General features: G+C 41.4%; 4 protein-coding genes across 6 annotated transcripts; 3 read left to right on the top strand and 1 right to left on the bottom strand.

Moving 5' to 3' along the window:
- The first annotated feature begins 1,145 nt into the window (after window positions 1-1,145).
- Window positions 1,146-4,433, top strand: LOC124117724. Its single transcript, XM_048394489.1, has 2 exons — window positions 1,146-1,333; window positions 1,914-4,433. The coding sequence occupies exon 2, from the start codon at window positions 2,255-2,257 to the stop codon at window positions 3,701-3,703; it is 1,449 nt and encodes a 482-aa protein (XP_048250446.1). The 5' UTR covers window positions 1,146-1,333; window positions 1,914-2,254; the 3' UTR covers window positions 3,704-4,433.
- Window positions 4,434-13,721: 9,288 nt separating this feature from the next.
- LOC124117732 (caspase-2-like) lies at window positions 13,722-30,896 on the top strand. The gene is made up of 9 exons (XM_046479721.2): window positions 13,722-13,935; window positions 17,027-17,170; window positions 17,398-17,662; window positions 19,969-20,075; window positions 22,660-22,848; window positions 24,504-24,723; window positions 26,231-26,449; window positions 28,840-28,949; window positions 29,513-30,896. The coding sequence occupies exons 2-9, from the start codon at window positions 17,036-17,038 to the stop codon at window positions 29,648-29,650; spliced, it is 1,383 nt and encodes a 460-aa protein (XP_046335677.2). The 5' UTR covers window positions 13,722-13,935; window positions 17,027-17,035; the 3' UTR covers window positions 29,651-30,896.
- A 2,184-nt stretch (window positions 30,897-33,080) lies between these two features.
- Window positions 33,081-52,712, bottom strand: LOC124117742. 3 transcript variants are annotated; one of them, XM_046479731.2, is made up of 10 exons: window positions 52,613-52,692; window positions 50,312-50,861; window positions 45,048-45,482; window positions 41,333-41,541; window positions 38,912-38,976; window positions 37,487-37,634; window positions 36,595-36,691; window positions 35,170-35,274; window positions 33,975-34,323; window positions 33,081-33,632 (listed from the first exon to the last, which is right to left on the bottom strand). In XM_046479731.2, the coding sequence occupies exons 2-9, from the start codon at window positions 50,798-50,800 to the stop codon at window positions 33,997-33,999; spliced, it is 1,875 nt and encodes a 624-aa protein (XP_046335687.2). In that variant the 5' UTR covers window positions 50,801-50,861; window positions 52,613-52,692; the 3' UTR covers window positions 33,081-33,632; window positions 33,975-33,996. The 3 variants fall into 3 exon arrangements, with proteins under 3 accessions (XP_046335687.2, XP_046335688.2, XP_046335693.2); XM_046479732.2 differs by lacking the exon at window positions 33,081-33,632 and having other exon boundaries at window positions 33,854-34,323; window positions 52,617-52,712; XM_046479737.2 differs by lacking the exon at window positions 33,081-33,632 and having other exon boundaries at window positions 33,854-34,323; window positions 52,638-52,711.
- A 247-nt stretch (window positions 52,713-52,959) lies between these two features.
- LOC124117744 (xyloside xylosyltransferase 1-like) lies at window positions 52,960-56,619 on the top strand. Its single transcript, XM_046479734.2, has 2 exons — window positions 52,960-53,528; window positions 55,782-56,619. Exons 1-2 carry the CDS (start codon window positions 53,046-53,048, stop codon window positions 56,451-56,453), a joined length of 1,155 nt encoding a protein of 384 aa, XP_046335690.2. The 5' UTR covers window positions 52,960-53,045; the 3' UTR covers window positions 56,454-56,619.
- The last annotated feature ends 15,470 nt before the right edge of the window (window positions 56,620-72,089 follow it).

The raw sequence follows: 72,089 nt of genomic DNA, 5'->3' as shown, positions 1-72,089 counted from the left end.
GATAAATACCGTTGTCTTTGTGCGTAATTTTGCGTCAGTCATGGCGTCACACTGGACAAGTTCTGTTGAAAATATCAAAGCATTGCAATGTATATATTCCCTAATTCTCTAGCTCCCTACGATTCTCTTCCCGTGTTTATTCTGTAAATGCTGAGCCAATGTACTCAACGAATAGACGAATGGCTTTGTTTACATTTCCAACAAGTGCACTTTTTTCAGCGTTCGTTTTCACGACTCATTTATTTTGCTTCATTACATCTAGACAATTTGTATTGGTGACAAAGACCATTTGGCATTTGATTCTAAAATGTATGAGGAATTCAAGGATGTAGGTATCACAGCTGATTTTGAAATATACGTGATGGTATTTGCGTCTCATTACCGGTGTACATATAACGTGATTTTGTAAACACTATCCAATATAGCTGACACAAAGCGACTGAGCAACTGAAGGTGAAAAGCCCAAATAGCAAAAAACTGAAGGAATATCAAAACTTGAATAATAGGTGGGAGACTGTGGGAACGCTGAGTGGGGTAGAATCTATGCCAGTTCATCACCGGTTAGACCAAGGATGAAAAAAATGGTAGGACGACGAAATCTATACATGTATCTCTCAAAGAGCTCTTCGTCGTTGTACAGATCAAGAGGGTTGAATCGGTCTCGAAATGTCCGATGATTTGCTATTTTGTCCTTTTTAGCCCCTAGGCAACGCATGAGGCGAACAACCTCCGCCATCTTTCTTGCTACAAATTTTGTCTTAAGTCTACTCAGGGGCAGTCTTAGGATTTAAGATCAAATTTTGTCTTAGACTTAAGATATTCTCAGTGATTGAGCTTCGTGATCCCCGATTTAAGACCAAATTTGGTCTTAAGTCTAATCTTAAGAGTTAAGACAAAATATGATCTTAAGTTAGTTTCATGATCCCGGGCCCTGGTCGTGCAGTCGTGTACGTTCGTTCATGAACAACACCGCCCGAAACAGCGCAACAAAATACGCTTCGAAGGGGACACTGATGGCACGACCGGATCATATCCCAAGTAAGTCTAGATATCTGTCCAGATAGTTTAAACAGACTTCATTTCACCACGCTTATCCTTTTACGTTAATTCAGATTGAAAGTTGCGAAAGTGATCGGTTGCGTCACGCTCATGGGGACCCTCGCTCTATTAATCGGTAGTCGTATACTCGGACCCCGTGGTATCGCGGCATTTGTGATTTCCGGTAGTTCACGCGGGACACGCCTCCTAGCGGCTGTTTACATATGCAAATCATCAACCAGGAAGTCTTCGCCTCGTAAACAATTGCAATTTCTGCAGAATGTTCCGTCTACTGGTAAGTAAGCATTTATAGACAGATTGATACTTAGTTCTGGCATGTTTTGAAATAGTGCCTTACCCCTATCTTTCAAATGACTTCGATATAACGCGCTTTTTCTCAAGTAAACTTTCTCGGTCGACCTGAACAATGTCGTCTGCATATTCCTGTTGACAAATAAGGTAGCGGAAGTGACGTAGTCCACACATTTGTTTCCGATAAGTGGTCAGAAATGTATGGTACATAATAAGGGCCATAATGCCATATTTACCAATACGTTCCTGACTTGGAGCCAAATATGATGAATACATAATGTTGTCATAAAAGGAGTGGTAAAATTCGAAAAATGTGTATTTATAGTTTTCTGTATTGCGTTTTATGTATATATTTATAGGCTTTTTAAAACATTTTTTTCACATTTTTTCAACTTTTTGGACGAATAATGTTGATCCTTTTTTAATAAAAATCTTACAATATTTAACTCATATTTGTTGTTCGTTGTTTTTTTATTACTTTTTTTTGGTAAAATGGTAAGAATGCATGTAATACCTATTAATTATTGCACAGACTAAATTCTACTTACCTTTTCTCTTTTCAGGATAGCAAGACTGTTAAAGTAAGGAGGCAACTAACTTTTCAGCAGCCTAAGACAGTTAAAGTTAGATGCCAGTATGATGCTGCCAATTTGCAGCGTGCATTTGATGCCACTCGCGATGGAATTTCAGTATATAGTGCATCTCGTTTCTATACAGTTCCGGAGTCAACTCTTCGAGACAGAACAAGGGGTAATGTTCCTGTCCATGCTAAGACCGGTGGAGAGACGCTTTTGTCTGACAAAGAGGAGCAACAGTTAGTCACTCACATAAAGTTCATGTCCAGCATAGGATATGGCTATACAAAGCTCAATGTCCAATACCAGGCAGCCGATTTTGCAGTGACATGTGGCAGAAGAGTGATAGACCTCTTAGTGACAACTGGTTTTATGGGTTTCTAAGGCGATGGCCCGACGTTAAACTTGCCAAACCCCAGAAGCTATCCATGCTGAGAGCACAATATGCCTCCCGCGAAGAACTGCGTTCCTACTTTAAGGAGCTGGCCACTATTTTGACATTTAATGAACTGAGAGAGAATCCAGAAAGGATCTACGACATGGATGAGACTGGGATCAGTACTGAGCATGCCCCTCCTAAGATCGTCTGTGACTCCACTTCCCAACCACAAGCAGTAACATCGCCAAGATCTTCCACAGTTACCATTATCGGTGGTGGTAATGCCATTGGTAACCACATTCCTCCTTACTTTTTTTTCCCTGGCAAGAGGTGGAATGATCAGTTCCTGGATGGAGCGCCACCTGGATCTTCTGGAGAAATGTCAGACAGTGGATGGTCTAATGCAAAGATATTTCAGAATTATCTCACAAAGCACTTTGTGAAGCATGCAGGGATAAGCACAGATCCGATGCCACCGAAAACACTAGTTCTCTTTGATGGCCATAGATCACATGTGTCTTTAACTCTAGTTGAATGGGCCAAGAAGCACAACGTCATTTTGTTTGTCCTGCCACCACATACCAGTCATATCACCCAGCCTCTGGATGTTGCAGTGTTTGGGCCCTTTAAATCTATGTACAGCAGGGAATGTCAGTTGTATCTTCAACGGAATCCAGGTGTGAAAATCACCAAATACGAGGTTGCCAAGCTCACAGCCAAACCATATTTGAGGGCAATGTCTCCAGATAATTTGGCGTCAGCTTTCCGGAAATCTGGGATTTATCTTTTTTCCAACAAGACTATTGAGGATCTGTCCGTAGCACCTGCAACTATATATCCTCACTCAGACACAGGAAATCAGGAAAATGAAGCACCTCCGGATGCTCCACCTTTGGAATCCACACATGAAACCCCAGGTAGCCGTTCAGATGTTATACCACCAGTTCAGGTTCCTTCAGCTTCCAGTACAAGCCAGTTTCTTCAAGAGAGGAGGATCACAAAAGTCTTCTGTAAACCTAAGAAAAAATTTGTGCCACCGTTTCTGACTGGAAATCTTCTGAAGCAAAAAAATGTTGAAATTATGCAGTCCTCAAGAAGCACAAAAAAGCTACAGAATCAAACAATCATTCCAGCAAAAAGTACACATTTGAAGAGATCTGCTACTACTTCGACTAAACGCGCTGCCTGTGTCAAGCACTCCAAACCTACAAGTCCTCAGCCAGGTCTATCTTCATTTTGGGTAAACAGTTCTGACTCAGAACAAGATTCATCTCCTGATGTGTCTGATGATGATTCAGAGAACTGCTGTGTTTGTGGCAAGCACACCCCACCAGGACTAAGGTCGTGCCCTTATCTGGTGATTGTCAAGTGGGCTTACATTTGTAAGGCGTCATGGTGAATTCCAGTGCCCCCACTGTGTTTAAACTGTTTCCTTGGTGACTATTTAACTGTTAACCTATTTACTCCATTGTTCTAGATTTTGAGAAATTTCGGGACTACTGAACTTTTTATGCATTTTCTTCCTTTATGCTGTCTTTGCATTTGTCTGGATGAATCACGAAGTCTGGCATCATCATACTTTGTGGCAGGTAAAAATTTGTCATATTTTTGTCTGATTTGGGCCTCCATACACAACTTTTCCCTTTACCACGATACGATGGAGTTCTCTCCCTTGTCAAACCGAGCGCGAGGCCCGGCTTTTACTCGGCGCTACGAATGGAAATAATGAACTTTTATCAGTAAAATGTGCATTGTTTGATAAAATGAATGACGTATGATACAGAGAACACAAATAATCAAAAAGGTTGGTGAGGGCATTTTGTTCCGTTCAGCGTACATGACAAGTACCGCGATACCCCGAGGTTGCAGGCTACATTGTAAATGGATACAGCTCGATTATATCATGTCTGTAGAAGCTCTATGCATAACTTAAACCGAATTTGATGCGGGTAACTATTTTGTTTGGTTAGTGTTTGTAAATATCTCTCGTTCTCATTAATGTCTTCAGTTCTGCGTTGTAGTTTCAAAATGAATGACGTCTCGCGATTTTTTATGAATGAAGAAAGTAGTCCCGGTGTGACAGAAGTCCAATTAAAACGCACACTCCGGCGCAGTGGTGACTCAGCATAACACCATAACAGCACGTGGAGCCGTACAACCAATGTAAACAAAGGATAACTACGCAAAAACAAATAGATTTTCACGTATTAGGATACTTTCTTAATGAACCGTAAACATTATTTGACGTTTGTTTATGAAAATGTGTAGACTTGTCAAACATGAAACGGATAAAAAGCATATTCAATGTCTTGAATGGACTGTGAAAGATGTGACCAATCGTCACATGGCGCTGACACACGTGTGACGTACAGATTTATTATTACCCACGTGGTGAAGATACAGGTGGTAAGATACTAAATCCGTACGTCACACGTGTGTCGTACAAGGTTAACCTCGTTTTTTTTCGTTTTGATTGGACAATCGTGACCTCGGTCACACCGGAACTACTTTTTCATTCATAAACAACCACGAGACGTCATTCGCTTTCACAACTCTTTACTACTACGAAGCAGAACTGTAGGAATCTCGTGATAACGAGACACATTTACAAACAATCACAAGCAATTTCAATACAAACATAACAATAAATGGCGTTTTGTTTGGCTAACTTGAACATTTTGCATTTGGTAACAAATATACTACAGTCCGTTTGATTCCATTTGAGACCGATGAATTGATCACTAACTCAAAATCTAATAATTGCAACAAAACCAAAATGTGCACAGCGACATCAATTGGACAGACCAACTCTGATGGTTTGTCTCATAATTTTGGACACCCGAATAAAAAAATGTTTAACAAACGATCATCATATTGTTGACATACCAGTGGCTCATGGAACAGCCAGGTAATGAACAAGCATGTGCACCGTATATGGTGGAATCGGTGTCGCTGTTGTCCGAATCGCTATCGCCGCTGTCCAAGTCTACCCTGATGATCACTGGCTTGATTGTGGCATGGTCCAATCCACTTTCATCCCAATAATGTATCTCTATTTCATTCTCAACTTTCTCAACACACTTTTGCCACGTTTCCTGCGTGATGGTGTCTATTAATTGTTGAACCAGTTTCTGTACATCCCGCAGTTTGAATGTTGTATTTTGCCTGCCAACATCCGATATAATGATACCCCAAATTAGTTCTATTGGGTTTAAATCGCAATGATAGGGCGGCAATCGCAAAACTGAATGGCCATGTTCTTTAAGATACTCGTCAACTTTTGACAGGTGTGGTTTTATTAGACTTTATAATATCATACAGAACAGGTTTCGTTGCTTTTTGTGGATACGGTATTGCTTTGTGTGTCCACCATTCTATTATATCGCCCTTCCTACTGTTAGACGTTGGGGCTTTTGTGTTAGGTACCTGAACGCCATGATATGGAGCATTGTCCATGATAATCAGACTCCTGGGAGGGGGGGGGGGATGGGCGGGGGGGCAATACCGGTACCAGTTGAGTTTTAACCCATTCTAGGAATACCGCTCCGTTCATTTCGGTATGATAGTCTCGGTTGTCCTTGGATTTTGCCTTGAAGACTAGCGAACAGCCTGGAAGGATTCCCCTACTCTTGCAGCCAGCATGGAGCACAATAAGCCACTCACCCTTGCCAAGTGCCAATTTCCTGGCACAGATAATCAGAAGAGGAGCTAGGGAACCATTGTGTTCCTGTGGTATGGGAAGCGTTTACCTACGTTTCGTCCAAGTATACGGGCTCATAACCCTCGTAACGTTTTTCTCGTATTGTGCGTAAGAAATGGTTCCTTAGTCGAACAGTATCAGACCTCTCGCATAATGCATGTCTATTATCGGAGCCTACTTTTTTGTAACGGAAACCAAATTGGTGAAGCAATTTCCATAACTGATATTTTAAAATGGTCAAAGAATGATTTGTCTCCATATATTTTTTTAGAGTACGGAGAGAGACATAGATATTTTGTTTATTTTGAGTCTTAATGGCGTTTCTAATTATATAACCATCTCTTGTTGAAATGAATCGACTTTAAAACATCGCAGTGTGTCACTGCAGGTTGAATCAGTACACTTTTTTAACATAGTTTTTAACTTCCCTTCTGTTATCCCAACTGCACGTGCAGTTCGTAAACACATTCTTTTTAAAAAAAATTGAAGACGTTGCAAATACTTGACTTCGCGTCGAGTGATGTTCTCATTGTCTCAGGTATAGCAATCACGCATATATGGTTTGCTCGGCAAGCCTTACGTCACTTTCGCACATGAAACTCGCCCACCTGGCTGTTCTATGAGCGACTGGTCCTCCCCTTGTATGGGATGGCGAAATATGTCAACAATATGATGATCGTTTGTTAAACAATTGTTTTATTCGGGGCGTCCAAAATTATGAGACAAACCATCAGAGCTGGTCTGTCCAATTCATGTCGCTGTGCACATTTTGGTTTTGTTGCAATTATTAGATTTTGAATTGGTGAGCAATTCATCGGTCTCAAATGGAATCAAACGGACTGTACACAAAACCAGCATCTCCCGCGCGATCGTCTGCTAAAATATTAGCGCAGATCGAAAGATGGCTACCACTATTCGTGTTAAAGATTGTGTCAAAATTGACGGGGAAGTTAGAGGACGGGTGCTTTCTATTGTTCAGCCACTTGGAACATTCAACGCCTACAATATCAAAACTCTAAATGGTGAAATGAGGCAAGTAGGATGGCATAGACTTACTGTTGTTCCTGAGACTGTATCGTCGGCCCCTAAAATCCGTTTTGAACCCATTTGACACTGTTCCAGAATGTGTCTATGAGGAACTATTTAAGGATGACTTTTTTGATGATATACCAGGTGACAATGTATATCAGTATGACTGTTCAAACATTGACAATTTCATACATCAAAATCGAAATCAAAACACCTGGAGAAAAACCCAATATGACATAAGTATTTTGGAGCCGATTCTAGGCCGGTTGAAACCATACCCCCAAAAGAACTTTGGGGCGTATTGTGTAGCTTTTTCATCTTGACAAAGAAATCTAACGGCCAGGACTATGAACCAAGCTATTTGACATCAAAGCTATCAAGTATTGACAGATTTCTAAAATCAAGGGGATATGAAAAGTCCTTGTTGCAGGATCGTGAGTTTTCAAAACTTCGTGAACTTCTGTCAACCAAACAAAAAATTCTAAAAAGAGAAGGGCGACTTACCTATTAGGGCCGAAAGTCTGTCCCATGATGAAATCAACATGATGTTTGATGCAAACGAATTGGGTCCTAATAACACTATGGTGGAATAACACAAGACACTTTGGTCTCCGAAGTGTAAAACCTCTTCACTTGATGAGGTGGGGAGATGTAATTCTTAAACTCGACTCTGATGGTAGAGAGTTCATTGAGTACAATGAACGTCAAACAAAGACACGCACAGGCAATGACACACGTAATGTCCGTGACGTGCCTCCCCGTGCATGGTCTACCAACGACCCACGATGTCCAGCTGCACTGTACAAACTGTATGCCAGATTGCGCCCGGTAGAATTTTGTTCACCAGATACTCCGTTCTATTTGGCCATGAATTCGAAATTAGCACCTGCCCCTAACCATGTTTGGTTTAAACGTGGACCAGTTGGAAAAAATAAACTTGGCTCAATTAAGAAAAGAATATCCACTTCAGCGGGAATCACTGGAAAACGTGTCACAAATTACTCGGCCACGAAAGCCATGATTCAATCACTCCGTGAGATTGGTGTACCCAACACAGAAATCATGCAAATTTCCGGTCACAAAAACATCCAAAGTTTGAACAACTACAGCAGTATCTCCAGCGATTAACATCGTGACATTAGTAACATGATCTCTTCCAACACTCGCGGTGACCTTGCCCTTCCCGAAAGGACATCTCTTTCCGTCAATGTTTTGACCTCCGCACAATCCAAGCAAACTCGGTGCGGCTTTGTCAATTCCATTTTCCCTCCTCCTATAGATCTATAGGGAGGAACGATAAACATTAACTTCCTTGGTGACCACAGTGATTTCTATGCTCCGAAACGTCAAAAGCTGGAAACGAGGTCCACTGACAACAGTAATGTTGAGAAGGCTAACTGTTGAATGTGCTAGCGGCGTGAGTGAACGTCTCCGCTGCATGGCCGAGATTCAAACGGGAGGCGACGTTTGACTTTTTACATGTTCTTGTTCAGTGTGTACACATCATACACATTCCAGTTAGTTCACTCTCTCCAAATTAAAACTGTGATTTCCTGGCATGAGCAGTATTGTCAATTATTCATACACAAACAACAGGAACTATTTACCAATGCGTAAATAAGTTAGCATGTCTATATTTGGGCATTTTACTATTCATGCGCAACCAGAGTTCGAGCCGGTTTGCGTTTGGCGTATAAAGTAACGAAAACGCTTTTTTCGTGCATAAAAATGTCGGTAATAAATAAAATACTACACTCGTTCTCGTAAGATATATTTTTACGAAACTCGTGAACTTTCTATGGTATCTGACCGAGCGAAGGTCCACTCGTTTCGTAAAAATAGTATCTTACGAGAACGAGTATCTTACCACCAGCATCTTCACCACGTGGGCAATAAAACCTCGTATCGCCCTTTTTAATGAATTCCAGAAACGTTTACAGTCTCCATGTTTAGCTGCCAACTTCATATCATCGCAGTTTAGCATCGTATTTGTTTTTCGTCTTTCTACAGAATTTCTTGTCCTCAGATTTCGCATTGTGATAAAGGTGATTGACATCACATTTATATGATCTAAACTTGTTCAGCAACCTATATTTTCTAGATTTTAGATTAGTACACTCTACATGAGTGGGTGAGTGAGTTGGGTTTAACGCCGCTTTTAACAGTATTCCAGTTATATCGCGGCGTGTCAGCTTAATGTGGGATGAAAGCCCGAAGTGATGCAGGTCTCAGACATTTACCACTTCGGTGAAACCCACGAACACGGGTATGGTGCTGACAAACCTAGAAACATAATTGGGGCGAACCGGAATTCGAACCCACAATCATAGGTCTCTGGCGTGCCCAAGGGACGCAACTCTGCACAGCGAATCGCGGCGCCTTAGACGACTGGGCCACCCGTGCCCCCACACTCTACATGAAAACAGGGCGATTGTTGCCTGTCGTGCTTTGTAGCTTCTTGGACACATGCTCCTGCATTTTTACCACAATGAATTAAAATATAACTAAACTTTCCTACAGCAGTATCAACATTATGTTCTAATAATATAGAAAAATCATTAAACATTTCTTTACTCGCAGTGCTGCATAAATATTTATGATGCGAAGTGATCTTATCTTCAGGGAGTCTGTATCTAACTACAGTAAAGTACGGTTATAACGAACTCAAAGGGACTACTAATTTTAGTTCGTTATAACCGTAGTTCGTTATAAGCATATATACAGCATAACTACAGCAAACAGTCGGGACCAAAAAGTAAGTTCGTTATATCCGTCAGTTCGTTATAAGCGTGTTCGTTATAACCGTAGTTTACTGTATATGATTTATTAACAAATAGGTAGTTTCAGGCCTCTTATTGGGTTGACAGGTTGAAGGCAGGATGTTCTTCAGAGTACATAGGATTGGCAAATGGTCTGACTCAGTTTGCTGAAGAACCGACATATCTATTATATTTGTGAAAATATCAGTAGAAATAATAAAATAGTCAACAGCGCCGCATCTAGAATGTGATACATAAGTCAAATTGCCTATCTGATTTAAATATTCCATTAACTATATGGAAACCAAGTATCTTACACATATCTAATAAATTTAAGCCATAGTTAAACGTTGTTTATGCCTTTATATAGGGATCGTCGAGGACGACAGAAGTTATCGGTATTGTAGTCCTTATCAATAGGTAAGTAATCAACATCATCATTTATTATATGATCTACCTGATTTCCGACCCGTGAAGCTTCCGGGGTAGAATAGGTCTTCAGCAACCCATGCTTGCCGTAAAAGGCGACTATGCTTGTCGTAAAAGGCGACTAACGGGATCGGGTGGTCAGGCTCGCTGACTTGGTTGATGCATGTCATCGATCCCAATGGCGTGGATCGATGCTCATGATGTCAATCACTGGATTGTCCTGTCCAGACTTGATTATTTACAGACCGCCGTCATATAGCTGGTATATTGCTGAGTGCGGCGTTAAACAACAAACAAACCAACCAACAACCTGATTTCTATGGTGGCCGAGAAGGGACATCGCTTTCTAGCTTTCTCGCTCTATCGCTTTCTCGCTTTATCGCTCTATCGCTTTCTCGCGGTTAAGCAATATCCCCTCTTGACCACTATAGGGGCCGCATGTGGTATCTGCTGCAATTGGGAGGTAATGTTGAACTTTTCTCACTATTTACTTAAAACATAATTTAACTGTTGAGACGTAGGTGATTTTAAAACAATCCACCGATTTTTTCGTAAAATGTAATTGAATTATTTATGGCCCTATTCAGTTGTATGTGACCATCACGCCGAAAGCGCGTGGCAGATCATGGCAATACGCTCTAAATAAATCAGGTTAAAATGTAAATATATACAATATATATAAGTTAAGAAGACTATGGTTAATTAGTCATGGCTGATTGTTTTGCAAAAATACAATCTTATAATTGTGGGTGTTCTATAACTTGTTTTCGGTAGTATATGATGTTACAGTGTGTCATAAGGTTGTCCGTAAATGTTCTTTTTGACATTTGATGTATGTTTAACTTGAATTGTGTTTCTTGTCTTGTGCAAATCTACAAATATATGTACTTGCATATAGTAATTTGATAAACACCGCTGTGAATGAGTGAGTGAGAATGGTTTCACGTCGCTTTTAACAATAATCCAGTAATATCACGGGGAACACCAGAAATGGGCTTCACACATTGTACCCATGTGGGGAATCGAACTGGGTCTTCGGCTTGACGATCGAACGCTTTAACCACTAGGCTTCCCGACTACCCCCATCGCTGTGGCGTTACCACAGTTGATATGTGTACTTGTGTTAACTGCACATATGGAGAGACATAATTAGTGTGGCCACATAGTTAAGGTTGATAACAATATGAAATGCATTACTATGATTATCTATAACATATATTAAATCAGCTTTCATTGTGATATGTTATGTATATCTTAAGTATAGTTTTGTCAAAATTTTGTGTGTGTGTGTGTGTGTGTGTGTGTGTGTGTGTGTGTGTGTGTGTGTGTGTGTCCGACTCATTGTCTGTGTAAAAATGTAGTAGATAACTACATAACTCACATCAGAACGCACAATTGTTAACATACAGTTTAAATGGATAGAGAATTGTTACATAAATATGTATATTCCTGCCTGAGCCTATACTATAATTGGATATCTAGTCTCTCCTGGCGGGAAAGTTAAACTATATTTTACAAGCACTTTAGCATTAAATTTAATTCCCGAAGACAGTTTGATCGAAAGTCATTATAAGAAACGAGTTGTTTAAAAAACATATTTACGACGCAATTCATTTCTGTTGTCCAAGGAATAGGGTTACGGGTTAATGATGCTCTCGAAAGTCGTATATATGTGACTTAAGGTAGAGACATATATCAAATTCATCTGTATTGTGTAAGGGAAACATAACTGTGCACATGTACAACTTTTGTTTGCATAATGTGCATGCAACTAAATGAACATAATTGTGATCCCGAAATCGGACGAGCACATATTTGGCTTCAATTCCAAATCTAATGACCGAAAAAAATCATTCTGTACAAACAGAATACAAACTGGCAAATAAAACTGACAATTATTTGTCAATATATGATCTCCTTTTTATCAGTTTTAAGATTGATGGAGGAATGAGGGGAGGATACTATGAACAAAATGAAAATATGAACAGTGACTATCTGTATTTTGTGAATCTTGCTTATTTATTACACTACAAGAAAATATACAAGCTAAATGAGAAAAAATTACGTGTGTATTTTGTAAATTATTTATCTACAACAAGATGTTTAAAAAATCAAATCTAATCATAAGAGGCAAAATAGCGGTGAGAATTACAGGAATGGATCACTAAATGTCAGCAAAAACCGTTTTAATGTACGGCATTATGGGAAATATCGCTTTCTCGCTCTGTCGCTTCCACTAACGACTAACCATAGTCATATGAAGGAATCGGGTGTTCTTTAACTTCTTTTGAATAGTATGTACTGTAAACCTTGAAATTAACGTTAGAGTTAATTATAAATGCGAACAAATTAGCGTAGACTTAATTACCGTATTCGACGTAATAAGCGCCAAGGGCGCTCTCAAAATTAGAATATTATTTTGGTGAAAAGAAAGTTGAGTTGAAAGATGAAATGTTTATGTACGACAGATATATTTTTCACGAATTTAATTGCCCATAATTAAGTGTGCATATAACGAGTGCTTATTATACGCGAATAAATAAGTCTTGTGTACATTAATAAATCGGAAGGGGTGCTAATTGGGATTGTTCACTAGCCAATATATTAGCAAACATTGCCGTGGGCGTTTATTAGAGCGGGGCGCTTATTACGTCGAATACGGTAATTATATTTTGCATTTATGTCTCAGAAATGACTGTTGATCAGACGGCCTCACTGAACACTTTGAATAGCGGAAATACCAACTTGAATATAAAACCAATCAACTATCTATTTCCACATTACGGTTACTGAGAACAATATGTCATCCAAAACTAGAAATTACATAATGGACATCCGGTAGTATTACCATTGCTTGGGTGAGGACTTCCACTTTGATGAAATCTACTCCGCAAACAGAATAAATATTTATATAAGCGTTGTTTTTAGGAAAACATTATTGCTTTTTAGGAAGTACGTACTACTCAGCGCTATTGCGCGGTGTGATTTGCTATTTGTTTTGATAACTTGGCCTGGGGGCGGGGGATCCAATAGCTAAATGGGATCCAATAGCTAAATAGGGCCATAAATCAATCAAATTCTTTTTTACGCAGAAATACGTGGATTGTTATAAGAGCACATATGTCTGTACTGTTAAATTATATTTAAGTAGATAGTGAGAAATTCTCAACATCCCGTCCATATGTTTAATTTCAATTGCGACTTGGAAAAATCTCAGCTCTCTTTTATGATTAAAACCCACATCATGGAATATTGCTAAAAGCGGCGTAAAATCATACTCACTCGCTCGGTCTAGAGGGCGGGGTTGGCACCCTCAGTCCTGCTACCATGACAACGTCCAGACGGCCTATAGTGCACTCCCTGCCTCGACGTAGACAGGAGTTACTTTGGTGCAGGTGGTAGAGTGCATGTTACAAACGCTTTGGGGCTGTCGACCATACTGACATGTGTTCACGACTCATATCACTGGACAGGTGGCGCAAATGCAACCGATCACGTGACTTTACTTCCTTGTTTCGCTTCGGATAAAACTTTAAAGTAAGGATTAGGATTGCAGTTCACTAGTCACTAGATTACACCCGCACTCACCGTGCAAGTTGTAAGGCTGTATAAACACGTGAACAGGTAGTGTTGTAGAATGTCGACAAGCGTTCAGTGCATGGATCTACCCGACATTTATGTGTTCTGACGCGCTAACGTACCATTCTATTGCAGGTAGGTTCTCGTCACAACAGTTCAACTGACAGTGTCAATGGGGTTTTATTTTCCTTTTCTATGGCAGCCGGATATGGCAGTACAGTAGCCATTTGTGTATAACATGCAAGCTATTTACGGTATATTGTGGGGTAACGGTGGTGCACGAATCTGATTCAGCAATTCCAGAGAACAAACCGATTTGACCGGTATATGGTGTCTGGCATTGCACACCAAGTTGGCGGACGGACACGTCGTGACGTCGTGCGACATTACTGGACATCATACATTGGTCCCACCCACATCACCCCTCCAAAATATTTTTATGTATACATTGCCACTCAATCCTTTTCGTCATATATATTTTTAAGGGGGGAATACGGGTCTTACCCAATATTGTTCTGGTTCAAGGACCTTCCACTACGCTGCACTTTCTTGTTACCGACGCTCCACTATCTAAAGTCTATACAGTGTCACTGCAGAAGGCATTTTATTGTTGAGATGAAACTGCGACTGAATGTTAAGATAAGCGTGTCAGCAATGCTGCACTTTGTATGGGGGTTCTGTAGATAATGTATTCTATCTCTGGCAAATTAGTGGATGGTATATGGTGACATTCATTTGACCTGATCAGACATTGTGACCTACCGATTCTGACCCATTTTGATCAGGCCTTAAACGAGCATGGGGAAAAGGAGACCAGTTTGACCCTAGATGAAAAAGCGGTACATATTCGCTCTACAAACACGTACAGTAGTATACAGTAATATTATAGCGATTGGACAGTGGAGCCATTAAAGTATCGGCTCATCGTGCCTAAAGTCCGGGTTCAATTCCCCACATCGGTACAATGTGTGAAGCCCATTTCTGGTGTCCGCTGAAAGTATTTGAAATATCAGTAAAAGTGATGTAAAATAACCTACACTCATTCACTTTTCCTACCCCCCTCCCCTTCCATCCTCACCCCTCCTTCACCCACCCACCCACCCAACTGGCATGAAAACCTACATTTATGCAAAAACCTTTTGTCTCATTATGTCATTAAGTAACTGTTACTCGAACTGCTCAAGGAACTATCACGGCTACTGTGTAAGTGATATGCACTCTGTCACTGTAGGTGTTGAAGGTGTAATACCTTCTAGACCCGTGAAGATCCGGTGTAGAATAGGTCTTCAGCAACCCATGCTTGCCGTAAAAGGCGACTATGCTTGTCGTAAAAGGCGACTAACGGGATCAGGTGGTCAGGCTTGCTGACTTGGTTGTTGCATGTCATAAATCCCAATTGCGTGGATCGATGCACATGATATCAATCACTGGATTGTCTGGTCCAGACTCGATTATTTACAGACCACCGTCATATAGCTGGAATATTGCTGAGTGCGGTGTTAAACAACAAACCAACCAACAACCAACCAATACCTTATACCTTGGCAACTTCGTCTTACCACTCCTTGGTTCTGGGGATGATGCAGCTCACTCAAAGTACAAGTTACATTAGTTGCTCAAGTCCATTTATTGTTCACGATTGACTATTACACACAACAGGTCATCAGGTGCTTCTGTAGCCTGACTTATTTATGCCAAAGGGATGCATAGAAGAGTCTGATAATACTTCTTATCTTTCTTTAACTCCACCACTCTATCTAATCTGGGCTTTCCATGTACAGACAGAACCTCTCTGGTCAGCATTTCAGGACAACTAACAAAATACTGTTAAAAAAATGTTGAATGTGATGCGAAACGAATCCTAATGCTTATCTCAATTATAACTAATTTCCATTCCCTCAAGTTGTAGATTTAGTTTGTGATGTCAAACTCTTGTTGTCTTCTTGCCATCAGACCTAGGAACACAGCTCCCCTCTGATCGGGGAATCACTGAAATGTTGTTCAAAACTGCCTCAACTGAAAACTTAGTTCCAGGATACATCCGAATTTAAGGCACCATGAAGAGTGAGTGAGTTGGGTTTAACGCCGCTTTTAACAGTATTCCAGTTATATCACGGCGTGTCAGCTTAATGTGGGAGGAAAGCCCGAAGTGATGTAGGTCTCAGACGTTTACCACTTCGGTGAAACCCACGAGCACGGGTATGGTGCTGACAAACCTAGAAACATAATTGGGGCGAACCGGGATTCGAACCCACAATCATAGGTTTCTGGCGTGCCCAAGGGACGCAACTCTGCACAGCGAATCGCGGCGCCTTAGACGACTGGGCCACCCGTGCCCCCGGCACCGTGATGAATGCTCATGTAAGACACACTATGTGGTCCTGCAAAATATCAGTGAGAAGGTATCGGCACATGGTACTGGTTCAGGTATCTGCGCATGCATGCTCAGATATTAGATTGTCTATTACTCTTAAGAGAACTTAGCTATTAATTGTCAAGTCGCCATTTATATACCTTTAAATTCTTCTGTAATAGATGAAAGGCACACTTTTTGAGTTACCTAATATTAAATGGGGGACAAAGATGGCCCAGTCGTCTAAGGTGCCGGAATTTGCTGTGCAGTGTTGCGCCCCTTGGACACGCCAGAAACCTATGGTTGTGGGTTCGAATCTTGGTTCTCCCCAATTATGTTTCTAGGTTTGTCCGCACCAAACCTGTGCTCGTGGGTTTTACCGAAGTGGTAAACGTCTCAGACCTGCATCACTTCGGGCTTTACTCCTACATGAAGCTGACACGCCGTGATATAACTGGAATACTGTTCAACGGCGTTAAAACCCAACTCACTCACTCCTGTTACACACCGCCTATGTGGTCTAGTGGTAGAGCGCCGCCCGGAGAGCGGAAGGTCCTGGGTTCGATCCCCGACCGAGGCATACCAAAAGACGTTAAAGATGGTACTTGTTGTTACCCTGTCTGGCGCTCGGAATTAAAGGGCTAAAAAAAGGACTCGTCGGCTCGGAGTCAGTATACTGTGTCTGAGTGGGGTGTTCATGTTAAACTGCGGCATGGTATCTCAGTGAGCTAGCACTATAAATCGGCATCAGTCCGGACTAGTACAAGCAGCCACAAAAACACACACACGTGCATGCACATCGCTATATAAGTGCAATAATCTTGGACGCAATGTTAAACCCCGTTTCACCTCACCTCACTTCTCCTGTTACAGTGACTAACGATGGAGGACAAGCACCGGAATATCCTGCGTGTGAACCGCACAAAGCTGATGGGGGAGATGTATGATGTCGAGAGCATCATGGACAGGCTGATGGAGAAGGGGACGTTCTCCAATGCTATTAAAGACAAAATACTTGTAAGTGTGTTCATCAGATCTCTGCACCTAGCAGTAATTTCCTTCTTTTGTCCTCCCACGTTAAACCGGCCGCGTCATACCAATAGACGTTAAAAGATTGAGTACATGTCAGTAAGCCTAAAGTGGGGACGTCATTGGTTATCTTAGGGAGGAGGAAGGAAGATCCATTGCTCATCCGTTTAAGTTAAACGTGACATGTCTGAAATTCAATACACATGTACCTCCAGTATGCAGGCAACCCGACTGAGGTGAAAAGAGAACTGCTAGACTGTTTGCCACGAAGGGGTCCGACAGCATTCGAAGAGTTTTACCAAGCCCTCATCGAGTCGCACATGGGACACATGGCTGATATTCTGAAACCAGAAGAATCTAAAGCACGGATAGCACGGGAACAAAAACGGCTCCAAGCCCATCGTCCAGTCCAGGAGTCCCACCTTAGTATGGAGGCGACATATCACCCAGACGACCAACTCGACGACGACCTCCCGGCTGGTATGTAAAAAGTCTCTCCCAATAGGTGAGGTGAAATTGCGTTTAACGTCGCGTCCAAGATTATTGCACTTATATAGCGACATGCATGCACGTGTGTGTGTGTTTTTGTGGCTGCTTGTGCTAGTCCGGACCGATGCCGATTTATAGTGCTAGCTCACTGAGATACCATGCTGCAGTTTAACATGAACACCCCACTCAGACACAGTATACTGACTCCGAGCCGACCAGTCCTTATTTTAGCCCCTTAATGCCGAGCGCCAGACAGGGTAACAACAAGTACCATCTTTTAACGTCTTTTGGTATGACGCGGTCAGGGATCGAACCCAGGACCTTCCTCTCCGGGCGGACGCTCTACCACAAGACCACGGAGGCGGCCCTCTCCCAATAGGACTGAGTGAGAGGTGGGGGGCAGGGGGCACTAGAAATGGGTTTCACATACAGAGCTCCAGATAAGCTGCGTATCTGCGTTAAATACGCATCAGAAATGCAGAAATACACAGTAAAATATAATCCAAGCGTATCAAATACGCAACGAACATTACAGATACGCTACAAAAATAAAACTTGTGCGTATCATCAAAATATTGTGAAGTAACCCTGCGTATTCGATTAGCAAATCTGCAACTTATTTTTAAATTATAAACAGGCATTCCTTCAACCTTGCCAAACTCCACGATGACAGTTACATCATGATCATTTGCCATCACACTTTCTTTTTGAAGTATCGTGGTATTTTTTAGTCCTATAAAGCTCTCGAACCCACACGACACCAGTTTGCAGGGACTAGATGAATAGTGTTTTAAAATATTTAACTTAAATACCCACATGTGTAAAAACTAGTGGGTAACAGAAATTTGAATACGCAGATAGAGTTACCGATACCGAATGATTTTAAAATGCATGGGTAAAATACCCACAATACCAAAAGCTTATCAGGGCTCCGTTCCACAAAGCGATCATAACTACAATCAATCTTAGAGACTTACGTCGATTCTAAAATTGTCTTAGCTAAAGTTTACAACCGTTCCACAAAGCGATCTTAGGGTGATTGTAACTTTACAAGTTCTTAAGTAGCCGATCTTTACAAAGATCGGAATCTTCAGCCATAAAGATACGAAATTTTTCCTTGGAGTGGCCTCCTTTGGTCATGTTTAGCAGACGACGCATTTCCTTGCACATCATAATAAAAGTCGCCATCTTTGTTGTTATGGTACAATATTTAAGATCGATTTTAGCAATCCTAAGTTGGTCCGGGGCAACTTAGCATTTTGATCTTAACTTACAACTCTCTTAGTTAAGATTGCTTTGTGGAACGGGCGGCTGATCGTAACAAAAATTTAAGATCGCATACTTAGTGAGTTACAATCAACTTAGCCCTAAGATCGCTTTGTGGAACGGGGCCCTGGAGCTCTGACATATATATTGTACCCTTGTGGGGAACCGGACCTCAGACGGGAACAACAGACGAACCCAGAGATCCACACCCCAAAGGAGAATCAGATTGTGTTATTTTGTGTTATTTTGTTACAGTAAAAAAATCAACAGATGAAATTGCATTGTGGGGAAAACAGTAAAGTCAACACTACTTTGCATGCAATCTCATTATAATCAGATCTTAGTTCTCGCTATCGCTAAACAAAGATCTAAGGACATCCCCTTATGGGTCACGTCAGACCGACCTTGCGCGAATTTTGACCGACCAATGGAAGGACTGACAAGAAGTCGACATTAGCTAATCAGAACGCAGCTTTCTCGTTTTTTAAGGCACTAAATTCAAATTGGGGACTACGCTTCAAAACATATTTTGACAAATTCTCGATTAAAAAATTAAACCCGAAAAAAAGAACATTCTGGAATGGCAAATATGTGGTCTAGATTGTAAGGATTCAGTCGTTAAACCCATAATTGTCATTCGGAATAGCCCGTTTTAAAGTTTTGGAGGTTGCATGAATCGAAATAACATTCCGATTGTTACTTTCATGATCTGGCCCCCGACGCTCTGATTGGTCGGATGAAAGGTCGTTCTGACGTGACCCCTAATGGGATGTCCTCAGATCTTTGTTTAGCGGTAGCGAGAACTAAGATCTGACTTTAATGAGATTGCTTTGCATGCAGATTATTATTCATAAATTACAGAGCTGAGTTATTCACAGGGGAAAGGTTCTCAAAGATCTGCATGATGGGGACAATGCAAGCTATAGCCAACACAAACACAGACTAAAGGCAAAAGCAAGGGTACCTGTCCATAATTAGACAATACATGTACACAGAATACACAATGGCTGATGTGGGGTTTATGTCTTCAGGATGGCCTGACGAGAATTACAACCCCCTGGTGGTCAATGTTCAAGAGGTCAAGGAAGATGTAAACATGAAGAACAATTTTAGGAAGTCGTCCGAGCCCAGGAGTACTGTACGTACCTCGTGCACCGAAACCACATCCCAGGAAACAGAATATTGTGAAACTTTGTATGTTTAACTGTGGAATACTGACTACACTGGTTAAGTTGTTGAATACTGACTAAACTGTGAATACTGATAAACTGTTTAAAGTGTTGAATACTGATAAACTGGTTAAACTGTTGAATATTGACTTAACTGTTGAATACTGACTACACTGGTTAAGTTGTTGAGTGAGTGAGTGAGTAAATATGGTTTTACGCCGCTTTTAGCAATATTCCAGCAATATCACGGCGGGGGACACCAGAAATGGGCTTCACACATTGTACCCATGTCGGGAATTGAACCCGGGTCTTCGGCATGACGAGCGAACGCTTTAACCACTAGGCTACCCGACCGCCCCTTAAGTTGTTGAATACTGACTAAACTGTGAATACTGATAAACTGTTTAAAGTGTTGAATACTGATAAACTGGTTAAACTGTTGAATATTGACTAAACTGTTGAATACTGACTTACCCGTAACTGTTGAATACTGACTAAACTGTTGAATATTGTCAAAACTGTTGAATATTGTCAAGACTGTTGAATACTGACTAAATGTTGAATACAGACTAAATTGTTGAATACTGACTAAATTGTTGAACACTCTTAGCTGTTGAATACTGACTAAACTGTTGAATACTGACTAAATTATTGAATACTGACTAATCTGTTACACACTGACTAAACTGTTGAATGTTGTCTAAACTGTCTAATACTGTCTAAACTGTTGCATGCTCACTAAACTGTTGAATACTGACTAAACTGTTAAATACTGACTAGACTGTTGAATATTGTCTAAATTGTTGAATACTGACTAAACTGTTAAATACTGACTAAACTGTTGAATACTGACTAAATTGTTGAATACTGACTAAACTGTTGAATACTAACCAAACTGTTAAATACTGACTAAACTGTTGAATACAGACCAAACTGTTGAGTACTGACTAAACTGTTGAATATTGTCTAAACTATTGAATAGTGACTAAACTGACGAATACTGACTAAACTGTTAAATACTGACTAAACTGTTGAATAGTGACTACACTGTCGAATACTGTCTCAACTGTTGAATACTGTCTAAACTGTTGAATACTCACTAAACTGTTGAATATTGTCTAAACTGTTGAATACTGTCTAAACTGTTGAATACTGGCTAAACTGTTGAATATTGTCTTAACTGTTGAATACAGACCAAACTGTTGAATACTGACTTAACTGTTGAATATTGTCTCAACTATTGAATAGTGACTAAACTGACGAATACTGACTAAACTGTCGAATACTCTCTAAACTGTTGAACTCTCACTAAACTGTTGAATATTGTCTAGTTGTATATATCTAGTTCTACAACAGTGTGTGTTTATTGTTACATAGAGGTATTGTTTATTGTTACATAGAGGTGTTGTTTATTGTTACATACAGGTGTTTAATGTTACATACAGGTGATGTTTATCAATACATATAGGTGGTGTTTATTGTTACATACAGGTGGTGTTTATTGTTACATACAAGTGTACAGTGTGCAGAAGGACTTGAGTGGTATATATATCTAGTTCTATAACAGTGTTGTTTATTGTTACATAGAGGTGATTATTGTTACATAGAGGTGTTGTTTATTGTTACATACAGGTGTTTAATGTTACATACAGGTGGTGTTTATTGGTACATACAGGTGGTGTTTATTGTTACATACAAGTGTACAGTGTGCAGAAGGACTTGAGTGGTATATATATCTAGTTCTACAACAGTGTTGTTTATTGTTACATAGAGGTGTTTATTGTTACATAGAGGTGTTGTTTATTGTTACATACAGGTGTTTAATGTTACATACAGGTGGTGTTTATTGGTACATACAGGTGGTGTTTATTGTTACATACAAGTGTACAGTGTGCAGAAGGACTTGAGTGGTATATATATCTTGTTCTACAACAGTGTTGTTTATTGTTACATAGAGGTGTTTATTGTTACATAGAGGTGTTGTTTATTGTTACATACAGGTGTTTAATGTTACATACAGGTGGTGTTTTTCGATACATACAGGTGGTGTTTATTGTTACATACAGGTGGTGTTTATTGGTACATACAGGTGGTGTTTATTGGTACATACAGGTGGTGTTTATTGTATATTGTTACATACAGGTGGTGTTCATTGCTACATACAGGTGGTATTTATTGTTACATACAAATGGTGTTTATTGTTACATACAGGTGGTGTTTATTGTTATTTATAGGTGGGGTGTATTGTTACATGCAGGTGTTTATTGTTACAATCAGGTGGTGTTTAATGTATATTGTTACATACAGGTGGTGTTTATTGATACATACAGGTGGTATTTATTGATACATACAGGTGGTATTTATTGTTACATACAGGTGGTGTTCATTGTTACATACATGTGTTTATTGTTACATACAGGTATGTTTATTGTTATTAATAGGTGGTGTGTATTGTTACATGCAGGTGTTTATTGTTACATACAGGTGGTGTTTATTGTTACATACAGGTGGTGGTTATTGTTACATACAGGTGGTGTTTATTGTTACATACAGGTGTACAGTATGCAGAGGAACCCGAGAGGCATGGTTTTGATTATCAGCAATGAAGACTTCTCACAAGCCAGAGCGAATAAGGAAAAACTGGATGACCGGAAAGGATCAGAAACTGACACCACATCTTTGGATGTGTTATTTAAACAGATGCATTTCCAAACTATCATTTATAAGAATGAAACAAAAGAAGTAAGTTTGATATGAGATAATCATGTATATGAGAAAGCTACCAATAACTCGCAAAGTACATTGAAAAACAAAGTGCGATTTATTTCACAATAAAACATTGTTCTATCATTACGTCATTTTTGGAGATTCGAACATGCGCTTGCAATTTGATGATGTCGCATATTGGAAAATGTTTTTGAGGGGAGTGTCTAGTGAGTTGTTCCCCATAGTTGTAGCTGGGCAACACAGATAAACGTGATGGCCTAACGATGGCATCCAAAAGTGGGAGAGATATGACAATTGGAATTGTGAGAAAAGGTACAGGTAATCTATGTGAGGATTGTGAGAATATGCAGCAAATACCCACCTGTGCATAACATTTCTCCAAAATCAGAGACATCATTATTAAAATATGAGTAAATATTTTAAAGCATGTACATTTCATCAACATATTTAAAGAGACTGTGCCTAATATTGATATCCCATATGAAAAAAGAAACGACGAGTGGGAGTTGATATTATTGTTGTTATTATTTGTCCAACTCGTCATTTATTTCTTAAATAAACTAGTCATGATAAATGTAACATTTTAGGGATAATTATGATAATAGCACAATGGTAATCAGTGACTTCATGGTTGTGTTGGGGTTTAATGATTTGTAGGGAACTGGGGTTATCCCAGTTCACCCCGATTAGTGAGTGAATGAGTGAGTATGGTTTTACGCCGCTTTTAGCAATATTCCAGCCATATTACGGCGGGGGGCACCAGAAATGGGCTTCACACATTGTACCGATGTCGGGAATCGAACCCGGTTCTTCGGCGTGACAAGCGAACGCTTTAACCACTAGGCTACCCGACCGCCCCTCACCCCGATTATGTTTCTAGGTTTGTCAGCATTATACCCGTACTCGTGGCTTTTACAAAGGTGGTAAACATCCGAGATCTGCATCACTTCAGGTTTTCCTCCCCCATCAACCAGACACGCTGTGATATAACTAAAATACTGTTCAAGACAGCATTAAACCTCACTCGCTCCCCCACCTACTGTTCATTATCAATATGGGTTAGAATAGGTCTTCAGCAACCCATGCTGGTTGTAAGAGGCGACTATGCTTGTCGTAAGAGGCGACTAACGGGATCAGGTGGTCAGGCTCGCTGACTCGGTTGATGCAGTCATCATATTCGAATTGCGTGGATCGATGTGCATGACGTCAATCACTGGATTGTCTGGTCCATCTGGTCTTATTTACAGACCGCCGTCATATACCGTATTCAACGTAATAAACGCCCAGGGTGCTCTCAAAATGAGAAATAGGGGGCTCTTATTAGAATATTATTTTGGTGAAAAAAAACAGAGTTAAAGGATAAATTTTGTGGTTTATGCTGACAGCCTGAAATGTTTATATACAACAGATATATTTTTCCAGAATTTAATTGCCAATAATTAACGGTGCATATAACACACGAGTGCGTATTATACGCGAATAAATAAGTCTTGTCTACATTGATCAATCGGAAGGGGTGCTAATTGGGATTGTTCACTAGCCAATATGTTAGCAAATATCGCCGTGGGCGCTTATTAGAATGGGCCGCTTATTACGTCGAATACGGTAGCTGGAATAGTGCTGAGTGTGGCGTAAAAAAACAAACAAACATTATCAATATTTGAATGCAGGGGATCCTGAAGGCAGTGAGGAAGGTACGGGACACCATGCAGCAAGGCCAGCAGGAGTGTTTCATCTGCTTCCTCTTGTCCCACGGCTCGGGCGGGGGAGTGTACGGCGTCGATGGACAAGTGGCAGACATCATGGAAATCACGACGCTCTTCGACAACGAGAACTGCAAACAACTAGCAGGAAAACCCAAGCTGTTTTTTATCCAGGCATGTCGGGGAAGTATGTTCAAGCAGCAGCACTTCCCCCATTTTCAGATAATATCCTCTGTATGTTCATTAGCAATACGGGGCGGTCGGGTAGCCTATTGGTTAAAGCATTTGCTCGTCACGCCGAAGACCCGGGTTCGATTCCAAACATGGGTACAATGTGTGAAGCCCATTTCTGGTGTCCCCCGCCGTGATATTGCTGGAATGTTGCTAAAAACCGTATAACCATATTCATTCACTCACTCACTCATTAGCAATACCTGGAGATTCACCATCTTCCCGAGGCAAGTTTGTTAACTGACTATAAAAGTCCAGTTTCCACCCTTGCCGAACTTGGTTGGTATTATGGAGTTTCAATTTGGCTGGACTAACGAGTCTATGCATAGTCCAATTAAAATCGTGCAACGAAAATCGAAATCCGGTTCGTAAACTGTCATGCAGATTTCGGTTGATTGCAGGATTTGCAAAACATGTACACCGCGGTCGCCAACTCATTGTCAACAGATATTTTCAAACTCTTTTCATGTTTTTAAACAAGGTGCTCATGTGATTTGACGTTTTATCACAAAATAGAGCTTGATTATCGAGCAGATAATCCTGACTTGGCACCGCCTTTTGTTTGAAGCAAATGCAAGTGATACGAGAGGTGGAATCTGATTGGTTCATAGGAGAGGCTTAGAAGGGACATAACTGGTAATAGCCACTGGTGGCACTACGATCGAGCCAAGGAATTCCAGCCTTGTTCGGCAAGGGTGGAAACTGGACTTTTATAATAAATGCGAACCGACCATTTGATCGTCAGTGGGGGGGGGGGGGGGGGGGCATCTTTCCGAGGCAAGAGAGTTAACTGACTTTAAAAGTCCAGTTTCCACCCTTGCCGAACTAGGCTGGAATTCCTGGGCTCAATCGTTGCGCCACCAGTGGCTATTACGAGTTATGTCCTTTCTATGCCTCTCCTATTGACCAATCAGATTCAACCTCTCATATCACTTGCATTTGCTTCAAACAAAACGGTGGCGCCCAGTCAAGATGATCTGATTGATAATCAAGATCTATATGGTGATAAAACGAGTCTTACATTGCAAAGTGCATCAAGTAACGGAGCACCTTGATTAAAAGCATGAAAAGATTTTGAAAATATCTGTTGACAATGAGTTAGCGGTGCACATGTTTTGCAAATCCTGCAGTCGACGGAAATCCGCATGACACTTTACGAACCGGATTTCGATTTCGGTGCGCGATTTTGATTGGACTATGCATAGACTCGTTAGTCCAGCCAAAATGTAACTCCATAATACCAGCCTAGTTCGGCAAGTTCAGTTAACTCACTTGCCTCGGGAAGATGGCTGGGATATCTGAAACAGACAGACTTTTCCTTTCGGTCACTGCTTATCATTGTGGTTATTTCCAGTATTCTATGAATCAACTTTGACACACACCCAGGAGTGCCGAGCAAACTCTTTAACCAGTAAGCTAACCCTCCTTAAGCCGGAATAACCTCAACTCTCCCTGTGCTGCAGACAAGTGTGACATGGGCGTGGCCCTCCCCCCCGACCAGCAGGAGGACCCAGCACACGGCGACATCAGACTGAGAGAACAGAACAAAAACATGGAGGGCGTGGTGAAGTCCTTGAAGGGTGTGGCGATTTCCCAGCCCAGTGATACCGTGGCAGACGCATGCTCAGAGACAAGGGTGCCCAAAGGAGCGGATGTCTTTGTGGCATTTGCAACTACCCCAGGTACTGAAACACTGGTGACTCAGCATAACACCACTGCCACAGGCTAATTTGCATATCACGTGACCGGACTTTTCTCTTGTTTGTAAACAAACGCGCTTTTTCAGAAATCAGTATAGAACGGACTAATGCAAGTATTTGGGGGGCGCTTTACATATTGTTTTGCATAACTATATAGATATGCTACTACAACTGCGACAGTGAGTTGCATGACAATATATATTTATGCATCAAAGTGACTGTGTCGCTAGCTCTCCATTGGGCTTCGATGACAGCACGTGGAGCCGTAAAACCAGTGTAAACATAGGATAACTACGCAAAAACAAGTAGATTTTTACGAATTTGCATACTTTCTCAATGAAAGTTAACCATTCTTTGCCATTTGTTTATGAAAATGTGTAGACTTGTCAAACATGAAACGGATGAAAAGCATGTGCAATATCTTGAATGGACTGTGAAAGATGTGATGAATCGTCACATGGCGCTGGCCTGTGGCAGAGGTACTATGCTAGCTGGCTCCCGGCCGCATGGAACTCTGGGTAGGAGAGTGGTACTGAAAGTAGACTTTTTATCCCCCTGGCATATGATGCCTCGTCTCTCTGTCTGTCTGTCTGTCTGTTCATCCATCCGAAGCACAACTAAAAAATTGTTCAATATCTTTCAACAAAACTTGCCAGATGTACCAAACAGATCCTAAAATGGTGCCCTTTAGTATTTGCAGATTTTTGGCATTTTGACTTTTCTCCATTTCAATGGAAACAGTTTGGACTTAGTCTCAAGAGTGGTGTCGTTTCCAGAGCACAATTTGAAAACTGAAATACTTTTCATCCAAACCTGGTACATGTGTTAACCAAGGGCTGATGTTGTGCCCTATATTATTCAGGGATTTTTCAAATTTTGATTTTTCCATGTTTCCACGGAAACATGTTAGACTTAGCTGAAACAGAGGTAGGTGTCGTTTCCGAACAAAAAAACTACTCAACATTTTTCATCCAAACTTGGTACATGTATTAATTAAGGGCTGAAGTGGTGCCTTTTGCTAGGAAGGATATTTTTTTTTTAAATTCCAGTTTCCATGACAACAAGTTTGTCTGGACAAGTGCGTTTGTCTGGACCATATCTCAAAAAGTAATAGGTATTCGTTCATGACACTTTACGTACACAAAGACCAGTTTGTCAAATGATGCCTTTAGTTACTTAGGGGTGTTTAGAATTTATATTTTTTTCTGTTTCCATGGCAACAAGTTTGATTTTGACTCTGTTCATAGAGGTGCCCTATAATGGAAATACAAAGTTCCGATTCCCAATCCCATGGTATTAATTTGTAAGATTGTAGAAAGTACTTGCTAGATTACGTGTTCTTGAGCTAATGTCGTGTTCAACATTCTCAGGAACCAAAAGGCAAAGACAGCTGAACCTGTGCATAATAATGACAAGATGAAGGCTACACGAAAGGCGTTTTACTTTGCTAAACACAGACGATTTTTCAAAAACATGTTTTTTCTTTTCTCTTGAATTGGTTGATCGAAATTTGCTGAATTTGTGTGTCTCCATTATAAGGTAGAAATGGTTAAATCAAATATATTACGATATTTAAAAAGAATTTTGTTGTTGCAGATTAGATATTGCAGTGGACAATTATCAAGTTGTCAATATTCGTACAGACCATATTTGGATATGAATGCTGGCATAGACTTTGTGAGGCGTCACTGAGCTACTGTCATTATTTTTAGTATCAGTAGTATCGGTACCAATTACGGAATTACCAAATGTTCAGTTTTCTGCAGCTGAATGTTGGAGCACGGGTGGCCCAGTCGTCTAAGGCGCCGCGATTTGCTGTGCAGAGTTGCGCCCCTTGGGCACGCCAGAAACCTATGATTGTGGGTTCGAATCCCTGTTCGCCCCAATTATGTTTCTAGGTTTGTCAGCACCATACCCGTGCTCGTGGGTTTCACTGAAGTGGTAAACGTCTGAGACCTGTATCACTTCGGGCTTTCCTCCCACATTAAGCTGACACACTGGGATATAACTGGAATACTGTTAAAAGCAGTGTTAAGCCCAACTCACTCACTCACTCACTCACTCACTCACCTACCCTCATACCCACCCACCCACTCACTCACTCACTCACCTACCCTCATACCCACCCACCGACTCACTCACTCACTCACTCACCTACCCTCATACCCACCCACCGACTCACTCACTCACTCACTCACTCACCTACCCTCATACCCACCCACTCACTCACTCACTCACCTACCCTCATACCCACCCACCGACTCACTCACTCACTCACTCACCTACCCTCATACCCACTCACTCACTCACCAACCAACCCGCCCACCCACATATCTATATCTAAGTCGTAATGGTACATCTCACACTTCCAGAGTACATGTCGTACCGCAACACGCGGCGAGGGACATGGTTTGTCCAGGCCATCACCTACATCTTCCAGCGCTTCGCCTACCGGAAGGACCTGTCCGACATGATGACTAAGGTAAGTTGTAGGTCGAGGTCTTGGGTCCCTCTCTGAGATATCGGAGTTTCCTGATTTTGTCAACATTATTTTCTAAGCAGGTAACAGGGGCACGGGTGGCCCAGTCGTCTAAGGCGCTGCGATTCGCTGTGCAGAGTTGCATCCCTTGGGCACGCCAGAAACCTATGATTGTGGGTTCGAATCCCGGTTCGCCCCGATTATGTTTCTAGGTTTGTCAGCACCATACCCGTGCTTGTGGGTTTCACCGAAGTGGTAAACGTCTGAGACCTGCATCAGTTCGGGCTTTCCTCCCACATTAAGCTGACACGCCGTGATATAACTGGAATACTGTTAAAAGCTGCGTTAAACCCAACTCACTCACTCACTCTAAGCGGGTAACAAATTGAATTGGGAAACAGGTAATCCAAATGTTTAGACAAGAAACCATGAGCCTGCAAACATATTGGACATTATATGTAAACAAAAGCTCATCTTCCCAAGGCAGGGGAATTAACTGACTATAAAAGTGAAATTATGGAGTTATATTTTGACTGGACTAACAAGTCTATGCAACCTCTTGACAGGTTAATCTCCTGGTTACCCGTGGCAACGTGATGCAAGTGTCTCAGTGTGTGACGACGTTGCGGAAATCCCTCTACTTCTTCCCTGGACTCTGCAGGAGCGACGACGACATCGGCAACCCAGTGCAGGCCTCCGACTGATGTTGATGTTCATTGTCTTCAATATACACTTGAATCCAGTTTAAACCTGGGTTGTGTCAAGTGTGTTAGCTCACCTGAATAAAAGTCAAATTGGCGTGTGTTATGGCCTGGTTGTAGTCAGTCGTGTGTAAACACCTTCTCATGTCATTGTATCCCAAATGTGCGGATCAATGCTAATGATGTCAAGCACTGAATTGTCTGGTCCAGATTTGATTAATTACAGACCACCATCATGTTGCTGGAATATTGCTGATTGCAGCATTAAGCAACAAACAAACAAACAAACGAATCTGTTTTCATATGACTGCCCTCTACTGCTGTTTGTGTTTATAATCCAAACACTTTTATCCATTTTTTAAAAATTGTTTTCTAATTCTTTGGAAGTGACTGTTAGTTAGCAGTATTAGTTTTTAGTGGAAAGTGAATGAGTGAGTTTGGTTTTACGCCACTTTAAGCAATATTCCAGCAATATCATGGCGGGGAACACCAGAAGTTGGCTACACACATTGTACCCATTGAATCGAACCCGGGTCTTCGACGTGACGAACGAATGCTTTAACCACTAGGCTACCCGACCGCCCCTTTTAGTGGAAAGAGATGGAAATAATTGTTAAGTAAACAACTTGATCTCATGAGGCATCTATAATGTAAAACAGTACAAGTTGATTTAACTGTTGATCTGAGAATGTTATCTAGTATAACACAATTCTCATTGTGACAGAAACATTGATGAAATTAGGTACTCCTCACATATCTGTCATTTGATGCCAATATATATGAAGAAATGAATCAAACCTGTTGATAAGTGTCTGTATTAGGGCTGGGACGAGACCAAATTTACTAGGGGGAACCCACACCCCTATTACCCACCCTACCGGGTACCCGCTGTAGAAATCAAGAGATAGGTACAAACTGTCCGATTGGGAAAAGTTTGACCGTAGCCCTGGCAAAATGTATTTAGATACTCGTATTAAACGATCTGGTCATGCATACACTGAAGTTGACTGGACGATGTTTTATCTTTGTTTAAACATATTATAGGGAGTATATATACTACATTATAGGGAATCAGTATTTGTCTCATATCACCAAGCAACAGTTATATATTTCAAACAGTATTGATAGTTCACAGTGTATATATATCGGTGTATGTACCAGTGTATATATCAGAGTTCCAGTGTATACAGGTGTACCACTGTTGACACTTTGATATGTTACAAAAATAGAATAAAAGAAATACAAAGTGTATTTTTTGTTTGTTATAGTTACATCGTCCTGCGAGGTTGACCCAGCTACCAGTGTGAAACTTGTCATTAATGAGTTAGTTTGATATTTTGGGTTGCTTGTTGAACTAGTTTCTGAGGATATATGGGTTTGATCATAGCGATCAAACTGTTAGCTTTGTGATATCCTGTATTAGATACATATTGTCGCCCCAGCTTGTGTTAGACAAGCATTATAAGTGTTTGCCTGCATTTCCTTGAGTCCCAATTTCGCCTAGCTACACCCCTGGCTGAGGTCCCTATGTCACTATTTCCCCTAGCTAAACCCTGGCTGAGGTCCCTATGTCACTATTTCCCCTAGCTACAACCTGGCTGAGGTCCCTATGTCACTATTTCCACTAGCTACAACCTGGCTGAGGTCCCTATGTCACTATTTCCCCTAGCTAAACCCTGGCTGAGGTCCCTATGTCACTATTTCCCCTAGCTACAACCTGGCTGAGGTCCCTATGTCACTATTTCGCCTAGCTACACCCTGGCTGAGGTCCCTATGTCACTATTTCCCCTAGCTACACCCTGGCTGAGGTCCCTATGTCACTATTTCCCCTAGCTACAACCTGGCTGAGGTCCCTATGTCACTATTTCGCCTAGCTACACCCTGGCTGAGGTCCCTATGTCACTATTTCCCCTAGCTACACCCTGGCTGAGGTCCCTATGTCACTATTTCCACTAGCTACAACCTGGCTGAGGTCCCTATGTCACTATTTCCCCTAGCTACAACCTGGCTGAGGTCCCTATGTCACTATTTCCCCTAGCTACAACCTGGCTGAGGTCCCTATGTCACTATTTACCCTAGCTACACCCTGGCTGAGGTCCCTATGTCACTATTTCCCCAAGCTACATCCTTGGCTGAGGTCCCTGTGTCCCTATGTCCCCTGGCTGAGGTCCCTATTTCCCCATTTCCCAAAGCTATACCTCTGGTTGAGGTCCCTACTTCCCCAAGCTTCACCCCTGGTTGAGGTCCCAATGTCCCTATTTACCCAAGCTTCACCCCTGGTTGAGTATTTCCCCAAGCTATACCCCTGGCTGAGGTCCCTATTTCCCCAAGCTACAACCCTGGCTGAGGTCCCTATGTCCATATTTCCCCAAGCTATACCCCTGGTTGAGGTCCCTGTGTCCCTATTTACCCAAGCTTCACCCCTGGTTGAGTATTTCCCCAAGCTATACCCCTGGCTGAGGTCCCTATTATCCCAAGCTACAACCCTGGCTCAGGTCCCTGTGTCCCCTGGCTCAGGTCCCTATTTCCATATTTCCCCAAGCTATACCCCTGGTTGAGGTCCCTATGTCCCTAAGCTACATCCCTGGTTGAGTATTTCCCCAAGCTACACCCCTGGCTGAGGTCCCTCTTTCCCCAAGCTACATCCCGGGCTGAGATCCCTATTTCCCTAAGCTACACCCCTGGTTGAGGTCACTATGTCCCTTTGTCCCCTAGCTATACCCCTGGTTGAGGTCACTATGTCCCCATGTCCCCTAGCTACACCCCTGGTTGAGGTCACTATGTCCCTATGTCCCCTAGCTATACCCCTGGTTGAGGTCACTATGTCCCCATGTCCCCTAGCTACACCCCTGGTTGAGGTCACTATGTCCCTATTTCCCTAAGCTACACCCCTGGTTGAGGTCACTATGTCCCTATGTCCCCTAGCTACACCCCTGGTTGAGGTCACGTCTCCATGTCCCCTAGCTACACCCCTGGTTGAGGTCACTATGTCCCTATTTCCCTAAGCTACACCCCTGGTTGAGGTCACTATGTCCCCTAGCTACACCCCTGGTTGAGGTCCCTATGTCCCCATGTCCCCTAGCTACACCCCTGGTTGAGGTCACTATGTCCCCATGTCCCCTAGCTACACCCCTGGTTGAGGTCACTATGTCCCTATTTCCCTAAGCTACACCCCTGGTTGAGGTCACTATGTCCCCTAGCTACACCCCTGGTTGAGGTCACTATGTCCCCATGTCCCCTAGCTACGCCCCTGGTTGAGGTCCCTATGTCCCCTAGCTACACCCCTGGTTGAGGTCCCTATTTCCCCTTGCTGAGATCCCTATGTCTCTATTTCCCCTATCTAGAACCATACCACTGAATTCAAAGATACAACAGTCTTCAAGATCCTCAAAGTTAGAATCCTCTGTCCAGAAGCAAACAACAAACACAGTTGTATTATACACATTTTATTGTTAAAAACAGAATAAATATGGCTCTATTTTAATTAAATATGTCCAAACAGAACAGCAATATTAACAAGTGTTTACATCAAGTCTTCATTTAGCGAACACAAAAATAGACACCCCCTACAACAAACTCTCGAGAGACCAGCCTCCTGCAATAGTGTCCCCACTTCAGGGCAGGAATCTAATGCCATCACACATGACAACAGAATTCAGTTAGAGAGAGCCCCTTGTCATTGCCATCAGCACAACATTCCTGTACACTCAACACTATTTGCCACCTTCAAGCATGTTAAACGTTACCTATCCCTCTACATTTGGATACTCGACATTAAAATCAAACCTGTATTCACATCACATTGTGTGAAGAGAACCAGTAATGAGTAATAATGTCAGATTTAAACTTGCATTTTTCAAACAGCAGAATTCTGTTCCCTTCATTTATGAAAGAGCCTCTAGGGGTCCAACTGATAACCAAAATGTTAAAAATTTAAGATTAAAGAAGACCCTTGATGAAAATAATCACAAGAACCCATTAAATACTGTATTCGACGTAATAAGCACCCAGGGCGCTCTCAAAATTAGAAATAAGTGGCTCTTATTAGAATATTATTTTGGTGAAAAAAAGTTTAAAGATAAATTTCGTGGTTTATGCTGACAGCCTGAAATGTTTATGTACGACAGATATATTTTTCTAGAATTTAATTGCCCTTAATTAACGGTGCATATAACACACGAGTGCGTAATCTACGCGAATCAATAAGTCTTGTGAACATTGATCAATCGGAAGGGGTGCTAATTGGGATTGTTCACTAGCCAATATATTAGCAAATACCGCCATGGGCGCTTATTAGAGCGGGGCACTTATTACGTCAAATACGGTAACTGTTTCTACATTGAGCTGTCCTATGCAACGCCTTTAGCCTGAGTCTGAGGGGCCATGGCCCTCTCCCTCTTCAGCCTCTCCATTTCATACATCATGGAGTACGTCGAGTTCAGCAGATCATTCGTGGTCTTCCGAAGTCCCTCAGACCCAGCTGACAGACTGGAGGACCCCAGGGACTGGGTGAAGTTGGCACACCCTGGAGGCCGCGTGACATTGGCGTTGGACAGGTTGACCACGGAGTCCTGGTAGCCCTTCCTCCAGGAGGGGAACATGTCGGGCCGGTGGGTGGTGGCCTGGGGGAATGCCCACTCGTACGAGCTTGCCAGTCGCTCTGCATCAGCCAAAGTCTGAAGAATGGAGTGAGTGAGTGAGTGAGTGAGTTTAATACTCATTTCAGCAGTACTTCTTTCCTATAACATCAAAATCAGATGTTCATTGGTAAAACCCACCACTTCAGAGACAATGGTTTCACCCATCACATGCACCAGCTCAGACAATGGTATCACCCATCACATGCACCAGCTCAGACAATGGTATCACCCATCACACCTACAAGCTCAGACAATGGTAATACCCATCACACCCACCACCTCTCAGACAATGGTATCATCCATCACACCCACCAGCTCAGACAATGGTATCACCCATCACACCCACCAGCTCAGACAATGGTATCACCCATCACACCTGCCAGCTCAAACAATGGTATCACCCTTCATACCCACCAGCTCAGACAATGGTATCACCCATCACACCCACCACCTCTCAGACAATGGTATCACCCATCACACCCACCAGCTCAGACAATGGTATCACCCATCACACCCACCACCTCTCAGACAATGGTATCACCCATCACACCCACCAGCTCAGACAATGGTATCACCCATCACGCACCAGCTCAGACAATGGTATCACAATCTTCATCAATACTCCATTCAGTATCAAATATTTGGTCCAATAATATAAAATATCACATAACTGATAAATTGATCCTCTGGATATAAACTACTTAAATGCCAGGACAGATTAACTATAGCAAATTTGAAAGAATCGCCACGACAGATTAACTAAAGTTAAATAAAAAAATAGCCATTACAGATTAACTATTGTAATATGAAAGAAACGTGTTTTTTTAGTAAGATAGGCGACGTGAGAGGAACAGTATGTCTTTAAGTGTGCAGTTTAATTACCGTAGCCATCTTGGATGTAATGCCATGCGTGGCGTCGCTGATGCCGAGGTTGGATGCGGCTGGCATCATGGCCGGCCGGGAGTTCTCCCACCCCAGAAGGCAGTGCTGGAACACATAGGCAGATAGTTTAACATTGATCGTGTTGTTAATACCACACTCACCAATATTTCTGATGGATGAACAGAAGAACATTTGTATTCAACATTGGCGATAACATTATTGACTATAGTAGCACATATAAGTATCTGAGAGTTTGGATGCAAGGAAAAGTTGATTTAAGTTTTACAAGATTGCTGTCTGTAGCCGAGCACTCTCAGCGCTACAACTATCTTAAGTCTGTGTTGAGTATGGGAGTAATGATCATTGTAGTGTTAAGATTGCTTTGTGCAAACGGGCCCTGTTAACATTAGTCAATAGTACCTCAATGTATGTTCTCTCTATGTTCCAAGAAGCTATCACAGTTTTCCCATAGTTGTGAATCTTACACTCCAGATGCTCTAGGAAAGCGGGCAGTGGGGTAGCTTAGTGGTTAAAGTGTTCGCTTATCACACCGAAGACCCAGGTTTTACCCGCCGGTACTATGTGTGAAGTCCATTTCTGGTGTCCCCCTGCATGATATTGCTGAAATATTGCTAAAAGCGGCATAAAACCATACTCACTCACTCACTCTAGGAAAGGCTAACATTGTCAGGCATTGTTTGAAAGCCCAAGCCTAGTGAAAAAATTGAATGTGATTTTGTTGCCAGTATCAATTTTCCTAATTAAATGAGGTCAATTTCGGAGTGTTTCTTGTTAAAACATTCTCCCAAAACAATGTATTGGAGTGAGACTGTAATATAAAATCTATCTATCATCATTTTTTTCGGGTTTTTTAAATTTCATTTTGATCAAGCATTTGTGATTATGCAAAGTATTAAAACCTGCAAAGTAGCTACCCGTATGTTCATAAGGCCGTCCTACCACTTTGTGTTTGGATCAACAATCATTAAGTTCCCAAATGTAGCTTATAATTAACAAAAATAGATGTTTTTCCTTCCGGCCAAGTTAAGTTACTGTGAAACGTTACCATGTCATTAAAACCATTTGTTTCCAGTTCTCTTCAGAAAGTGAGTGAGTATGGTTTTACGCCGCTTTTAGCAATATTCCAGCAACATCATGGCGGGGGACACCAGAAATGGGCTTCACACATTCTACCAATGTCGGGAATCAAACCCGGGTCTTTGGCGTGACGCTTTAACCATTTGGCTACCCGACCGCCCCTCTCTTCAGAAAGGTTTTGAAAAGTAATCATTTAATGTTATTTGTATTCTTACTCTGACCAGAAGCGTACAGTTTCGAAAATGTAGAAATTGAGGAAAAGAGGCTTCATACGGTCTGAATCAGGCCTCTTTATGCCGTGTCTTGTATAAGTTGATGATGACTTACCTCCCTTAGTCCACAGGAATCTGTGGGGTCGAAGCTGTTTCTGCGATGTGGCTTGAAGCGGTAGGGCGTCTCTAGGGTGGAGCGGGGGATGCTCACCCTGCAACACACGGAAAGCAAAATTGCTACAAGAAAGCAAATAATTTGTGAAACAATGTGTTTGGTCGTCATGTTAATTTTGTTGAAAATAAATCACTGAGTGACACAGTTGAGTCGCAATGATCACAATTTACAAGGCTGAAAGTGAGTCCCAGGTGTGCCCTCCAACAGATTTATTTGAACATTCTTACTGTCCGTCATACCCAAACAACTCCATGTATAGAAATAACCATGTCTACACATAAAGTGTCTCAATATATTTTATCAACAAAGTATCTTTTGCTAAATGTCATCACACATAATTTAGAGAAACAAAATACTTCTAAACAATCATCTAAGTGCAATGGTTGCCAAATTCAAGGCCTTTTCAAGACAGGAACCCTTATACAAGGCAATACTCCTAATTCAAGGCCGATTCCTAATTCAAGACAGAACTCCTAACTCAAGACAGAAATCCTAATTCAAGGCCGATTCCTAATTCAAGACAGAACTCCTAACTCAAGGCAGAAATCCTAATTCAAGGCCGATTCCTAGTTTAAGACAGAACTCCTAACTCAAGGCAGAAATCCTAATTCAAGGCCGATTCCTAATTCAAGACAGAACTCCTAACTCAAGGCAGAAATCCTAATTCAAGGCCGATTCCTAATTCAAGACAGAACTCCTACCTCAAGGCAGAAATCCTAATTCAAGGCAGAACTCACAATTCGAAGCAGGACTCCTAATTCAAGACCTTTTCAAACCTGTTTCACGATCTGAGTTTCAGGTAACATTTAAATCATCCTGTTTCTATGGTTACCTGACAAATCTCGGGTCCTCTGCTGTAGGTTTTTTCTTTGGCTCCTTCTGCTCCCCCTCCTCCTCCGTGCCCCCCTTGAAGTCCTCCAACAGGCACTTCTTGATGGGCACCGTGAACAGCCGCTCATTCACCATGTAGGGCTTCACTTCTGGAGTGTCGGAAAGTTTGTTAACAAGGAGTGCGAAAACTGTGCTAAATGCAATACAAATATCCAGCATCCTGGCCCCGACAAACCAAAGTCTGATTCTGTGATGCACGGTACAATGACAGGCTGACTACACCATCCTGTCATGTAACCTGCAGTTCTGAGTTAATTCTCTATGTTAAACATAGTACGTCTTTTCAGAAGAGTGTACTGGCATGAATAAACCAAAGGTACCGTATTCGACGTAATAAGGACCCTGCTCTAATAAGCGCCCACGGCGCTATTTGGTAAGATATTAGCTAGTAAACAATCCAAATTAACACCCCTTCCGATTGATCATTGTACACAAGACTTATTTATTCGCGTATAATACGCACTCGTGTGTTATATGCACCCTTAATTATGGGCAATTAAATATTGGAAACATATATCTCTCGTATATAAACATTTCAGGCTGTCAGCATAAACCACGAAATTTCTCTTTTAACTCTGCTTTTTTCACCAAAAAAATATTCTAATAAGAGCCCACTATTTCTAATTTTGAGAGGACCCTGGGTGCTTATTACGTCGAATACGGTAATACTGTAAATCTGGAAATTAATGCGTCTCTAAATTAATACGACTGCTGACCCCTAGCCAAAAATGTGACTCAATATCAATGTGACTCTCTCCAGTCCATACCCAGTGGAATACATATCCTTACCTTAATCCAATCAAACACAAATAGCACTGCTTATTAGCACTGAGTAAAGTACTTCTGTAATAACAATAAACAGTGTTTTCCTAAAAACAACACACAGTTTATACGTTTACTCTGTTGACTGGCATTAAGGAAGCTCAAAGGCAATAACATAATTTAACCAACAACAGTTCACTGATTGGTATGCGGAGAAGGCGTCAACAAGCTTGACACGAGTGGGTGGAACTCTTGACCACAGCAGTGATAACTCACCAGATGCCTATTGGGTAATCCCTATTCTTTGACTAACATTGTTATATACTTGTTACAACTGCTGCTCAATAAACTGTGTCTGTGTTTATATTCAAGTTGGTATTTCCGCAATCCAAAGTGTGCAGCGAGTCTTTTTGTTGGATAGTCATTTGGAGACATAAATGCGAAGTTAATTAATGCGACCAAGGACCACTCGTATTATATTCACGTTCGCATTCATTTCAAGATTTACAGTATTCAATGATTACTAAAAATAATATCACCTATAACTTTGCCTCCATGGGTTTAACATCTGCAAGAATTGCTGACTCAGCAGTGTTGTACTTACTGGTGTCCGAGATAGCCTTGGCTACCGGCGATGGCTCTCTGGTAGCTGCCAGAGACACAGGACCTCTACAATAAAACACACACACTTTCAGGATAAACGGTGAGGTGAAATGGGGTTTAACGTCGCGTCCCAGATTATTGCACTTATATAGCGACGTGCATGCATGTGTGTGTGTGTGCGTGTGGCTGCGTGTACTAGTCCGGACTGACGCCAATTTATAGTGCTAGCACACTGAGATACCATACCATGAATACCCCACTCAGACACAGTATACTGACTCCGAGCCGACCAGTCCTTGTTTTAGCTCCTTAATGCCAAGCGCCAGACAGGGTAACAACAAGTCCCATCTTTTAACGTCTTTTGGTATGACGCGGCCGGGGATCGAACCCCGGACCTTCCGCTCTCCGGGCGGACGCTCTAGACCACAGAGGTTGTCCTCAGGATAAACACTTATGATGATCAGTTGATTTAAAAATGTGATACTATATTGAAAAAATATTAGTAAAAAGGGTCTTAATGACTTGAATATCAAATGGGCAATGTATCATTGTTTATTCGCATAAGAATACATACCAATTACCACTTAGAGAAGCTGTTTTGACATGTTACATTATAAAGTTATGAATTATCCCTGATCTAATGTGTGAATGGTGAGTGAATGCTGTCTTTGTGTTGTCTTGTAAAAAAACTCCCCCCAAAATACCTGTATCTTGATTTGAGTGAGTGAGTGAGTGAGTATGGTTTTACGCCGCTTTTAGCAATATTCCAGCAATATCATGGCGGGGGACACCACAAATGGGCTTCACACATTGTACCCACGTCGGGAATCGTATTCGGGGTGACGAGCGGACGATTTAACCACTAGGCTACCCGACCGCCCCTATCTTATCTACATGGCTTTTGTTTCCTCATGTTTAGCTCTGTAGTTCCCCTGGCTGCTTGTGTGTATCATCAAAATATTGTGAAGTAACCCTGCGTATTCGATTAGCAAATCAGCAACTTATTTTGAAATTATAAATGGACATTCAGTCAACCTTGCCAAACTCCATGATGACAGTTACATCATGATCATTTGCCATCACACTTTCTTGTGGAAGTATCGTGGTATTTTTTAGTCCTATAAAGCTCTCGAACCCACACGGCACCAGTTTGCAGGGACTAAATGAATAGTGTTTTTAAATATTTATCTTAAATACCCACATGTGTAAAAACTAGTGGGTAACAGAAATTTGAATACCCAGATAGAATTACTGATACCCAATGATTTTAAAATGCATGCGTAAAATACCCACAACACCAAAAGCTTATCTGGAGCTCTGAGAGATATATATGTAACAGGGATACAGGAATAAAAAATATTAATTAAAAAAAAGAAAGATGATCAGCCCATATACCAGTATCACAAATGAGATAAAGATAATCAAGAAATTTGAAATGGTTCTGAATTTTTACCCACTGGTCCACTTCAAATATAAAACCCCAGAATCCCACAGATACTGAAGCTCACCTATATCCAGTGACATAACGCGAAGGGATAGGATGTCCCAAACCTGTTATTTTGTATAAAGGATACTACCTACAATTGCAACCAAAAGGGTTTGTTTTTTTAAATGTTACCATGGTTACTTCTCTGGACATTTTGTGATGTAAATAACAAAAAATAATACAGTCAAGTCTCGTTAATTCGACACTCGTTTATCCGACAATCGGCTTTATCCGACATATAAGATGGGGATTGATTTAATCAGTGCTATTTAGACCCGTTAAACCGACAGTCTGGCACTCTGACTCCGACACACGCCTATGAGTACACAGCCCCGTGTTTTGATGCGAGACGAGTCGGCGAGTAGCTGCATATTTCAACGACTACAGAGATAAACTTGCTTAACATTAAACAATTACTGCTTCAAATAAACAAAACAGGATTAATCACATGCCTAGATTACCTCAATCTCATTTAACTCGGATACAAATTCTCGCTACTGCTGAGGACATCCCATTACAGGTCACGTCAGAACGACCTTTCGCGAAATTACTAACAGGAAGTCAACATTAGCCACTAAGAAAGCAGCTTTCTTAAGCATTGCGGCACTCGTTTCAAATTAGCGACTTCCATTCCAGACTTTGCTTTAAAAATATTTTGAATCAGTCATACAGTTCGTAACAGTAGTTTTGTGTTAAACTTTAGAGGTTGCATGATTAGAAAACATATTCCGCTAACAATGTAACACAACAATATGATTATTTCCTTTTTCCTTTTTATTACATGTTCGTATCATTATCTATCGTGTAGTTGTCAAATTTTCAAATCACGAACGTTGATACTACCTAATTTCGTTTATCCGACATACTCGTTAATCCGACATAATCATATGCAACCCACAATGTCAGATTAACGGGACTTGACTGTACAGTACTCACTCCATGTAGACCATGTTGGAGCATTCCTCTCGGTTGACTCGCCGGAACTCCTTCAGGTCCTCGAAGTAAGCCTCCGACTCATCAATCACGTCCTTGTCATTGTCCAGCAGAGCGGCGATCCAGTCATATCCCAACATCTTCTTCTGAGATTCCCGCCGGATAACACTGGAACTGTCGGCCGAGGAACGGAAGCTCACCTTGGTTGATGTCTGCACAAGGGTGGGTATAATTAACGCTGCATTTAAAATATTCCAGCAATATAATGGAGGGGAGTACCAGATTTGAGCTTCAATCATTGTATCATGTAGGGAATCAAACTTTGGCCATTGGCATGATGAGCGAACGCTTTAACCACTAGGCTACCCCACAGCCCCTAAGACATGGAATAACGTCAAGGTAATGAAACCCCTTCATTATTATCGACTAACATCTAACATGTCCAATATACCTTGTTAAATCTGGATGCTGAAAAGACATTTTTTATCCAACTTGTAATCACATCATACTTTGCGGTGATCCCATTCCAAATTATGATTGCCAAAACCTTACAGGCTTCTTATGACGAGTGACTTGGAATAAGATGCTTGTCCCAACTCATTAGGACAATAAAGACTATCATAACACTATTACTAATTTTCCATGAACGAATATACGTCTTTACAAGTTACATAACATGTATAAGTAATCTTGCGTGTTTATATGGAAATTCCTGACATCTGATTGGCTGAATGGGTTTATTTCTTTGCAGTCATTTCTCAATGAATGTAAACCCAAAAGTCGCGTATACTGAGATGGACTATTTTCACCACAAAATGGAAAGTATTGAAATCCCAAGTTAAGGGATTGCCTTGCCGCCTTTTCCCTGGACCCACTTGCACAAATCAATTACTATAAATCTTAGATTTCGGCTACAATCCCCATCCACTTGCACAAAGTGGTTGAATTCTAAGATCATTGTAAGCTACAATCAAAATTTACTAATATATATCTAATTGTAGGTGAGGTGAAATGGGGTTTAACGTCGTGTCTAAGATTATTGCACTTATATAGTGATGTGCATGTTCGTGTGTGTGTTTGTGTGGCTGCTTGTACTAGTCCAGACTTATGCCGATTTATAGTGCTAGCACACTGATACCATGCTGCAGTTTAACATAAATACCCCACTCAGACACAGTATACTGACTCCCAGCCGACCAGTCCTTGTTTTAGCCCCTTAATGCCGAGCGCCAGGTAACAATAAGTACCATATTTTAACGTCTTTTGGTATGACGCGGTCGGGGATCGAACCCCGGACCTTCTGCTCCGGATGCTCTACCACTAGACCACAAAGGCGGTCATATCTAATTATAACTAGCATATTATATATACTGTAAACAGCTTTATTTCTGCGCCGTTAAAATATTGCGAATACCACACCAAAGACAATACTGCGACGAGATATTTTTGCGAGTTGCCGTGTTGAGATGACCTCTCGATTACCAAACAATAGAAAGCTTATCTCCGAAGCTAGTTAATCTGAGTTGGCCGGAAAGTTCACCGGAAGGGATTGCGACCAATTATCAAATACGATTATTGACTCAACTCAGAGTCATGACCGTGAGTTTGACTGCAAACAAAATTGTGGACAAAATTGCAAAGAACACTGACGCAATCAAGCGAGGTTGGAAGAAGGCAGGATTACTGTGAGGCAACAGTGACACTGACTGGTCTGTTTACACCGTCATTTGTGATCTATTGTGTGACCATTCTGCATTCATTTGTGTTTTTAACTTATAGAGTAACTTGTGGTTCTGGTTGATGATTTCAACATTTGATGACGTGTTGCAATGAATAAAGTATGTATGTATTATTTATACTTATTTTTGCGTTTTTAATTTTTGCGATTGAGTCTCGTTCGCAAAACTCACAATAATAAAACGGTCTCAAAAAGTTCCCTGTTTACAGTATATCATGTTGTTCCACCTGTCATACACCTGAGGAAGGGGTAGGAAGTAATCCCAAAACTTTGTGTTTGTATAAATGAAGAACTTGGCATCCAAAACATTTCTTGCCATAATCCTGGTTCGCACTGTAGTTGGGAGTTACTTCCCTTTGCACATACGCCAGCAAGCTCCTTCCCAGCGCGTGACACCTTCGTTACACTCTCGGTAACATCGCTGCCATCAGTGTGGGCACGGCCATTACAAGAAGAGCTTGATACGCCAGCAAGCTCCTCACAGCGATAGCCTGTTCGCCGAGCTCTCTATAGTATCGCTGCCACAGTCAAAACTACCCACTATGATAGGTGGCCGCAACCATGCTTGGAGTTGAACTCGCAACTGAATGACCGTTATGTTTACAAACAAGTGACGACTGTCGTGAAGCCGAATACACTTACCCCTGCTAAATTACTTTCCTTGGTTGTCAATTTGAATTTCTATTTCATTAAAACTATCATGTTATTGATATAGGAAGAATGTAAGGGAGAAGTTGGTTGATTTTCCGTTAGTCTGCAATCTCGAAACCAATCTGATCATTAAAACAACAAAGTAAAATTCATCTGGAAAACATGGTCATTCGTAAACCTTTTCAAATTGAAATATGACGGCATTCCCAAATACATAAACAAAAGTATAAACGTTACTACATATGGGGTTGGAGGGCAAATTTCAAGATTCTTGTAATGGCCGCGCCCACACTGGTGGCAGCGATGTTACCGAGAGTGTAACGAAGGTGTCACGCGCTGGGAAGGAGCTTGATACCCCAGCAAACTCCTTCCCAGCGTGACACCTTCGTTACACTCTCGGTAACATCGCTACCACCAGTGTGGGCGCGGCCATTACAAGAAGAGCTTGATACGCCAGCAAGCTCCTCACAGCGATAGCCTGTTCGCCGAGCTCTCTATAGTATCGCTGCCACAGTCAAAACTACCCACTATGATAGGTGGCCGCAACCATGCTTGGAGTTGAACTCTCAACTGAATGACCGTTATGTTTACAAACAAGTTACGACTGTCGTGACGCCGAATACACTTACCCCTGCTAAATTACTTTCCTTGGTTGTCAATTTGAATTTCTATTTCATTAAATCTATCATGTAATTGATATAGTAAGAATGTAAGGGAGAAGTTGGTTGATTTTCTGTAAGTCTGCAATCTCGAACCAATCTGATTTTACAGACCACAAAGTAAACTCATCTGGAAAAAATTGTCCGCCGTCAACCTTTTCAAAATGAACAATGATGGCATTCCAAAAAAAATAAACAAAGGTATGAACGTTACTACATTTTGGGGTTAGAGGCCAAATTTCAAGATTCTTGTAATGGCCGCGCCAACACTGGTGACAGCAATGTTACCGAGAGTGTAACTAAGGTGTCACGTGCTTGGAAGGGAGTTGATACGCCAGGAACGTTAATTGATCCAAACAATCTATCTGTTTTCAATCAAATGATTGTTTGTCATTAAAGTGAGTGAGTAGAAATTTGTGTCAATAATAACACACAGTAATACACTGAAAGAGTGAGTGAGTGAGTATGGTTTTATGCTGCTTTTAGCAATATTACAGCAATATCACGGCTGGGGGGCACCAGAAATGTCAGGAATCGAACCTGGGTCTTCGGCGTGACGAGCAAACGCTTTAACCACTAGGCTACCCGACCGCCCCATACACTGAAAGAACATGAGAAGGTTTTGTTATGCCCCAAGGGAGAATATTCACAGAAACAATTTAACACTGACCTTGTTTCTACTGCGTGAAAGCGTTGTATCATTGCTGGTGAGTACGGACCTGGGTCTCGTCACCGTCTCTCGGACAAACCCCGCCATCTCCTTGTTGTTGCCTTCATCCACCAATTGCTTGGCGTACGTCACTTCCGAGTCCATCGCGGCAGATGGCACCCCTGACCCTCCGTCTCCCTCTTCAGGTAACCCGCCCCGCCGGTCTTCCCACCGGATATCTTCCCATCGCGTGTCCCCAAACCTCACACTGTCGGACTTTCCAGCCCTCCACTCATCATTGACTCTCCGGTCGGAGACGTCCTGGAAAACTTCCTCTGGGGACTGGTTGAGAGCAGATTTAAGGAAGGTCATGTCGTCATCCATCACGTCAGAGTAGCTGAAGTTGAGGCGGTCGCCGGTGTCAACATCTTCGGAGCTGCTGAGTCTGCTGTCAACCTGTTACAACAATCAAATATTCATGTCGATTGTTGTAGGTACTGCATCCCAATCTCATTAAAATCAGATCATAGTTCTTGCTGCCGCTAAACAAAGATCTGAGGACACCCCATTACGGGTCATGTCAGAACGACCTTTCGCTGAGTTTGACCGACCTCTGAAATGACTAACAAGAAGTCGACATCAGCCAATTAGAAAGCAGCTTTCTCGAGCTTTAAGGCACTCATTTCAACCGGGCGACTTCCATTTCAGACTACGCTTGAAAAGTAGGTTGACACAGTTCTCGATTAAAATTTTGAAAACTGAGATTGTATGGCAGTGCTTCCCACATACTGTGCAATGCCTCCTCTTTTCAAATGTTTATCCCACGGAAGTGAGAGATAGACAATAATTTTGACGGAATCTGTCGTATGGGCCATAACTGTCTTTCGGAATACCCCGTGTTTACGTTTTCAAGGTTGCATGATTAAAAAACACATTCATGTCACCTTCATGATCTGGTAAGCGAAGCTTTGATTGGTCAGATGAAAGGTCGCCCTGACATGACCAGTAATGGGATGTCCTCAGATCTTTGTTAAGCAATAGCGGGAACTAAGATCTGATTTTAATGAGACTGTACAGCATCCATGTTAGGAATGAGGGGTTGTCCTGGTCTTCTGAAGTATTTGACTCAAGGGACAAGGAGGGCTGGGACAGGTAACTTGGCTATTCGGGTGGGGTGGGTACTGCATCCATGTTAGGAATGAGGGGCTGTCCTGGTCTTCTGAAGTATTTGACTCAAGGGACAAGGAGGGCTGGGACGGGTAACTCGGCTACTCGGGTGGGATGGAGTGGGTACAGCATCCATGTTGGGAATGAGGGTTTGTCCTGGTCTTCTGAAGTATTTGACTCAAGGGACAAGGAGGGCTGGGATGGGTAACTTGGGTACTCGGGTCGGGTGGGTACAGCATCCATGTTGGGAATGAGGGGCTGTCCTGGTCTTCTGAAGTATTTGACTCAAGGGACAAGGAGGGCTGGGATGGGTAACTTGGGTACTCGGGTCGGGTGGGTACAGCATCCATGTTGGGAATGAGGGTTTGTCCTGGTCTTCTGAAGTATTTGACTCAAGGGACAAGGAGGGCTGGGATGGGTAACTTGGGTACTCGGGTGGGATGGGTACAGCATCCATGTTTGGATTGAGGGGCTGTCCTGGTCTTCTGAAGTATTTGACTCAAGGGACAAGGAGGGCTGGGATGGGTAACTTGGGTACTCGGGTCGGGTGGGTACAGCATCCATGTTGGGAATGAGGGGCTGTCCTGGTCTTCTGAAGTATTTGACTCAAGGGACAAGGAGGGCTGGGATGGGTAACTTGGGTACTCGGGTGGGATGGGTACAGCATCCATGTTTGGATTGAGGGGCTGTCCTGGTCTTCTGAAGTATTTGACTCAAGGGACAAGGAGGGCTGGGATGGGTAACTTGGGTACTCGGGTCGGGTGGGTACAGCATCCATGTTGGGAATGAGGGGCTGTCCTGGTCTTCTGAAGTATTTGACTCAAGGGACAAGGAGGGCTGGGATGGGTAACTTGGGTACTCGGGTGGGATGGGTACAGCATCCATGTTTGGATTGAGGGGCTGTCCTGGTCTTCTGAAGTATTTGACTCAAGGGACAAGGAGGGCTGGGATGGGTAACTTGGGTACTCGGGTCGGGTGGGTACAGCATCCATGTTGGGAATGAGGGTTTGTCCTGGTCTTCTGAAGTATTTGACTCAAGGGACAAGGAGGGCTGGGATGGGTAACTTGGGTACTCGGGTGGGGTGGGTACAGCATCCATGTTGGGAATGAGGGTTTGTCCTGGTCTTCTGAAGTATTTGACTCAAGGGACAAGGAGGGCTGGGATGGGTAACTTGGGTACTCGGGTGGGATGGAGTGGGTACAGCATCCATGTTGGGAATGAGGGTTTGTCCTGGTCTTCTGAAGTATTTGACTCAAGGGACAAGGAGGGCTGGGATGGGTAACTTGGGTACTCGGGTGGGATGGGTACAGCATCCATGTTTGGATTGAGGGGCTGTCCTGGTCTTCTGAAGTATTTGACTCAAGGGACAAGGAGGGCTGGGATGGGTAACTTGGGTACTCGGGTGGGATGGAGTGGGTACAGCATCCATGTTGGGAATGAGGGGTTGTCCTGGTCTTCTGAAGTATTTGACTCAAGGGACAAGGAGGGCTGGGATGGGTAACTCGGGTACTCGGGTGGGATGGGTACAGCATCCATGTTGGGAATGAGGGGTTGTCCTGGTCTTCTGAAGTATTTGATTCAAGGGACAAGGAGGGCTGGGACGGGTAACTCGGGTACTCAAGTAGGGTGGGTACAGCATCCATGTTGGGAATGAGGGGCTGTCCTGGTCATCTGAAGTATTTGACTCCAGGGACAAGGAGGGCTGGGACAGGTAACTCAGCTACTCGGGTGGGGTGGGTACAGCATCCATGTTGGGAATGAGGGGTTGTCCTGGTCTTCTGAAGTATTTGACTCAAGGGACAAGGAGGGCTGGGATGGGTAACTCGGGTGGGATGGGTACAGCATCCATGTTAGGAATGAGGGGTTGTCCTGGGCTTCTGAAGTATTTGACTCAAGGGACAAGGAGGGCTGGGATGGGTAACTTGGGTACTCGGGTGGGGTGGGTACAGCATCCATGTTTGGATTGAGGGGCTGTCCTGGTCTTCTGAAGTATTTGACTCAAGGGACAAGGAGGGCTGGGATGGGTAACTTGGGTACTCAGGTGGGGTGGGTACAGCATCCATGTTGGGATTGAGGGGCTGTCCTGGTCTTCTGAAGTATTTGACTCAAGGGACAAGGAGGGCTGGGACGGGTAACTCGGGTACTCGGGTCAGGTGGGTGCTGAGTAAGACCCGGTTACCCACAGGACTATCCAGACCCATGGTTAGTCACATGATATATTGTTTAATGACAAAAATGATCTAGAAGTCCATGCTTACACTACAAGTCACTAATATTTGCATTTCTTTCTGACTTTTACATGTTTTGAATAAAGATAAAGCAACTTCAGTGAATGCATGACCAGATTGTTTTATACGTGTACATCTAAATACATTTTGCCAAGGCTACCGTCAAGCTATTCAGAATCGGACAGTTTGTACCCATCTCCTGAGACCTACAGTGGGTACCTGGGTAGTAAATTTGGACTCATCCCAGCCCTACTGGGGACCCCTAAATGCTCAACATTAGAGATATGGCAAAGATCCATTGACTTTCAAGCTTAATTTCGAACACTGCACGACTCGCTTTATCATGTTTATGTTTATTATGAATATCATCATTTCCATGACTGAGTCATCATGATAATACCTGCCATCATCTCACCATGCTGTTATAGCGTGTTAACTACCGGTGTATAAAAACTGACAAGTTACCATGGTAACATTGAGTATAGAATCATCAGAAGATTAGAATACACAACAGTTACTGGTCCAACTATCAGTCAAAGACCTGGGCCCACTTGCACAAAGCGATCTTAGCGCTAAGATGATCTTAACTCCCATACTTTAACATAGGGTTACAATAGTCTTAGCGCTAAGATCGTTTTGTGCAAGTGGGCCCAGAAGTCTATCATGCCTGTGGACAGAGCTCCAGAAAACATTTTGAGCAATTGAGTTTTTACACCATGGTTTCTATTTTAATGGGGTAATTATAGTGTTCATTGGGTAACCAATATTATTTCACTAATCTATTCATCACTCTGTCATGTCTGTTGGGTATTTCCCAAAATAAGTAAACATTTTAAGCTTAAAAAAAATGAAGTAATGTTTTAGATGTAAAATACTGTTCTAAATATATAGGCTTGACTGGGAAAGTAAATTAGCTCGTAATTGCGTTTCGGAAATTAGCTCCTCTGAACGCATGCTGAAAAAGCTTCATTTGGTATTTACACGTGCTGTTTTTATACATTTGAGTTTTTCATTTAATGCATGTTTCTGTTAATTGAAAATAATTGGGTTTTGAATATTTTGGGGGTGGGGTCATTTTACGCAAAGACACTGCTTATCTGTAGCTCTGTATGGATCAATATGAACACAGGCATGCTAAGTATTGGGCCAGGGGAGCCACTTTTTTTCAGGGGCCAAGGCATTAAAAATCATGTCATTTTGTTTGTAAGCCTGACTGGTGAGACTGCCCTCTATTTGTCAGAACTAAGAATATCTTTGTCTCAAACAATTTTCATTTGGAATATGAGATGTTGAGGTATTCACTTGATCAAGTCGTGTAGGTCACTATGCACAGGATTACAGTACATGACCCCTTTGTTTGGGCGGTGACCATGGTGATGCTGGGATGTGTTCATGTGATTTGTTTCTAGAAGATGGCATCTTCATTCAAGAGCATTTCTACATGTGAGTGAGTGAGTGAGTGAATGAGTGAATGAGTGAATGAGTATGGTTTTACACTGCTTTTGCAATATTCCAGCAATTTCATGGCGGGGGACAACAGAACTGGGCTTCACACATTGTACCCATGTCGGGAATCAAACCCGGGTCTTCGGTGTGATGAGCAAACGCTTTAACCACTAGGCTATCCAACCACCCTTTTCCACATATGGTCAAAAGAAGAAGGTAAAAATGCATAGTGTGAGATAGGATAAGTTTAAAAATCATAAAGCGCATTTCCATATAGGATCGAAAGAAGAAGGGAGAATTGGATAAGATGAGATAGGATCAGTTTAAAAATCATAACTTTGATGATTCCAACGACATTGACTAGGTTATATTAACAAGGGCTCACTGCATTCATGGTATTAGTCACTCTCAGTTACTGTAATTATTGTCAAGAACATTCACACCTTTACATTTCTGTCAATGAGTTCTCTCCTCCGCCGTGTCCTCGGCGTCGTGGTGTACCCACAGGAGTAGGTCTGTCCACTTGCCGCATTCCCGTCAGTGGTGTAAGAGGGCTCTGCTGGGACATCTCTACCAACGCCTGAAAACCCTTCACTCCCTAAACTCCCAACATGTCTCCTACTTGACGTTTCATTCAGTAAACTGTTGGCCACTTTGGTATATGAAGGTCTTGTCTGGTTCCCATTATATCTGGAGCCTGAATAGGAGGTCTGTTCCTCTCCTCTGTCTGTGGACCGGACTACACTTCTCAGTTTGTCTCTTGCATACTCGGGCTTGAGATCACTGCGGTGGTTGTACAGGTTGTTTGATGATGGCTCCTGATGAGTAGATGATGTACCCGGTATCATCACCTTCAGTTCACTTTGCTGGAACTTGAGTCTCTGCAACAGGCCCTGACACTGTCGACGCAGTTCTTCATCCCTCGACGCCATCACTGGCTGCTGCACAAGATGAGAATACACAGGCTCAGATGGTTACTAGACTTTCTTGAAACTGGAATGAAAAATACATCCAAAGTTAATTCCTTGTCAATGTTATTACGGTTTTATATTGTTCTGATGATAAATCACAATAATCCATCAGTTACTGCTGTTATTGTTAACACAAACTCAGTTATAAAGTTTTGAATGGGCCTTTGATGATGGAATATTTCTTTTCATGACATGAGTTGAGTTTTCATGTGTTGTATATAACATCATACAACCTAGCTTTTGAGATATGGATCCTTATAAAGCATAGTTTTACCATGGTTACAGCCTTAATATGGTGATGCATATGCACATATTGCATAACAAGTATCTACTGTGGTCCATAAATATTAATGATAATTGTATTCAAATTTATGGTGGAGCAATCTTGGTAGATGCAACCCAATGTTTCTCATGCTTCATGTCATCCACAATTGTGCAACTTTTGCACAATTGTGCAACTTTTGCAGTAGTGCACTTACTAGGCACACCTTTTCAGGTTTCAATTAGCGCTGCATCATGTGCATGGAGGACCGAAATTAATCAGGCTCTATCACACTTAATTAGTGCTTGTTTATCAAGTGATTTGCACCCAATTGTTTACCTTTATGCGCAGTAGGCATTTTCTCTGCGAAACTCTAAACTTGATTAAAATTGTATAGATTTCCCTCAAATTACATTGGATCAATTTGATAAAAGAGACACTCAACCTATACCCTACCCTAAGGATCATAAAAGGGTGCCTAAACCTTAGGATATTGAAGGGTTGTTTTCCTGGAAAGTGGTCCCCAAACCAAAGGATTGTGAAGTAGGTATTTGATCGGAAGAAGGGAAACTTAACCATATTGATCATAAGTGGTATCCAAGGGCTAAGGATAGAGTCGGTGTAACCTACCCTAACACAACTAAAAGAATGTTGGTGGTGGTATGTACTAAAAATTTTAAGCATTATGCTGTCAATTTAATTAAGCAGGGTAGGTAACTCTATACTGCTCGTAAACACATATGCTCGTCGATATTGGATGTCGATATTTGATGTATTTAGCATTGCACAAGCATATAAAACCTTATATAGAAAAAAAACCCTTACAAATATTACTTCATAATACTATAGATCTAATGCCAGGATATTTATACCCTACATTTATCAGTGGTGGGTTTTTTGGCATATACAAATGCATAAGTAAGATGTGGCTGCATGCATTGACAGTACGAAAACAGTTAAAGTCATTATTGTTAGTTTATGTTGCAGTCCATCTCAGTCTATAATTCGTGTACATTCTCGCAAGCAATAAACCTCGAGGGATTGTGAATTGTCGTGTCGTGCATAAATATAAACTAAGGAACGAAAAGGCACATGAGATCTGTGAAGTGAGAGCCAGAGCCGGCAGCCTGACATTAAGCGCTTTGTAAGCTGTGCCCGGTAAACTGTATTGTTGCCCACTTTTCTAGTTATCAACCATTTGTAGTAGACTGTAACTTTGATCAATTTGCTTTTCCATTGAGAGAACTTGTGTAAACATGGCAAACACCAGTGCTGCGTTGTGTACCGTTACTACAGGTAAAGGCACTTCTTATTGTGTTAGTAAAAGACTAGTACAGGGGTTCTTACTCCAAAGGCGTTTCAAGAAATCACATTCGAATATTTACGATGATCAATTTCACAACAATTCGTCTATTATTGATTTTAACTTATCCGTGAAACCTACATTTGGTGATTTGACATTAATATAACAACATCTGATTCACATAATTACTGAAATTTAAGTGTTATACCTACAAATTCAAATATAGTTACTTCCTTTCGACAAGCACTGACAGGCCACAGGACAGCGCCATTTTCTGAAATTTGTTTACATCACGTGATGTGTTGGCAACCCTGATTGGTTAAAATGAAACATACAAAACATGAACCCCATTTCGAAATGTGGACACATTATCGCATTTTCCTTCTCCATTCATGAGATATTTAGTGATATTTACTTAATAGTGAAATAGTATAAAGGTGAATACCCTTTATAAATTAAATCAGCATATCCCAACATGTCTCTAGATTATAAGTTACAATATGAACAGTTGTTCGTTTTTATTTTCTAAGAAAAAATCTTTGTTGATATGATTGATTCCGCTGGTCGGTGAAAAGATTACGAGGCTCACAGTCACACAGTGCTGTGTCGTTGTCGTGTAATCAGTTTGCCGATGTGGCACAATGTCGACCCTTTCAAGATTCTTTCCAACTAAACCATTAAGTCTCGTGTTGCTATGTGTCATCTTAGTGGGCGTCGTCTTTCTGTATTACAACAGCGGACAAAATAACTCATTTACACATGAAAACAAACAGTTTTACAGAAATAATGTGCTTGAAGAGAAGGTAAAATCTTTGAAAGAAGGCCGAAAACAGGAACAGGTTGAAGAAAATAATTCCCTTTTAACAGGAGAACTCACAAAAGAAGTTGAAGAAAAGAATACACTCCCATCCAGTGACGGAGATTTGCCTGATGAAATAAATGTCATTATCACATTTACTAACGCTCAATCTAGTCCTTCTCTTCAGAGGAAATTTACAGTTACTGTAACATCAATGCTGGCTGCAACATCTGCACCTGTAGCTCTACATATCCTGGGCGACATAGAAAGTCAGAAGCTAGCTGCATCCATTATGAAGGAAAACGTTAAATCAACCAACTACAGGGTAATATATTTTATACATTTTTAAAACATCTGCTCTAAGAGAGACAATTACATCAAAGATTCTTAATATTTGATAACCATATCTTCCTAATTATTTTGTGACAGAAATATTTTTTTTAAATTGTTCCTTGTTCCTTACTAGATATGGTCCATGATAGCTTTACAGTGTTCCTTCCTACACTTTTCTGTCACAAAACCGCCTAACAAATTATTAAATACTATGTCATTTCATGTACACTCGTGAATTCAACGTTTTACACCCGGAGCTGTTTCCAGTTGGCGCCTTATCTGCTCATTCCTTATCGATCAGTATCTTGTACATTTCGGAACTGACAAGTTTTCCAATTGGAGCCAGATAACTCGCAATTGTCTGTAGACAGAAATCACAAAACACCATAGCTGTCCGTAACCTTGTTTCGCCACTTTCCGTTCATTTTTGTGACAGTTTGAGCATGATTAAGTATATTTGCACTCAGTTTAATAGTGTGGTGTAGCTCAGTCAGTTATCGTGTCGAGCTAAAAATCCGAAGATTGCAAGTTCAACATGTTCAAGTCCCGACTGATTCCCTAAAAAATTGGTTGCTTGTCTCACAGCAGAGATCGTCCTCACGAGAAGTTGTACTGAATTCTAAAGGTGCTCAAATACATACTACAGGCTTGTCAATAAGAGGTGGTTGATGTGATTTGATACCTCTTATTGACCAGTCAGAATCAGATATTGTCCAAATTCATTGTAGAATAAGGATTGAATAAGGAAGACTTGTTTATTCATGTATAATACACACTTGTGTGTTATATGCACATTTAATTATGGGCAATTAAATTCTGGAAAAATATATCTGTCGTGTATAATACACACAGACTTTTCTTTTGTATCATTTCAGGCTGTCAGCATATACCACAAAATTTACGATCTTTTAACTGTTTTTTTTTTCACCCAAATTTTATTCTAATAAGAGCGCCCTTTTTCTAATTTTCAGAACGCCCTGGGCGGTTATTATGTCGAATACGGTATTTTCAATGTGATTTGGCTGAAATAGTTGATCATCACATGACTGCATGCATTGATGCAAAACATTTTAGGTTTTTAGGCTCACTAACACAGGGGGAAACTGTCTGGACAGGAACTTTTAACAACTAGGAATTCTGGGTTATGTTTCTTGGGTGAAATAATGTCCCGAGCCTGGACATATTATGTCACTCAGAGGAAGGGCTCTTTGTCATTCCCAGCATTGAATGTTGTCCTAATCGCAGTAATCAAGGTGAAATGAGATATATTTAATGAAGGTGAGGTGAGGTGAAATTGGGTTTAACGTCGCGTCCAAGATTATTGCACTTATATAGCGACGTGCATGCACGTGTGTGTGTGTGTGGCTGCTTGTACTTGACCGGACTGATGCCGATTTACAGTGCTAGCCCACTGAGATACCATGCCGCAGTTTAACATGAATACCCCACTCAGACACAGTATACTGACTCCGACCCGACCAGTCCTTGCTTTAACCCCTTAATGCCGAGCGCCAGACAGGGTAACAACAAGTACCATCTTTAAACGTCTCTTGGTATGACGCAACCGGGGATCGAACCCCGGACCTTCCGCTCTACCACTAGACCATTGAGGTGGTATATATTTAATAAAGATACCTCAAACCAGTTCCAAATTTATGATGATAAGGACCATGCACAGCCATCCCTAAGATGACAATCCCACAATGTTGCCATGGTGAACTTATCTGCTAACTTCATAAGGGAAACACTGCAAACTTCTGAACAGTTGGACCAAGTTTAGAGTCTTTGACAAAATATGTTAGAAAAACATTTTATATTATTTATTATCTTCTCTTATGTCAAGTTTCAAAGCCCAGTATTTACAGTCTTGAGATTTGGTTGTCTTCATTGATTCAAAATTGCGAAATTGTTTCCACTGGATGCCCATGATTATCTCCATCATTATCGATTCTGACCGGTGAAGATCAGGAGTAGAATAGGTCTTCAGCAACCCTTGCTTGCTGTAAAAGGCGACTATGCTTGTCGTAAGAGGCAACTAACGGGATCGGGTGGTCAGACTCGCTGACTTGGTTGAAACCTGTCATTGATCCCAATTGCGTGGATCGATGCTCATGATGTCAATCACTGGATTGGCTGGTCCAGACTCGATGATTCACAGACTGCTGTCATATAGCTGGAATATTGCTGAGTGCGGCCTTAAACAAACAAACAAATTATCAATTCTTAGCTCTTGATTCTTTTACAGATGGTGCACCTTGACATTGAGGATATCACACACAGGCTCCATGATATCGTGAAGGACATGCAGAACAAATTCAGTGGCCAGAAGTCGTACTACCATGATGCATTGTTCTTCATGTCTATCGCTATACACAGAGTGCTTCCCACGGACATTCACAAAGTCATCATGCTAGACGCCGATCTGAAGTTCCATGGAGACATCAGGAACCTGCATGCTCTGTTCGATGAGTTCTCCGACACGAATGTGATGGGGATAGCCCACGAGGCCCAGCCAGTGTACCGCCACCAGTTCTACCAGTACAGAAGCCAGAACAAGGGGACGCGCGTCGGAGAGCCCCCACCCAATGGCCTGACAGGATTCAACAGCGGTGTCCTTCTCCTTGATATTGACAGGATGAGGTCATCAACTGTCTACAATTCTCTCATCACAGCTGAAGTGGCTGAACAGCTGAAGACGAAGTACAGCTTCAAGGGTCATCTCGGCGATCAGTGCTTCTTCACTCTTCTGTCGTTGGAACATGAGGAACTATTCTACGTTCTTCCCTGCAGTTGGAACAGGCAGCTGTGCACATGGTGGAAAGGGAAAGGATACGACGATGTGTTTGATCTGTATTTTAAGTGTGAAGGTCATATCAATATTTATCATGGAAACTGTAACACAAAAATTCCAGATTGATGCTCATCCAAGATTCATACCCAATAGCTTGAGGTGCATGCCACAAAGTGATGACTAGTTTATGTCTGTGTTGAAGTGTGGGATTTGGGAGGTTAATGCACTTAGATTAAGAGATCCTAGATCCTTGACCTGGTTGGTTGGTTTGTTGTTTTTCGCCGCACTCAGCAATATTCCAGCTATATGACGGCGGTCTGTAAATAATCGAGCCTGGACCAGACAATCCAGTGATTAATATCATGAGCATCGAGCCGCGCAATTGGGATACGATGACATGCATCAACCAAGTCAGCGAGCCTGACCACCCGACCCGGTTAGTCGCCTTTTACGACAAGCATGTCAAAGGCTATATTTCCTGTTACCCAATAGGCACAAGCCTTGTGTCTTAGAGCACAGACAAATCATCTCCCATGAATAAGAACATACACGTATGAGGTGACCACTTCTCGCAAACAACACTTTTCACTTTCCCGTCAATACCTCGATCCTACGTCCAAGGCATCTGTGTAATTCTCAAAGTATTTGCAGCTCGAGCAGCTGTTGTATGAATGTTGTGTTTGTTGTAAGACATGATCAGGGTATAGCATCACATGAACCCATTAGACTGGAGCATTTAGCTGTGCTCTATAAATCAAAAGAATATGTTGGTAGCAGAATATTAAGAAAAGCCCACTTGCACAAAGAGGTCTTAGCGATGCGACTATTGTAAGCCTGTGTTTAAGAATGGGATTTATGATCATCTTAGCGCTAAGATCGCTTTGTGCAAGTGGGCCCTGAAACTCCAGCATCGTCTATTCTACAGTGTGTAATGCCTCCATTCCATTAAATTGTGATAACTTTACCCCTGATTCATCGCACCACAGTTAAAAAAAAATAACAATAGTCTTGGTTCTATGGCACCACCCGCATCATCATAAAGTCCGCCAGACGTTTTGTTTTTATTTCCATTAAAAAACAACAAAAAATTGCTTAAGTATTCAAAGTCTAGTTTGAACAACCAAAAAAAGAAAAGGAAAAAAACCCGCCTGCCCCTACTACATGTTCAAAAGCCATGGCCTGAGAACCAATTCTTTGTATTTGTTTAAGCCCTTGTTTTAGAAGTGACATCACTCCTATCTCTAGCTGATAACAGAATTTCCCTCACTCGCGTGGCTAATTTAATTGGACGGCTATATTTTGCATCATGCTGTTCTAATCAAACTCAGAACGAAACTATGATGGCAAGTTGGTCCGGGGTATTTGTCATGATCAAAAGGAGATAATGTACCAGAGCTCCAGATAAGCTTTTGGTGTTGTGGGTATTTTACCCATGCATTTTAAAATTATTTGGTATCAGTAATTCTATCTGGGTATTCAAATTTCTGTTACCCACTAGTTTTTACACATGTGGGTATTTAAGTTAAATATTTAAAAACACTATTCATCTAGTCCCTGCAAACTGGTGTGGTGTGTGTTCGAGAGCTTTATGGGACTAAAAAATACCATCATACTTCCACAAGAAAGTGTGATGGCAATATGATCGTGATGTTACTGTCATCGTGGAGTTTGGCAAGGTTGACGGAATGCCTGTAAATAATTTCAAAATAAGTTGCTGATTTGCTAATCGAATACGCAGGGTTACTTCACAATATTTTGATTATACACACAAGTTGTATTTTTGTAGCTTATCGGTAATGTTCGTTGCATATTTGATACGCTTGGATTTATTTTACTGCGTATTTCTGCATTTCTGATGCGTATTTTACGCAGATACGCAGCCTATCTGGAGCTCTGATGTACACTGGATAATCGAGGATGGAGCTTGGTGGAGGAATGTTTGTTGTTTCATCACCGTCTTCAGACAAGTTGTGCTATTTATGTCAGTGAGGCGTTCCTTGTGCTCAGCGGTGGACGTAGAGTCCTGGCCTTGAGGATGGTTATTTATTGTTTCTGCAAGTGCCTTGAAATTTTGTTGGTTACTAGTCATTGATCTTTATTACTTGTGTTAGGCATGTGTTGCAAATGTTTTGCCTAGGTATGAGTGTGACACCCAAGTGTGTCGTGTGATACTGAGGTATGAGTGTGACACCCAGTTGTGTCATGTGACAACCATGAGTGTCGTGTGATGCCCACAGATGTCATGTGACACCCAGGCGTGTGTCGCGTAATTCCAAGGTATATCGTGTGGTACCCACAGATGTCGTGTGACACTCAGGTGCGTCGTGTGATACCGAGAGATGTCGTGCGACAAACATTTTACCTAAATATACAGGGAGTCACATTTTGGTAAAGTACCAACTTGTGATGATCGAGAAAATAACCGAGGTGCATGCCTCTAAAAACATTTCCATGTTGAGTATACTTAGTTGTTTTGTGTTGATGAAGAATCTGTGTCCATGTTATGTTTTCCAGAAATTACTGAATATTTAATTTCAGAATTTGCCCATATTTTACAGAACAAGTTTTTGTTCACCTTGTTTGGACAATGAAGCATTCCCACATATACACCTCAGAGTGGCATACTGTAGAGTTGTTTGAACGTGCAGCCTTCAGTGTTTTATTTATATATGTACGGTAGAATCTGTCCAGTTCATACTCGGTTTGGACCGTTAAAAATGTGTGATTTACGGAGTGGTCCAGAGTCCAATTTGAGTCAGTTTAAACATACCGTATTCAATGTAATAAGCACCCCGCTCTTATAAGCGCCCACGGCGATATTTGCTTATATATTGGCAAGTGAACAATCCCACTTAGCACCCCTTCCGAATGATCAATGTAGACAAGACTTATTTATTCTTGTATAATACACACTCGTGTGTTATATGCACCCTTAATTATGGGCAATTAAATTCTAGAAAAATATATCTGTCGTATATAAACAGTTCAAACCGTCAGCATAAACCACGAAATTTATCTTTCAACTCTGTTTTTTCCACCAAAATAATATTCTAATAAGAGCCCCCTATTTCTTATTTTGAGAGCGCCCTGGGCGCTTATTACGTCGAATACGGTATTCATTTTCACAAAAGTGAGAAAATGGATTGGTAAACAAGCGAAGCGCTTATGTTAATACCGCTCCATTACACATAGGACATATTACAACAAATACATCAATGAAGGTTAGATGTAACAAATGAATTGTACATGCCAAGCTAGATGTGTATATATAATAAATATATTTGCAGTTTATATTAAACAATTCATTTAATTGAAACTCTGCCAGATTTTAATGTAAAGTTTTGATTAGAATCTAATGTTTGGATTTGCTCTTCCTTACTCAAATACAAATTTCTGCATAGCATGGTTTGTAAAGAGTAACCATTTGAGTCCATTCGAGACAAGTGATTTCAATTTCAGCTAATGATTTGCAGCTAATGATACCATACTTTGAACTCTCTAATAACACCTTGATTGAGTCGCTGCAGTAAAAGAGGTGCAGTTAGGGGACAAAAATTCAATTTTCATGTTGCTCAATACAATGTTTGGATGAGATGTAGTGTATCTGTATAGACAGCAGAAGTGACTCTGTCCAAGCATTTGTCATCTTCCCGAGGCAAGAGAGTTAACTGACTTTAAAAGTCTAGTTTCCACCCTTGCCGAACTAGGCTGGAATTCCTGGGCTCGATCATAGCGCCACCAGTGGCTATTATGAGTTATGTCCTTTCTATGCCTCTCCTATTGACCAATCAGATTTAACCTCTCGTATCACTTGCATTTGCTTGAAACAAAACGGTGGCGCCCTGATCAATAATCAAGATTTATATTGTGATAAAACGAGTCTTACATCGGGAAGTGCATCAAATCACGTGAGCACCTTGATTAAAAACATGAAAAGATTTTGAAAATATCTGTTGACAACGAGTTAGCGGTGCACATGCTTTGCAAATCCTGCAGTCGACCGAAATCTGCATGACACTTTACGAACCGGATTTCTATTTCGGGGAGCGATTCTGATTGGACTATGCATAGACTCGTTAGTCCAGCCAAAATGTAACTCCATAATACCAGCCTAGTTCGGCAAGGGTGGAAACTGGACTTTTACAGTCAGTTAACTCACTTGCCTCGAGAAGATGCGCATTTGTCTGTTCAAGTCATTCAGCCAATCAGAAAAAAAACTAGGAATTCATTCAACAGATGACTAAATTCTAATTAACTAAAAGGACAAAAAAGTGTCAAGGATCAATAGGATTACTTGCAGGATTAGCAGTGTTGTTTAGCTGACAATGACTGAGCTTACTTCAAAGGGAGTGAACGTCCAGTCTGGTCCAGTCTGATTTAGACAGCTTCTTTTCACTAGTAATTTGGTTGTTGGGACCATAATTTTAGTCTGAAGTGTAAAAAGTCGAAATTAGAGAGCTGTGGGTCATTTTGAGTAATGATAATTTATTAAGGAACTGAGGGGACCGGAGTAAAAGTCTGGTTTTCACCGAAATCCGAATTTGAGATACATGTAGTCCAATTTGGACAGATTCCTGTATACGAGTATATATAAGACCGCAGATCAGTTGCAGGCTTGAGATAATAATCTGATTATCGAATGGACTCTGATTATCTAGGGATCAGACAGTGGTCAAATGACAAGACAAGTACTGTACTTCCTCCATTGTACGCTGGGTCAAAAGCAGCTTGGGAGAATATATTTCATATTTATGTGTTTGTGTTAGATAGCAGTGGTGTGGGGGTTCTCAGTGGATGATTTAGATAGTGAGGTGGCAATATGATACGGATTAATCTTGACACTACAAGACTTGTCATATTCTTTCATACAATGTTAGATCTGTTGAGAACCAACCAAAACATATTTGGTATACCTGACTAGATGGTACAGCAATATTAGATTACTTAAGTATTTTTGTACAAATCAATCTTGATATCATTCATGTCAATATACAGTAAACTACGTTTATAATGAACACGCTTATAACGAACTGATGGATATTTTTCGGCCCTGTCCATATACTGTAATTATGCTGTATATGTGCATATAACAATCTATGGTTATTATGAACTAAATTTAGTGGTCCTTTTAAATTTGTTATTACCGTAGTTTACTGTAGGTACCGTATTCGCTGAATAAGTGCCCAGGGCTCTCTCAAAATTAGAAATAGGGGGCTCTTATTAGAATATTATTTTGGTGAAAAAAACAGAGTTGAAAGATCGTAAATTTGTAAATCGTGGTTTATGCTGACAGCCTGAAATGTTTATATACGACTGATAGATTTTTCCAGGATTTAATTGCCCATAATTAAGGAGGCATATAACACGTATCATACACGAATAAATAGGTCTTGTGTACATTGATCAATCAGAAGGGGTGCTAATTGGGATTGTTCACTAGCCAATATATTAGCAAATATCGCCGTTGGCGCTTATTACGTCGAATACAGTAATAGATGTGTCCACATATTGTAACAGAATTATGTTCCCATACATGTGTGTTTGCCAATGAATTGATGGATCTACATGTTTGGACTGATAGGAAATGGTTTCTACTTGTAAGTTTTGGGTTGGAAAGTTTCTGTCTGTTCCTCTGTACTTACAGACACATTGATAGCACATTTATGTGTTCATCTTCCTGAGTCAAGTGCGTCGACTATAACAAAGCCTAGTTTTCACCTTGCCTGCTTTTTTTGGTTCAATGGTGGCACCACCCAGTGTAAAACGCAAGTTGTGTCCCTTGTGATGAAATTGCAATATCTAATCAGATCGATGTTCAAATTTCAAATGGTTTCACCAAGATAACTACCATAGAAGACGACCTTGTGTATCAGATAACAAAACTATTCGAGATTTTATCCCTGACAAACAAACTTATTACTGCTGCGTTCCGCTCTAAATAATAATAAGTCTATTCATACTGTGCCAGATTCCATTCACCAAGTTAATGCTCATGGCGCTACATAGTTTTAGCAAGTAATGCTAATGAAAGGGGGAGTAGAGTTGATAGTGTTGTGTGAAAAGGTGTTTTTTCAGATGAGCCTTAAAGGATGAAAGCGATAGCGACTGATGGTAGTTTGTTCCATAGCGAGAAAGCGCAGAACTGGAAAGATCTCTGACGAAAGGTTTTGAGACGGGTTTCCGGGACTTGTAAGAGGTGGTTATTCTGAGAACGGAGAGATCTGGAAGGCAGTAGTTCGGTGAGATATAATATTTCAATATTAGAGGCATACACTACACTATTTTAAGTAACACGGCACATCGTAGCAACATGGAACACTCAGCAGTGTTCATCTAAAAATAGCTCTGCATCACAGTCACTGCAAGTAGTGCTCAGTCGTTAGAGTTCAAAAACAATTACGTTTGAACTCAAATATATATATATAAAAGAAGGCTTAACATGGCACGGGTGAATGCTTGACTTTGATATAGACCAGCAGACACTCTTGTCCCGAGACTATTTGTGTTGTTACACACAACGAATGTTAACATTGTTTGTTGTTATGATATGATGTGTTATGTTATTGAAATATATACACCTGTTATCAAACGGGGGGAGGTCTCAAAAGTTTGGATGGTATTTACATATGCAGTTATACTGGATACAATGTACAACGAATGTTTCTCCCTTTATGACCTTGCCAAATATGTAACCAAAGCTGTGTTTTATATAATTATCATGTTTAGCCAAACAGCATGTGTATTCATTTTGTACTACTTCATTGAAATCTACTGATGATTTTAAAAGCATCTTGGTTAATGATATTATGATTTAAGAGTAGCCATCGGATGCTTATACCAGGTTTTATCCGAAACAAGGCTTACCTTATTGTGCTATAGTTAGCATCGCTGTATTTTTCAACAGTAATCTCCAACTACAGTACTATCGGAAATGCTTGAAAAATACTTTTTGCCTGTTAAAAACAAGATAGAATGTTTCACAGACTGTTGCTACTGAGTGAGTGAGTGAGTTGGGTTTAATGCTGCTTTTAACAGTATTCCAGTTATATCGCAGCGTGTCAGCTCAATGTGGGAGGAAAGCCTGAAGTGCAGGTCTCAGACGTTTACCACTTCGGTGAAACCCACGAGCACGGGTATGGTGCTGACAAACCTAGAAACATAATCGGGGCGAACCAGGATTCGAACCCACAATCATAGATTTCTGGCGTGCCCAAGGGACACAACTCTGCACAGCGAATTGCAGCGCCTTAGACGACTGGGCCACCCGTGCCCCCCTGTTGCTATTGAAATATCGACTACATATACAAACATGTGGTTTGAGGTATTTCTGTCACAGGTTTACAGGAGAAAAATTTGAACGTAACCGTAAGTTTAGATTTATTCCAATTTAGATTTTAGTCCAATGAGGGAAGTCTTAAAGGGACTATAGAAAGAAGGGCATCCGACTTCAACATCCGTTATGACAACAGTGATGCAGTCTGTGCAAATGCAGGGGCAGGTGTGAGGTCATCACCTCGGGACTGGTGTTTGTCCAGACTCCGAGACAGACACCAGCAAGGAGAAATATCTTCCTTGGCATTAGCAGATGCAGTAGGAATCCTTATTAAATTACATTAAAAAGATTCTGTTAGCTTGTATTTCTCTGTTGTTGGACTGGTTCATTTTCATCACTCTGGGGAAGACGGGTAATTAGTGAGTGATCAACCAACCGATTACTTACTGTTATTAAATCCTCTAAAAGCATAGGCCAAATTGGGAAGTAGGCCAATGGGGAGGACACCTTGGTAATTACCTCAGGTTATAGGCCGTTTCATACTAGCATGACAACACATAAATATTTTCTAAGTTTATCATCATTTTACACGTAACAGTATCTTTCAGGTTTCAGTTATAATTGGCTTGATTAGGTAGATTTGCGTTATTTTGATATATGCTATTTTCATAGTCCTATGAATCATATTTAATAAATTAAGCCAGAAAAGCATTTTTCTAGCATTTCCGACAGTACTTTAGTAGTTATACCACTTGTGCCATCACTGTGCACAAAGGGAATTCCACTGTGACCTATTTAGGTCACATGTTACTGTGGATCTTCAAGCCTTTGGGTATTGCTCAATGGTTTTCTTTAAATACATACGAAGAAAAATATGATAGTGGAATAGCCTGATTGTTACACATTGATTGAAAATTGTCAAAAGAAATGTTTGATGTCAGATGTTAATGTTTGATTTCCCAAAGATATTTGTCATTTTGTATGCTCAGCACTTTGCAATGGTGAACTGGTGATTTTTTCAAAGATGTGCCTTTTAATGTTTGTATTTGTTATATTTATTATAATTGTTGATTCTAGTCCCAATACATTCCAGGCATTGTATTACTTATGGTTATTACTTACGCTTGTCATGGCAACATTGTATTTACCTGCTTGTGGTGCATTATGGGAAAGGCGCCTGTTTAGGTCAGCCATATTTTCTGAAAGATCTTAACGGTCAACGGTTCTGTGATGTTTAGATCATGCATGAAATAAGTTCCGAGTGTGACATCACATCCCCGATTCAATTCTCAAACCAAAACAATAGAGCTCCACACATTGAAGTCGACAATACAAGACTGCACAGAGTAAACTGGCTTCAGTCTTGTCTTTTGATATGGAGAGCTTGTGTGTTTTCTTACAGCTGAGTTACAAAATACCAATCGCCAGATTGATTAGATTAGAAGCCAGTGTTTTTCAAAGCCTAGATTACAATATAGATATGCCTCAGTTGTATGAAGCCAATCACTCTCCTACCCAGGGTTCCTTGCAGCCAGCCTTGTTCACATCATCACATCATCACATCATCACATCTTACACATTCATGTGTTTTTCATCTGTTTTAGGGCTGGGAAGAGTCCAAATTTACTACCCGGATACCCACCCCCTATTACCCAACCCTACCCGGGTACCCGCTGTAGGTCTCAAGAGAAAGGTACAAAATGTCCGATTGGTAAACGTTTGACCGTACTCCTGTCAAAATGTATTTTGATACAGGTATAAAATGATCTGGTCATACATACACTGAAGTTGACTGAAGTTTTATCTTTATGCAAACATATAAAGTCAAAAGGAATGTGTGCATAGTCGGAAAGAAATGTGAATATTTGTCACTTATAGTGTAACCATGGAGTTCTAGATAGTTTTTGCCATTAAACAATATAATCACCTGACTAACCACGGGTCCGGGTAGTCCTGTGGGTACCCAGGTCCTACTCAGTACCCACCCGACCCGAGTACCCGAGTACCTGAGTACCCGTCCCAGCCCTAATCTGTTTCATGTTGGACGAATCTACACATTTTGATAAACATAACTCTCATTGAGAAAATATCCTTATATGTGAAAAACTATTACCATTTGCGTATTTATCCTCCACTTCCTGTCGCTTAGGTGTATAAAGCTATATTGTCATGCACCTCACTGTTGCAGTTGGAGTAGTGTGTCTATGTAATTTGCAAAACAATATGTAAAGCACACCGAAAGGTTTGCATTAGGCTAGGGCTGGAATGAGTCCAAAATTACTAGCTGGGTACCCGACCCCCTATTACCCAACTCTACCTGGGTACCCGCTGTAGGTCTCAAGAGTTGGGAACAAAATGTGTAATTGGGAATTGTTTTACACTGAAGTTTACTGAAGCTTTATCTTTACTCAAACATATACAAGTCAAACAGAATGTGTGCATCGTCATAAATAAATGCAAACATTAGCGACTTACGTGTAACCACTGAGCTATAGTGAGTTTTTGTCATTAAACAATTTATCACCTGACTAACCACGGGTCCAGGTAGTCCTGTGGGTACCCGGGTCCTACTCAGGACCCACCTGACCCAAGTACCTGAGTTACTCGTCCCAGCCCTACATTAGGCCCATCTGTTCTGTTTTCAGAGGGGCGGTCGGGTAGCCTAGTGGTTAAAGCATTCGCTCGTCACGCCGAAGACCCGGGTTTGATTCCCGACATGGGTACAATGTGTGAAGCCAATTTCTGGTGTCCCCCGCTGTGATATTGCTGGAATATTGCTAAAAGCGGCGTAAAATCAAACTCACATACTCACCCACTGTTTTCAGAATAAGTTTTTTTTAGTTAACAAACATGAGAAAAGTCTGGTCACGTGATAAGCCTTCACCAGCAGTGTGGTCGTTGGAACAGAAATGTAATAGGGCGAGGAGAGCTGAGTAAGCTCTGGCATTATCGGCTATTGTTTACCAATCTTCAGAAAGGTCAACGTCCTGTCTCATTGAGGGATAAGCATTTGTTGAAACTCGTCCCAGTGTTTGTTCAGTATCAGTCATAAGTACATTAAGGGTGATGGGATGGCCTAGTGGTAAACGCGTTCGCTCATCATTCCGAGGGCCCCGGGTTCGATTCCCCACATGGGTACAATGTGTGAAGCCCATGGTGTCCCCCGCCGTGATATTGGTAAAAGTGGCGTAAAACCATGCTCACTCATTCACTAACATTCACCATCATTTTTATTGCAGGAGAGTGCTAGAACTTGGTGATGCAGTGTTGGATTTGCACATGCCTGAAACTATTGCGACATAACTGTTCTATTTACATGTACGAAGTCTAGGAAAAGGTTATGTGTATCCGGATCTTGGTCAGGAGAGGTGCTTTATTTTATTGTAGGATAGATAGATAGATATATACATACAACACATATATTACTACAATATAAAATACAAAAGTCAAAAATATATATATAAAATACAAAATTCCAAAGATGAGCTGTATAATTTGCTCAACCGGTTTCATGAATGTGATTTTCAAGAGGTATATTTATAGGTGGTATGCAGAGGAGGGGTGGTTGAAAAGTTCTGAACCTCTCTACAGAGGATGTATAGTACACCCTTAACAGTTTGTAGGGCACGGGTGGCCCCGTCGTCTTAGACGCCGCGTTTCGCTGTACAGAGTTGCGTCCCTTGGGCACGCCAGAAACCTATGATTGTGGGTTTGAATCCCGGTTCGCCCCAATTATGTTTCTAGGTTTGTCAGCACCATACCCGTGCGCGTGGGTTTCACCGAAGTGGTAAACGTCTGTGACCTGCATCACTTCAGGTTTTCCTCCCACATTAAGCTGACACACCGTGATATAACTGGAATACTGTTAAAAGCGGCATTAAACCCAACTCACTCACTCACTCAACAGCAACAGTTTGCATGTATCAAGTGTAATACGTTCCATGCTTCTGACTCCTAATCATGGCCTCAGTTTTCTGGGATTCCAAAGGAATCCTTCTGATGGACTTCCTACCGAAATGCCAGACCATTAATGGTCAGTACTAGGCTAATCTGCATAGAATTGAAGGCTAATTGTTATATTCAGCAACCAGTTCCATCAACACAATCCATCACAGATGGGCTCAGAACATTTTGGCCTGCCCTCATATGTATATATAGCACAGGGCGACATTATATGCCATGAAAAGGTGCAGGGCAATATTTGCAAATACATTGAGCAGGGTAAAATATGCAATATTTTTTAATTTTTAATTTGGAGATATTATGATATCTTGCACTACATTATATGAAGATTGTTCCTGCATGGTGAACTGTTTTTTTGTGATGTTTGTTTGCTTGTTTAGTGTTGCATTCAGCAATGTTTCATTTACCTGGACTATGATTGATACAGCTGTATTGACCATGTTGATACTGCTGTATTGACCATGTTGATGCTGCTGTATTGACTATGTTGATAGTGCTGTATTGACCATGTTGACACTGCTGTATTGACCATGTTGACACTGCTGTATTGACTATGTTGATACTGCTGTATTGACCATATTGATGCTGCTGTATTGACTATGTTGATACTGCTGTATTGACCATTTTGATGCTGCTGTATTGACTATGTTGATAATTCTGTATTGACCATGTTGATACTGCTGTATTGACCATGTTGATACTGCTGTTTGACTATGTTGATACTGCTGTATTGACCATGTTGATACTGCTGTTTGACTATGTTGATACTGCTGTATTGAACATGTTCATAGTGCTATATTGACCATGTTGATAGTGCTGTATTGACCATGTTGATACTGCTGTATTTACCATGATGATAGTGCTGTATTGACAAAGTTCATACTGATGTATTGACCATGTTGAAAGGTTCATTTTGTAATTTACCTGAATAAGATCAACTCGAAATATTTAGAGAATAATCAACAAGCTACATGGCATCCAATGACGTCACAAAAACAATCTGTGTGATGTCATATCGCTCAACTGACCAAACAACATCATCAATTTATAAAATGCAAATGAGCCTGTGTCAATCTTTCTACGTTTATGGATAATATTACCTTGTTTTGACTGGCACTATCAAAGCCTTACAGTCACATCCGTTTTTTGTTTCTTAGAATGAGTGAGTTTGCTTTAACACTGCTATTCAGGTTATATCAGGGCGTCACGGATTAGATAATGTATGTCAGGAAAACGATTGTCTACACCAATATCTGTTTTGAAAGCATGTGAACTGGCTCACTGACTGCATACAGTGAATACGTGGAGCATATTTAATCAACATATATGTGAGGAATTTGAACAGTGGTTGATAACATAAATCATATTGACAGCTCATATTGTGTGTCATGTTTAATTGTAACTGTACATGACAATCTTGCATTCCTATTACACTCTACAATGTGGGTACAATAAAAATGGAATTTAGTGTGTTGTTGGTGTATTTCTATACCCAAAACTAAGGGTTTGCTGTTTTATCGGTATATCGGTAAAATGAGGTTCATTCTTTCCACAATACATATCACAATGTCATTTTTTCATGCTTGATATATCGGGTGATTTTTATCATGTGTTTAAAGTTATGTACTTGTCAAATGCCTTCCTGTGCATCCGGGGCCCCAAGATGGCTGCGTATTTATCATGTTTATTGACAGAGTAGACATTATATTGTACCAGCATCTTGTTTTGTTCCATTTATGAACTTCAATTCATACCTTAATGTATCAGACTGCTTCTGAATTCAAAATTTAGAATAATACCATATATCATGATAGGTATCGCAATATTGTGAAACACTTTAAACCTCTAATACCCATCGGGGGCACGGGTGGCCCAGTCGTCTAAAGCGCCGCGATTCGCTGTGCAGAGTTGCGTCCCTTGGGCACGCCAGAAACCTATGATTGTGGGTTCGAATCCCGGTTCGCCCCGATTATGTTTCTAGGTTTGTCAGCACCATACCCGTGCTCATGGGTTTCACCGAAGTGGTAAACGTACCAAACCTGCATCACCTCGGGCTTTCCTCCCACGTTAAGCTGACACGCCGCGACATAACTGGAATACTGTTAAAAGCGGCGTTAAACCAAACTCACTCACACTCTAATACCCATCCCTACCTAAGACACACTTTGAGGATGCTTATGTCCCTGTTAATTGTTAGCTCAATGGGACAAAGACATTCCAATGTCAAAGGAATTTAACCACCGGGGTAATAGATGGTCGCCTATGGATTAGGGGTCAGTTTTGATGGTCAAATTGGTAAATGATTACCATGTCAATGTTTATATGACAATGGCTATCAAATACAGATCTTGTTTGATTTCTGGATGATAAATTGGACAGAATAAAAATCAAATTTCAATCAAATTTTAGTTGTATGCGATTCATGTTAGATTTGACGTTCAACCATCAGTCAGTACAAATACAGTGAAAGACAAGGGTTGCATGGAAATTATGAGAAATAGCTTATCATTCATATTGACTTCCAACACATATTGATTGGTTTGATCTGGTCAAATGTTATTTAGAAACATTACGGTCAGGTTCAACAGCTTGCTAGATAATTCAGTTTGAACAAAACCATAGGTCACTTGCATGCAAAAAAATGAAATAGCTCTCAATATATCAGTGGATGGAAAAACAAAATTGAACCAATTACCATATGTAAGCGGGCAAACAGGTTACATTATATACAGACAACCATGACATAGCTTTAATGTTGGTGACCCCAGCATGCAACTTACTCACTCCCTCAATCACTCACTCACTCACTCACTCACTCACTCACTCACTCGATCACTCGATCACTCACTTACTCACTCAGACATTTGTGACTTTCATTGCCCCAAGCAGTGCATGTGTTCCCTGCATTCACACACCTGGACATTCACACACTCTCTGAGAGGATGTGAATGTCCAGGTGTATCAGAGAGGATGTGAATGTCCAGGTGTATCAGAGGGGATGTGAATGTCCAGGTATATCAGAGAGGATGTGAATGTCCAGGTGTATCAGAGGGGATGTGAATGTCCAGGTGTATCAGAGAGGATGTGAATGTCCAGGTGTATCAGAGGGGATGTGAATGTCCAGGTATATCAGAGAGGTTGTGAATGTCCAGGTGTATCAGAGAGGTTGTGAATGTCCAGGTGTATCAGAGAGGTTGTGAAGGTCCAGGTGTATCAGAGAGGGTGTGAATGTCCAGGTATATCAGAGAGGATGTGAATGTCCAGGTGTATCAGAGAGGGTGTGAATGTCCAGGTGTTTCAGAGAGGATGTGAATGTCCAGGTATATCAGAGAGGACGTGAATTTCCAGGTAGGTGAGAGGGGGTGTGAATGTCCAGGTGTGTCAGACAGGGTGAGAATGTCCAGGTGTATCAGAAAGGATGTGAATGTCCAGGTATATCAGAGAGGTTGTGAATGTCCAGGTGTATCAGAGAGGGTGTGAATGTCCAGGTGTTTCAGAGAGGATGTGAATGTCCAGGTATATCAGAGAGGATGTGAATATCGAGGTGTGTCAGACAGGATCTGAATGTCCAGGTGTTTCAGAGAGGATATGAATGTCCAGGTATATCAGAGAGGATATGAATGTCCAGGTGTTTCAGACAGGATGTGAATGTCCAGGTATATCAGAGAGGGTGTGAATGTCCAGGTGTATCAGGCATGATGTGAATGTCCAGGTATATCAGAGAGGGTGTGAATGTCCAGGTGTATCAGATAGGTGTGAATGTCCAGGTGCATCAGAGGGGATGTTAATGTCCAGGTGTATCAGAGGGGATGTGAATGTCCAGGTATATCAGAGAGGGTATGAATGTCCTGGTGTGTCAGAGAGGGTGTGAATGTCCAGGTATATCAGAGAGGGTGTGAATGTCCAGGTGTATCAGAGAGGGTGTGAATGTCCAGGTATATCAGAGAGGATGTGAATGTCAAGGTGTATCAGAGAGGGTGTGAATGTCCAGGTGTATCAGAGAGGGTGTGAATGTCCAGGTGTATCAAAGAGGATGTGAATGTCCAGGTATATCAGAGAGGGTATGAATGTCCAGGTGTATCAGAGAGGGTGTGAATGTCCAGGTGTATCAGAGAGGATGTGAATGTCCAGATGTATCAGAGAGGGTGTGAATGTCCAGGTATATCAGAGAGGTTGTGAATGTCCAGGTGTATTAGAGAGGGTGCGAATGTCCAGGTGTGTCAGAGAGGATGTGAATGTCCAGGTGTGTCAGAGAGGGTGTGAATGTCCAGGTGTGTCAGAGAGGGTGTGAATGTCCAGGTGTGTCAGAGAGGTTGTGAATGTCCAGCCGTATCAGATAGGGTGTTAATATCCAGGTGATTCGGAGAGGGTGTGAATGTCTCGGTATATCAGGGAGGTTGTGAATGTCCTAGAGGCAGAGAGGGTGTGAATCTCCAGGTGTGTCGGAGAGGTTGTGAATGCCCAGGTGTATCAGAGACGATATGAATGTCCAGGTGTGTCAGAGAGGGTGTGGATGTCCAGGTGTG

The sequence above is a fragment of the Haliotis rufescens genome, unplaced genomic scaffold (assembly GCF_023055435.1).
Source record: "Haliotis rufescens isolate VD_foot unplaced genomic scaffold, xgHalRufe1.0.p SCAF_13, whole genome shotgun sequence".
Taxonomy (NCBI): domain Eukaryota; kingdom Metazoa; phylum Mollusca; class Gastropoda; order Lepetellida; family Haliotidae; genus Haliotis; species Haliotis rufescens.
The sequence above is the reverse complement of the archived record's forward strand: the minus strand, read 5'-3'. Positions and strand labels throughout refer to the sequence as shown.

What these genes read in the sequence shown, in the direction of transcription:
- LOC124117744 (XM_046479734.2), top strand. Translation starts at nt 53,046, where the DNA reads ATGTCGACCCTTTCAAGATTCTTTCCAACTAAACCATTAAGTCTCGTG. An exon ending in TTAAATCAACCAACTACAGG is followed by an intron (nt 53,529 to 55,781) that starts GTAATATATTTT and finishes ATTCTTTTACAG; the next exon opens with ATGGTGCACCTTGACATTGA.
- LOC124117742 (XM_046479732.2), bottom strand. Translation starts at nt 50,800, where the DNA reads ATGGCGTCGAGGGATGAAGAACTGCGTCGACAGTGTCAGGGCCTGTTG. An exon ending in TCATTGACAGAAATGTAAAG is followed by an intron (nt 45,483 to 50,311) that starts GTGTGAATGTTC and finishes TTGTTGTAACAG; the next exon opens with GTTGACAGCAGACTCAGCAG. An exon ending in ATTCCTGTGGACTAAGGGAG is followed by an intron (nt 35,275 to 36,594) that starts GTAAGTCATCAT and finishes TATGTGTTCCAG; the next exon opens with CACTGCCTTCTGGGGTGGGA.
- LOC124117732 (XM_046479721.2), top strand. Translation starts at nt 17,036, where the DNA reads ATGGAGGACAAGCACCGGAATATCCTGCGTGTGAACCGCACAAAGCTG. An exon ending in TATCCAGGCATGTCGGGGAA is followed by an intron (nt 24,724 to 26,230) that starts GTATGTTCAAGC and finishes CCTGTGCTGCAG; the next exon opens with ACAAGTGTGACATGGGCGTG. An exon ending in TGTCCGACATGATGACTAAG is followed by an intron (nt 28,950 to 29,512) that starts GTAAGTTGTAGG and finishes ACCTCTTGACAG; the next exon opens with GTTAATCTCCTGGTTACCCG.
- LOC124117724 (XM_048394489.1), top strand. Translation starts at nt 2,255, where the DNA reads ATGTGGCAGAAGAGTGATAGACCTCTTAGTGACAACTGGTTTTATGGG.